Here is a 72,089-nt window from a genome sequence, read left to right on the forward strand (position 1 = left end):
TAATACCAACAATGCTATTTTTGGTAATAGATTCTATTTCAATAAATAACGAATCATAATTTTGGTTTGTTGGTAAATTTATATCACTTCTGATTTTGAAATTTAGTTCATCTGAAATGTAAAGGGCAACTCCCCCGCCTCTTTTACCTGCACGGTTAGATTGTATCATTGTGTATCCTTCGATATGAGTGAGTGGAGACGGTACATTGTTGATGTTATCCAACCAGGTTTCACTAAAACCAATAATTTGGAATTTATGATTTAGAGTAAGAAGATAGTTTGTGATGGAATTAAAGTTTTTTATGAGGCTTCGGGAGTTCATATGAAGTATACTGAGATTGGAATTTGTGTTGATTATTTTGTTGTTAAATGAATCACTCAAATAATATTCACATTTATCATTATGATTAGTTATTTCATTAATATAGTCGTAATCATTATTGTCGTTTAGATCAAAAGGATTAAATTGTAATGATTGCAGATTAGAATAATTTATGGTATGATCATTGTTTAACTGTTTTATTTCATGTTTGAATTCATCATCATCAATTATGTGGTTGAAAGGAAGGGTTTCTTCAAGACATTTGCAGCAGTAAAATTTGAGCGAATTTGAGTAGGGAAAACCGGCGCAGGTTGCATGAGAAGGCTTATTGCAAATATCACAGTTAACATATGTGGCTACCCTTATACATTTATCACAAGACACACAAGACATAGAACGAGTATACATTTAAACAATTAATAATAACAATAATAATAATAATAATAATGAGGTTTATAAATATTCGATTTATCAGATGAATTATAAGTAGGAATAATATTGCATAATCGCACAGAGCACTACAAAATTGCGTAATATGGAAGTTTTAAATTAAATTAAGGCATTGAGGTTGGTTGTTTACTTATTTTTATACCAATATATATGTTTGATAATAGAGTTATTGGTAATTAAAGTAATATTAGTTATACAATGTTTATTCTCAAAGTTATTGATTAAAAGTATTGCTAATAGTATGAAAACAAAGGGAATAATAATGATAGGTATATAAATCAATATACTTCATAATAGTGATTTTAGGGATATCAGTTGTTACAATTATTGAATAGTAGTCGTAATAATATGATAACGGTATTATAATAAAGAAGAATAATAATGATTAATAATACCGTACCAATTATCAATTAACTATTACGATCAAGTGAATGGTATAGCAATACAAATGGGATGATAATAATACTAGTAATAATAATACCGTAATAATAATAATAATAATAATAATAATAATAACACTAACACTACTAATAATAACAATAATAATAATAATAATAAAAGATGATGATGACGATAAACGACAACAGCAGGAGTAATGTAATATAAATAATTTTGGGATCAGACAGGAACAATCAAGGTTTACTGTAGCTGAATCCGCAAAGCGGAACATACAAGCAATATTAATTGATAGTTGATGTTTTAATTACATCTAGAGATTACGGAGGTCGGATGTAGACCTAATGACAATCTTCTTCTTGTTGTGCAGAAGGCAGTTGATCCGTCCATCGAGCGACCACGCGGCTTCCACAGCGGCATGTGCGCCCGCTTCGCGCAGGAGGGTCATGCGAGAAGGTGTTAAGTTCTCGGTTATGGAGTAAGAAGAATTTTTAAGCAATTTCTTGTTGCGAAATACTTCTGCTCGTGCGCGGTATGTGGAAAATTTTACGATAATCGGACGAGGCCTCGGTTTAGAACTGCTGCGTGTTTTGTTGTTATGGAGTACTCTCTTCCGTCCAAGTCGATGAGTTCGGTCAATCTCGATTAGTTCCATATCTTCGCAGATGCGTGATGTTATAATATCTAGAGTTAAAGTATCTGTGTTTTCATTTGCCGTTTCGGGTACTCCGTGAATTAGTAGGCAGTTGCGCCTACTGTACTGTTCGAGGTCATCGATCTTGTCCACCATACCGCGATGTTCTTTTCTCAGACGGTCATTTTGCTCTTGTAGAGTAATAATGTCGCCCGCTATAGTCTCGTTGTCCATGGAGATGCTACTGTAAATATTTTGGCTAACCTGGTCAATAATAGCGTCACTTATTGATCTTATTACGGTTAAATGCATTAATGAGTGATTTAACTGATCGTAAAGCCATTAAGGCACACGATGGGATAGCGTTGAGAGAACTAATATCGTGTATGCAAACCTGTCATATAACACTCACCCAAATGGGCCATGTTACCGATTTGAACTCAACGAGTAATTTAATCAGGGTTCAGGGGCTGTTACCTATCTATATGCAAAACGCATGGGCCAAGGTCGCCCAGGGAATTTTGAAGTCCAGGGAACCTATCTTTTTAGATTTGTTAACGTTTTTAGAGGGTCAGGCTTGTAACATGTTTGGTAAAAGCATAGGTGTAAATAAAGCAGCTAAGTCAAGTAAGGCAAATGATGAGAAGCCTAAGGCTAATTCTAACTGTGTTAAATCCAAACCATTAAAATGTTTCTCGTGTGATGGTGAACATAGGTTGTTCAATTGTGAAGAGATTAAGAAAATGTCGTATGACAGCAGTCTGTTTGCAGAAAAGGTTGCGACTGGGATGAGCAGTTGTCGGTCGATGAACTCAGTAGATGGAAGGAATGGCTTAGTCAGGTTCCTTCTCTTTCTAAGGTAGAAATCCCGAGGTGGATTAGGTTGGATGAGTCAAAATCGGTGGAACTTCACATATTTTGTGATGCATCAATGGTAGGGTATGCTGCAGTAGCATACTTGAGAGTTGTTGATATCGATGGTGTTGTAAGATGTTTGTTTGTTCTTGGCAAGGCTCGAGTCAGCCCCATGAAGTCAGTATCAATTCCGAGACTGGAATTAATGGCCGCTGTTCTTGCTACATCATTAAGTACCACCATCACCACTGAGTTACGATTTGGTCTGGGTGAATGCACATATTGGACAGACTCAATGATAGTTCTTGGCTACATCCAAAATGAAACACGACGCTTTAAAATGGACCTGAAATGGATTTTCGATTTTTTTCATTTTAGAATGATGTTTTGGGGGCTATTAGGTGTTGCTAGAATGTATATTGTTACAAAATATAAATTGGCCTTTTTGGGGAAAGCCCCATTTGAAAATAAAAAAAATGCGCGGGTGACGTCACTTTGCGAATATATTCCTATCCCTCCAATGGACAATTTGCAGTTTTTTGGCTATAACTCTTGAAATCTATGGATTATTTTCTAAAAAATGCTTGTGCATTTGCAGAAACGTATTTATAATTTTTTTTAGATAAAATTATTACCGTATAAACGGTTATTCATCGAGTAAATGACGATTTAAAATCTTAAAATCAACGGTTTTTTCTGGCAATACCGAAGTTGGCCTGGCAACCTTGTCCGGGATACAGCTCCGTGCGCAATGATGCGTATCCATATTTTCCGTTCGTAATTTATACTGCTAAAATGTGTTAGTTTCTTTAGTTTTTAGTTTAGCAGAATTAAATTAGTAATATGAGATGATAATTTATTTGTCACGAATCAGGCAGTTTGAAAACGAATTTTATTCATATTTTACTTTGGCTTGACAATGATCGCAGCAAGTTGTTGATATCGCTTTGGTCCTTGGATGCACATGAAACGGAGCCTCGCCGCATGATGTGGGTGGTGGATCGACTCCGCGCACTGGATTGGGAGCCTAGGCCTAGTAAAGGTTTGGGAGGTAGGCCTTCTAAATTCGGGTTTTAGAACAAACGAAGTACATTTTAGGGACCTATATTTCAACAAAATTAGATATTGAATAAATTAGTATTAGTGTCAACGTTTCGCGTATCTTTCCAGGCCGTCGATCATTCACTGACTATCGGGTGGCATACACGCTCTCGATATCATCGTGTGTATATGTGACGTCGTGAATATAGAGGCTTCCGACGGCCGTTGAAATAGAATATTGCAATGGCGTGAGTAATTTTCGCTAATTTACCATGGTATCTTAAAATTTCGTTTTTACTCAAAATACTATACATTTTGTTTTTATTTGTATGGGTTTGTGTTAATTTGATACATTTAAATAACATGTGTGAATTTCTTGAAAATCGAAATTCCATTTCAGGTCCATTTTAAAACATGTGTTGCCAACAGAGTGTCGAAAATTCGAGACATATCTTCCCCTCAACAATGGAGACATGTTGGCTCTAAACAGAACCCAGCAGATGATGGATCTAGGGGTACTTTCGATTTAGGCAGATGGCTTTCAGGCCTTGAATTTTTGTTAACAAATAGTAGTAAGTGGCCTACTTCAAGTGAAGTGTTTTACCTTTGGACCCTGAAGTTAAGAAATCTGTATCCACCTTTCATACCTTTTTCATTCCATCTGATATGCTAGAACCACTAATAGGAAAGTTCTCTTCACTAATGAAGTTAGTCAGAGTGTGCTTGGATACGTCGTTTCATAAACAATTGTAGACGTATAAGACCCATGTGTGTCGGAGGTCTGTCAGTCTCTGAGCTCGACGCTAGTGAGTCTATTTTAGTTTCCTATTCGCAGAAATCGGAATTTAAATCGTGGCAAAGTGATCAGAGATTGGTCAAATTAAAACCTGTTCTGCTCAGTGACCTTCTTAGAGTTGGAGGTCGACTTGACAATTCAGACTTAAGTTTTAATGCGAAACACTCCATTATTCTGTCTCCAAAGGGTCCACTTACTAATCTTATTATAAGGTACTATCACGAGTCTGTTGGTCATGGAGGATTAGCTATGACCTTAAATGCTATTCGCCAGAAGTTTTGGCTAGTGAATGGTAGGTCTACGGTTAAGGGAATGTTTAGTAAATGTGTTGTTTGTCGCAAGTTGCTTGCCAGGCCGGCAGAGCAGGAGATGGCGAGACTGCCATTGGAAAGAGTTTCCGCCGACAAACCCCCTTTTTGTTTTGCGGGCGTTGATTATTTTGGACCTATCGAGATCAAACGTGGTCGATCACTTGTGAAAAGGTACGGTTGTATCTTCACCTGCTTGGCTTCTAGAGCAGTTCATTTGGAGGTTTTTGCGTCTTTAGATACAGATTCTTTCCTTAACGCATTCCGTCGCTTCGTTGCGAGGCGAGGAGAACCAGAGAAGGTTTTTAGTGACAATGGAACAAATTTCCAAGCAGGAGAAAAAGAGCTGCGTCAAGCTCTTCGACCCATGAACGATGGTAAGATTGAGTCTTTCTTCCACAACAGAGGTTGCGAGTGGCACTTCAATCCGCCCTTGGCGAGTCACTACGGTGGAGCCTGGGAAAGGCTAATTAGGTCGGTAAGAAGAATACTTTATGGTATTCTTGGCCAACAGACTGTGAATGAAGAGGTGTTGACTACTGTGTTTACAGAAGTAGAGTCAATTTTGAATTCCCGACCTTTAAATGATGTATCATTTGACCCCCATTCTTTGTCTTAAATGTACGTTTTTAATTACATTTTTGTAATTCGCGTCTGATTTGTTGTACAGCACCTCATTTCCTTGTACAAGTAGGATTAACGTTTCGTCTAGGCCCATAGATGACTCCATCGCGATTGACTCTCGATGATATCTGTCTGATTTTTTTTTTTTTGGCGCTTGCCATAAATAAAGCTCTCTGATTGATTGAAATATTTTTATCTTTCGCGTCCAAATAAAATATCGCTCATGCAAGCGGTATGTAAAACTATCTTTTATCGTACACGATATAATCGTATAGTTATCGTCCTAGTGTGATCGGTTCTATTCATTTTGACTTCTATCGTGTATAGTTATAGTTATCGTCGTAGTATAAACAGGCCTTTACTTATCAATCAATCTATCCACCTCCCGTAAGCGACCAACATTAAAAAACGGCCATCTCGTAAGCAACCACCTCTCCTAAACGACCATACATGGTAAGCAAACACCTCTCTTAAAGGTCCGCTTTTCATAATCAACCACCGACCAACACTCGTAAGTGGCCACCTCTATTAAATGACCGCCTCTTTTAAAGGACCACCTTTTATAGGCGACTATTTCTTTTAACGTAAAAGATATATTAAACAATCTAGGCCTATTAGACATACTAATTTAATGTAATCAAATGTATTCTAAGAATTAAATATATTTACGGAAAGTTCAGGCAAGCTTGAAACTAGGCTAAGCTATTATTTGTTGCTAGACCTACCTAATCTAGCCTGTAGAGTATCCCAGTACTGTGGAACTAGACTAGGCCTAGCATTTAGCGTAGTAGGACGGCCGTGTTTGCATTGTTTGTGCCTAGCCTTGTAGTAGCAGGCTAGTAGGTAGGGCTATAACATAATATTATAATGTAGGTAAGTCTAATCCCAAATAGTAGATCCAAATGGCTAGCTACAAATGCAATCTTTGTTAAGCCAATCTAGTTCGTAGGCAGCATCAATAGTGATCGCGGCCCTCTGTAAAAGAGTTTCAATACTACTGTTTTTACTACACAATAATCAAAGTTACGTTGTTTTGCCATGGAATGACCACAGTTACGTTGTTTTGCCACATAAATGACTTTCATTCTATGCCAATAGTCTGATTAAAACCATAGTTAACGTACTTCCACAATCCAACCTGAATCAGCATTGGTGCAAATTGATTGGTGCAAATTGATATTTTAGGATATTGTAGGTTGTTTTTGTGGAAATTGCTATTGTTAATTTACTGGTGTGAAATATTGTTCTCTTTTTGGTTTGTATATGAATGTACTATCCGAATTAAGAGAAATAAATGAATGAATTTAAATAAACTTCATCATTTAACAATTTTGCGTTGAATCTGCCTTGCCATTGAACCGGATGATTATAATAATCGACTATTTTGGCGCTATACAATAAACATTTATATAAATTAATAGGCACAGAATAAATTCTAAATCACCGGTTAATTATATTGAAAATTATTACAATTATTATTATTGAATCACAACACTAGAAAATAAAATAAATTACCTTGTTTGTTGATGTTACTGATGCACCATGTGTTAAAAGAATCTTCACTATTTCTAACTTACAATAGAAAGAGCTCAAATATGAACTTAGCACTGTGTCTCCAGCCTGAAAAAATTAAATTAGATTAGTCTTCCTTTTCAACAAGCGATCATCAGACTCCGAATTGGTTCCATGGAGAAATTAGTTTCTAATTCCTCCAATGTACATGAATATTCAAAGAGGGAACCCGAATTGCATTATAGATGGCGCTATTGTTTATTTTTTGTTAAGACACCGGTTATAGTTAGGAACAGGAATACTTTCCAGGAAGATCCCAGTGATATACTGAAATTTAAAATTAATTAATTTGAAACGATAAAGATGAGGAAATATGTAAGAATGAGAAAAGTCTCTCCAACCGAGACTCGAAGCCGGAACCTTCTCCTTGATATACAGCACTAGTCCCAGAATCAAATTGATACGCCCTCATTTTCAGTATTTTATTCTCGAAGCGGGATCTCCAAAGAGATACTTTTATTGAATTGAATTGAATTGAATTGAAATTTATATTTATACTGGGTAACCTCTTCAGTCAAAGACTGGTCTCCCAGAGGGCCCAGTTGGTGATCAGTGGCTGTGATGTGCTAATACACCGGGGGTAACCCCCTACTCGTCTCGAAAGATGTACTAGATTCTTTAAAGTGCACACGATCTAGATGTGTATACTGGACCTACAGTTTATAGTCCTTATCCGAGAAGACTATATAAACACATCAGGCATAGAACATTAATTACAGTATGATTTATATATAATTTACACAGTGCTACGCATATATATATATATATATACAAACACATCAGGCTAAGAACATTAGTTCTAAACCGCCCGGTGATATACTGAAATTTAATTAATTAATTTGAAACGATAAAGATGAGGAAATTGAATTGAATTGAATTGAAATTTATATTTATACTGGGTAACCTCTTCAGTCAAAAACTGCTCTCCCAGAGGGCCCACTTGGTGATCAGTGGCTGTGATGTACTAATACACCGGGGTAACCCCCTACTCGTCTCGAAAGATGTACTAGGTTCTTTAAAGTGCACACGAGCTAGATGTGTACACTGGACCTACGGTTTATAGTCCTTATCCGAGAAGACTCGTTCTACCACCAGAACCATGGAGTGAGTGAGCCTCGAACCCCTGCCGATGTTATGTGAAAGTGAGAAAAATCTGTGAGAGTGAGAAAAAGTCGCCCCAACTGAGACTCTAACTCGGACCGCCTGCTTGATATGCAGATGTCCCAACCATTAGACCACTGGGGCTTTCATGGTATTGTTCAAACTCGATTGGATAGCGACTCTTTCTTTCTTTCTCGGCGTGGTACGGCAGAACAGCACTAGTCCTCAGTTATACGCACGTGCACCAGAGATCAAATTGATACGCCCTCATCTTTCAGCATTTTATTCACGAAGCGGGATCTCCAAAGAGATACTTTTATATATATATATATATAAATACATCAGGCATAGAACATAAATTGATTTATATATAATTTACACAGTGCTACGCAACACAATTTATTTATACTGTGACATTTGTGGTAAACAGTATGTTGGGGAAACAAACAAAAAACGCTCCATATGAGAATGACAAAGATTAGCTATTAAAACATTAAAGCTTGATCAAGCAGTCTTAAAGTAACAAGTAAACTGAAATTGCATTTTCTCGAGAACTAATTGTCCAAAAAACTTCATGTTTGTATAAGAGTTATAATTTGTGATTTGTAATTTTAAAACATACTTTGATTTAATTTACAGGTTTTATGATACGAGTAGTTAAAAAACCTATTTCTTTTTAAATTCATCCGTTTGTTTTTGGCGTTCCTGTTCTATTGTTAGTCAATTGAAACTATTGTTAGTTGAAAGGCTGGTTACATACATTACACCAAATTCGCATACACATGCGTGTAGTGAAATTATAGTGAAATTAGCCTAAATCACGCACGGCATTAAGACACACACAAATATATATACTTTTATAGGAGTGGAGTTGTGGCTTGGTGGTTATGATGCTTGGCTACCACTCCAAGGATCTTGAGTTCAAGTCCTGTCACATGTCAGGATTTGTTCTAAGGACATCCAAAGACTTGTAATAAGACTTTGTTTATGTAGAGCATCTTGTGTATAATATGTTTGTCTTGTGAACCTCTGAGGGTTTGAGCAATTGCTGGATGGATGGATCACCCTGGATGGATTATTGTTGTTAACCTTTTCCGTCTTCCGACATTACGCTTTCCACAATTTGTTTCCATTTTTTTCTGTTTATGGCAGGATGGTTTGTTATTGCGTTAGTGTCTACTTGTCCTTGTAAGTCTTTCTTTATTTGATTCATCCAGTTATTTCTTGTTCTTCCTACGGGTCGTTTTACTTTCCTGTTAGTTTCTTTCATTGTTTGGGGTATCATCCGATAATCTAATTATGTGTCCATACCATTTTAGTCTCCTTCGTTTAATTATTTTACTCCATTCTTCTTGTTTTGTTATCTCGTGTATTTTCGTGTTACACACTTCAAGTTCAAAGTAACATTTATTTTCTTCAAAATAAAACAGTCTACAAAATGGTGTAAAGAAAGGTAATATGATTGAAGAAGGCATGATCAAAAAAGCAAAAAGCTTGTGACAGACATGCCTAAACAAAGCTTAGATAAAAACAATACGGACAAAGAAAAAAAAATAAATAAATAAAAAAAATAAATAAATAACAATATAAAAATTTACATAACATGGGTTAAACTAAATAAGTACAATAACTAAAAAAAACAATTTTGGTATAAATTAAGAATTGATTCGTCTTCTTGTTACTCATCATTAAAATTATTATCATAAACTGTAATATAATAAAAATTAATACTTGGATGTGATATATCTTTTAAGTTTAAATGAAAAGCTTTTCTTAGATACAGCAACTTTAATATTTGAAGTTAGTTTATTCCATAGTTTAGGTCCACTAAATCTTATGTTATATTGAAATGAAGTTTTTTTATGAAGAGGGATATGCATATCCTGTACAGTTCGAGTTCTATAATTGTGAAAAGATGCGTTTGGTTGGAATAAATTTGTAAATTGAGGTGGGTTTAGGGAGTTAATCGATGATTAGAGAAAAGTACACTGTTGATGATAGTTAAGATCTTTCAACTTTAAAAAGTTTAGGGAGGAAAATAAGGGATCTGAGTGAGCTAGTGGTGGTGCACCTGATATTCGAACTACTTTCTTCTTTTTGATAAATAATCTGCTAGTGTTGGACTCATACGTGTTGCACCAAACAACATTGCAATAGTTTAAATATGGTAAAATAAGAGTACAATACAAGGTATGAAGAATGTTTTTGGGAAGAAAAGAAGACAGTCTAAAAATGATACCAGTATTTTTGGATATTTTATTTTCAATTTCTTTCATATGTTGCTTCCAAGTGAGACCTGGATCAATGGTAACACCAAGAAATTTTGTATTTTCAACGAGTGGAACAATATGTTCATTAATTTTAATATGTCTATCATCAAGATTTAGGTTTGCGAGTGTTTCGAAACAAAATTGAACAGCATTTCTTAACGTTTACAGAAAGTTTGTTTGCTCGGAAATATTCACACACTTTAGTCAGTTCCTGGTTGACAACCGCAAAAAGTGATTGAATATTTGGATTTGTATAAAGGAGGGTAGTATCGTCAGCATAGAAGCAGAAAGAAAATAATTTAGAGGATGAACAAATTTCATTTATATATAAAGAAAATAAAAGTGGGCCAAGCAGTGAACCTTCGGGGACTCCACATGATGTTGGTGTAAAATGAGAGGTAACATTGCTATATTTAGTACATTGAAATCTATTTGACAGATAACTTTTAAATAGATCATGTGCAGGTCCACGGATTCCATAAATGAAAAGTTTAGATAAGAGAATGTTATGATTGATAGTATCAAAAGCTTTTGAGAGATCAATGAATGTTCCAATAGCAAAATGTTTTTTTTCAAATGCATCCACAATACTATTAGTAAGTTGTAAAAGAGCCATTGAAGTATCATATCCTTTTCGAAAGCCATATTGATGGTCAGAAAGAATATTGTGTTTTAAAATAAATTTGTATATCCGATCATAAACGATGCGTTCAAACATTTTGGAGAAAATTGACAGAATGGAGATGGGACGATAATTGCTAACATCAGACTTGACTCCAGATTTATAGATGGGGGTTACTTTTGCAAGTTTTAATTTGTTTGGAAACACTCCTTTAGACATAGACAGGTTAAAAATATAGCAAAGTGGGTGAGAGATAAGGCTACATGTTTGCTTAACTATATTAGTACTAATATCGTCAAAACCTGGAGCCTTATTATTCATGAAATATTTGACTGTGTTGAGTATTTCATTATCGTCAACAGGGATAAGAAATATGCAACCTCTCGCTTACAGGGCGAATCCAGCCAGAGACATTTTTTCATACAACTAAAAAATACGGAACTTTCGCCAATGAGCTATGCTCGACGCGATTATGAGATCATGTTCCGAATATGAGCACTGTTTCTATAATTTACAGTATGATTTATATATAATTTACACAGTGCTACGCAACATCATTGATTTACATATACACAATATTATTTAAAAAAACCGTTGCGAATTAAAGTTGGAATTTATTCTGACTTGTTAAGCCTCCACTGATTGTGAGGGCGTTTGTTGTATGAGAGAATGTATCTGGTGGGTGAAAATCTGTGATAATACCATACATGGCTCTGTGGTCTAGTGGTATGATACTCGCCCTGTAAGCGAGAGGTTGCAGGTTCGAATCCAGCCAGAGACATTTTTTCATACAACTAAAAAATACGGAACTTTCGCCAATGAGCTATGCTCGACGCGATTATGAGATCATGTTCCGAATATGAGCACTGTTTCTATAATTTACAGTATGATTTATATATAATTTACACAGTGCTACGCAACATCATTGATTTACATATACACAATATTATTTAAAAAAACCGTTGCGAATTAAAGTTGGAATTTATTCTGACTTGTTAAGCCTCCACTGATTGTGAGGGCGTTTGTTGTATGAGAGAATGTATCTGGTGGGTGAAAATCTGTGATAATACCATACATGGCTCTGTGGTCTAGTGGTATGATACTCGCCCTGTAAGCGAGAGGTTGCAGGTTCGAATCCAGCCAGAGACATTTTTTCATACAACTAAAAAATACGGAACTTTCGCCAATGAGCTATGCTCGACGCGATTATGAGATCATGTTCCGAATATGAGCACTGTTTCTATAATTTACAGTATGATTTATATATATATATATATATATATATATATATATAAATCAATGATGTTGCGTAGCACTGTGTAAATTATATATAAATCATACTGTAAAATATAGAAACAGTGCTCATACTCGGAACATGATCTCATAATCGCGTCGAGCATAGCTCATTGGTGAAAGTTCCGTTTTTTTTAGTTGTATATATATATATACAACTGGTATATACTTTATCGTTTTGATTTAGCTTTTCGCTTTTTATTTTTGTATCTCCATTGAGATCCAGCCACTGATACCCACAGCATTGTCATTTTTCTCAGTAATTTGCCTTTGGATTTATATATATTTTCTACTGTTTGTATCAATTTTGATCTGATTTTGCTGTAATTATGGAGGGTACTTTGGATAACTTTACCAAATTACGTCGCCTGTCCGAGAAACGTGTCAGGTATTGTCACCATTTACATACTTTTATTTTACATCGTTCTAAACATTCGGCCCCTAAAGGGTATCTGGTATTCGATTTGCAGATGATGACATGCGTTCTCGTTGGAACGCTGTCCTTCACAAAAATGCTTGTCAACTCAATGAGATCCAAATTGGCAATTGCCGCAAAATCCTCACTGAGTTTGACGTTGAAATTCACTCTAGAACTAAGAAGTTGAAAAGAGAACTTCCTGCATCCGAGTTTCAAAACAAACTCAGGATTATCGCCAATGATTGCCGTAAGCAATCAACGGCAATGGCCCGAAGGGGATATCACAAATTTGGTCTACCTGCAGATTTGGTCATTTCAACACAAATGACTCTACCTTCGGATGATTTTAGGGCTTTTAGGAAACCCTGCAGAAGGTTCGTTCGGACTTATAACAAGAATCGGAGCAACACCTCTGATTCAGTTGTTGAAATTAATTGCCGACTTTCTGAAGGAGAGAAAAAACTTCTTTCCCGAGGACTTAAATTCTGCCCAAAACCAAGGCAGGTCGGCGCACAACAACTATCTTTGGATATGGAGTCTTTCTCCAGAAGATTACGATTACGTGAACATTTTGCTGATTCAGACAGCAGCACCACGCAAAACGAAGGCAACGCTAACAAATTTAAACCAAAAAGTTTCTGGAATCCACCTAAAAATCGTTGTCCAGCTTTAGAAACATTTATTCAGGCTATTGAGGAGGATGTACAAAACTACGTCCCGAGTCCAGATAAACGTGACAATCTCTCAAAACAAGAGAGGCAGGCCATTGCCAAATTGCGTCAGCGTAATGATATTATCATTAAACCAGCTGATAAAGGTTCTGCCACTGGTGCCATGGACATCAAATTTTATGAAGAGGAGTCCTTAAGACAGCTAAACAATCCTCTTCATTATCGTAAACTTACAACGGATCCCACCCCAGAAATTGCGGATAAAGTGGCCAAATCTGTTTCTGTGATGGTAAAAAAACACTCCATCGATCCTAAGATTGGACCTCATTTGGCACAGGTCAATCCAGTTCCAGGCAGATTGTATTTCCTACCTAAAATCCATAAAGCAGGCAATCCTGGTAGACCCATTATTTCGGGCAATGGCACTGCTACAGAGAAAATTTCTGAATATGTGGATGATTTACTAAGACCATATGTGATTGATCTCCCTTCATACATTCAGGACTCCACGGAATTTATCCGCAAAATTAACCAAATTCAAAATTTACCTAATAATTCTGTTCTGGCTACATTAGATGTTTCATCATTGTATACTAATATCCCTCACGAAGAAGGAGCCGACGCATGTATTTTAAATTACATACAAATTCCAGGCAAAACGCCTACTAAAGCTCATTTGCGAGAACTGGTCATGTTGATTTTAACCAACAACAATTTTATTTTTGGAAATGACCATTACCTTCAAATTCATGGCACAGCGATGGGCACAAAAATGGCGCCATCTTTTGCAAATTTATTTATGGGACAATTTGAGGCCAATTTTCTGTCCCTCCAACCAAATAAACCACTTGTTTGGTTTAGATACATTGACGACATCTTCATGATCTGGACCCATGGTGAAGATAATTTGGAATCTTTTCTTCTCAATATTAATTCAGCCCACCCAACTATCAAATTTACAGCTACCAAATCCACTAGTAGCGTTGATTTTTTGGACACTATAGTGACCATAGAAAATGGTACACTCAAAACTGACCTATTCCGTAAACCCACGGATAAAAATATGTACCTGCTCCCTAGCAGTTGTCACCCCCGACACTGTACTAAAAACATACCGTACAGTCAAGCACTACGTATCAGACGTATCTGTTCTTCAGATTTAGATTTTCAGAATCGTACCGAAGAACTAACCGGACATCTCCGGAATAGAAATTACAAGAAGGAATACATCGAAACTGCTATAAAGAAAGCAAAAGATATTCCTCGATGTCAAACACTGACGTACAAACCACGTCAGCCAAAAAAATCGACCAGAGTGCCATTGGTCACAACCAACCCTAGGTTGCCTCCATTACGGGCTATTTTTTTGTCACTATTGGTAATCCTTGGCCACAGTGCCTAAAGACATAAAATAAAATAAAATAAATTATTGAGAAACATATGCCCATTCTACAGTCCACAGAACGTCTCAGGACTGTTTTTCCGGAACCACCCATTATTGCACTTCGTAGACCTCCCAACCTTCGTGATATATTAGTCAGATCCAAATTTAAGAGTGAAATTAACTCTCATGACAGCCAAAATTCGGGCAGTCACCTTTGCGGCAATTCTTGCAAAACTTGTTCATTGGTTGATTCTACTGAAAAATTTGAGAGTAACCAAACTGGCCGCATTTTTCGGATAAGACAATCAATTAATTGTCTAACCAAAAACGTCATTTATCTCATATACTGTAATATTTGTGGCAAACAGTACGTCGGAGAAACAAAAAACACTCTCCGTATGAGAATGACACAACATAGATCAGCTATCAAAACATTAAAGCTTGATCAACCTGTAGCTGAACATTTTAATTCAGCTGGTCACTCGATTGCAAATTTCAGAGTTATTGCAATAGACCACGATGTCAAATGGAGCGACAAAACTCGCAAAGACAAAGAAAACCACTGGGAATTACTACTTAAAACAACAAAACCTTTTGGACTTAACATTAGGAACATACTCCCAGATCGGTAAAATTATTCCATTGACTACCAAAATTTAAGTTTCAATATTAACCACCATTTAAGCTGTTTTTTAGTCTCATTCCAAAATTGTTTATATCTCTACCAAGCTACCTTCTTTCTTTTCCACTCTTATTCAGACTCCACCCTGGCTCCCTTTGTTATATTTCTTTTATTCATGTCTACCCAGGCAGCACTTGCCAGCTTTATACTATGACGTTATCCAAATTCCTTCACTTGCACTGATGAAGGGCTAGTGTTGCCCGAAAGCTCTGCTAACTTTTCTGGCTGTTTACTTTATCGTTTTGATTTAGCTTTTCGCTTTTTATTTTTGTATCTCCATTGAGATCCAGCCACTGATACCCACAGCATTGTCATTTTTCTCAGTAATTTGCCTTTGGATTTATATATATATATATATATATATATATAAATGAAAGACGCTAGTAAATTACCAACTGAACATTTTATTGCACTACAGGCTGTTTCATGAGTATGAACTCAATCTTCATGTGCTTGGCTCTGAATGATAGTCACAAGTGAATACAAAAAGCTATAATGAAGTCTTAAGGCAAACTGTTTATGTGAACAATAGTATGCTAATTAGCAAGTACAACACATCTCTATTTCCTGGACAGTCTATTGTTAACCAAATTCTTATTATCTAAATTACTGATACTTTAGTACAAACTTTCTCCTATGTCTACATGTACTGACTAATTCGTTCCTATGATTAAGTGAGCTGGTTTCAGGCTTGCATATAATATAATACTTCTCTTGTAAGCATAGATTACACCGTTTGTTAACATTGGAATATGGTTTACACTTCTTTATTATTCGCCATTTAATGTTATACTTTATGTTATCATCTTTTAGCTTCCAGATGTACTGGCTAAGCGTTGTGCTGTTTTTGTATTTAACATTACGGAATGAACTATTGTGTGCGTTATATCTGCATTTAAACGTGTTTTCGGTTAGTCCGACATATATATATATATATATATATTCAGGGAGAAATCTTATGTAGGAGAATTTTTAGGCGGAGGTATGCACGCTTGGAGTGGCTTTCTAGTTATTATTGTTTTACTATTATTATTTACTTTTTTAGGAAGAGGATAGTGACTGTGACAGTAAGAAACAAAAATGTAAGAACGGGATATTGGGAGTGACCTTGAATTTTGATACAACATTTCCCGGACATAAGCAGCTGCTTACATTAATTAATTCAGTTATGTGATGTTTCGAGTTTCAATCATTTTCACGGCTTCATTGATTTTGTTTTAATCTCTCATCTTAGCTTGCTCTATTAAACGTACCTTTTTTTGGCAGCTGGTTTATCCCCGGACCAAATGTATTCTATTATTGAAATGAATAAAAAATAAACCATCCTGGGTGGCAATATCTAAATAATGCAGTTTAAGCTAGATGTAGCGTACGTGACACCAAGTCTAAATTAGAGGATGAGTGAGCTGTAACTACTTGGAACTCCAAACTCGCCCTATTTACATTCAGCAATGTTAATCTTTAAAGATGTATTTTCCCCCTGAAAAAAATAATTATTAAAAATTTGTGTTGAATATGCCATTTTAATTTCACCTAATAGTTATCCACTTTGACCAAAAATTGGATCGAAAAGAAAATGTATTTACGTAAAAACTGTAATTTAAAGCAAAAAAGAGTCAAATTGGCTGTAAGCTAATTGGTTTTTGGTTGAATTAAACCATATATTTTGCCATTTTATAAGTGAAACCATTAATTGTTATGGTTTTTTTTTCTACTACTTCTACTACAACTACAAAATAATCTATTCAAAGTCTGATTTTATTAATCTTTATTTTTGGAGTTTTGGAGGACAATACATCTTTAAAAGAATTATTTGACTATGTTACATCTATATCATCATTCTATTTTTACTTGAAAATGACCCTAATAACAATGTAATATTTCCAAATACAGCTCGAATGTATACCAAATGGCAGCCATGTGATCAATGGACAGTGAGGTAATGTCATCATTTGCCTCCTATAATATGATGACACTACTACATGGTCAAACGGGTCATTGCCACGTGAGATTTTCTATTGCTTCAAATATTGTGTACATGTTCTGTTATCCAGTACTTCTAACCATGAAAATGTATACCATTGCGTTCAGTGGTATGCCAAAAAACCCCAGCTTCTTATGTCAAATTATATTGGTTCTTTTCCTTTCACTATGGCCTATTATTGTACAAATGCAGCACCACACCAATTGATCTTGTTTCAAATGTTAGGTCAATGTTGACGTTTCTGAATTTGGTTTTTGTGTTAATTTTTAAAAATTCTCTTATTGTGCAAGAAGTATTTATCAATTATAATAGGGCTATGTTAAATAAGGGCATACATAGGCCTATCTTCAGGCAAAGTTGATCATACACACAACATACAATTTCGTAATTTGCATTAGGGCATTAATAAACAATAATAAAGTTTGAGTCAATTTCAAAGGTCTAGAGAGTGAACTGTTGTTGGTGATTATGAATCTTTAAATTAAATGTTTAAAAACTAATGAACTTAGATAGTTTTTGAAATGTTTCATTTTTTATCATACAGGAACCTAATCGTTTTTGGCCTATTCCTTGCTTTCATATTCTGATGGAGTAAATTCAAATAAAATCAGTATTGATATGATTATTTTCTGTATTATTATTACTAAACAAAATAATAAAAATGTACATTTGTTTGCCTATGTAATTGAAAGTAATTAATAAAATTACCATTAGGCTCTTACTTGGTTGTTATATCCTGTACACCTATAATGCTATTTGAACATTGATTTTGATTAAGAATCTAAAAACTGATAACTAAAGATGGTTTTATATGTATGGATTGAAAAATAAATCCTTTGATTAAATGACTAAAAGAAATAAATTCATGAAACCATTTTTATGCTTGTATCTTGTAATCCGTTGTTGCACTAAAAACAGTACACTAGGAATAATAATGGAATTGCAGGTGAAATTGTAAGTAACGAATACTATAGAGGGAAATAATGCGCACAGAATGCAAAAGGTTGCCTAGAATATGGCAATTCTAATGTTGAAGGCACTCGCGGCGTTCCATACATATGTTGAGCATGCACTCGCGGCGTTCCATACATATGTTGTGCATGCGCACGCAGGCTGACCCTACCCATAATGCATTCCCCATAGTAACATTTATTTTGCTTTCCAACTGCTGACTTACGTATACCTTAATACCTTAATAGTAGATAATTACGTATGTTGCCTACACTTAATGAATACGGTAGCCCAATAGTTGCTAAATAATTCAATTATGACATTAGGTGACCAGTAATATCTCTAAATATTTATATCTTTATATCGGTCCAAATTGGTTTCAACTGGAAAATTTATGTTCATATTATGAAATAAATAACAATTTCTTTTCCGTCGTTAATTAAAAATTTACGCCGGTCTCCCTAAAGACCTTTTTTCAAGCGGTCGCCCTATGACCTAAAAAACAGTTAAAATTATTCCATTGACTACCAACATTTAATATTAACCACCATTTAAGCTGTTTTTAAATTTCATTCCAACATTGTTTATATCTCTACCAAGCTACCTTCTTTGTTTTCTACTCTTATTCAGTTTCCACGCCACGCCACGCACCACCCCCCTATCTCCCTTTGTTGTATTTCTTTTATTCCTGTCCACCCAGGCAGCACTTGCCAGTTCTTATGCTATGACGTTATCCAAATTTCTTCACTTGCACTGTTGAAGGGCTAGTGTTGCCGGAAAGTTCTGCTAATTTTCTGGCTGTTTTACTTTATTGTTTTGATTTAGCTTTTCGCTTTTTTTTTTGTTGTATCTCATTGAGATCCTGCCACTGATCAGGGGTGGCGCCAGGATCTTCCCGACGCGGGGGCTACATTCCCCGGCGAGGGGGCTATGCGAGCGAAGCGAGCATCACTAGGCTGGGGGCCAGGGGCCGCCAGCGATTTTTTTTTTCGTACATAAGTTGGGGACCCCTCATGAAACGTCACAGAATAAACATGAATAATTCATCAGTTAAATTTGTTGTTCCGTGTGCACCCAAGCGTATAGCAACAAGAAGTGATTACACGTCACAACTGCGATACAATACTTTCCACAGTAGGCCTAGGATTCTAAGTCAATTCACGTGATTGCCTTCGCGCACTCTTCTTCACACAAAATGTGTCGAGTCGAGGCTAATCGACAGCTAGGCAAGACATTAAACTAAGTAGTAATTCATTGGACATAGCCCAAAGAAAGCTTAGACCCACAAGAATAAAGAATGTGTATAATTTGTGTGCTGTATTTTTTTAATTCTGCTATTTTATTATCAAACAATATGCATGTACTCAAAGGAACTTTAAAAATGCGCGTATATGTGAACACATGAGATGGGAAGATTTGACCCACGAGAAAAAAAAATGTATTTTTGTGTAATGTTTATTGTTTAATTTTGCTGACTTATTACTCGGATTGTGTCATACGAAAGATAGTGTAACTATCTTTGGTCATACCTAACACACACACGTCACACACACCCACACAGCTACTACTAGAATAGACATGGGTTTAGAGACTAAATTAGGCCTAATAGTATTAATAGAAACTAAAATTTTAACACGTAATTCTTAAGTAATAAATTATATTAAAAACACCATAAACTAAAGGCTGATTATTTCGACAATCCACACAAAACGCCGCTATTCTTCTATGAAATCGCACGCCGCAACAACAGCGGAGATAGGCCTAGAATCGTACCGCACTTGTGTAATCACTTCTTGTTGCTATACGCTTGGGTGCACACGGAACAAGAAAATTTAACTAATGAATTATTCATGTCTATTTTGTGACGTTTCATGAGGGGGTCCCCAACTTATGTACGAAAAAAAAAATCGCGGGCCGCCAAGGGCCCCCGGTGGGGGTCCAGGGGGCGAAGCCCCCGTAAGCAACGCGTTCTAGCGTCATTTGAGGTCATTTTAATCAGATTTAGGGTAGCCACTTTTTCCATTTTTTATAATGCATAAATAAAATACTGCGTGCAAAAAAACGATGCGCGATGACTGTTTCAATCTATATTTTTCAATTTAAAAAATAAAAGTTCAAAGAAAATTTAGAAAAATAGAGTTGGAGGTCCCGGAAATTGGACTTATTATACTTCAAAACATGAAACAAAATATATAAGTCCCTATCAAGGTTGTGACTGAGCTAAGAAATGTTTGAAAAATAGAGATGTTAGGTCCCGGAAAATGCACTTCTTGTACTTCGAAATATGACCAGCTTTATTGTTGAGCTAAGAAACTGTTTAAAACTAGAGCTGCAGGTCTTCAAAAAATTGCATTTTATACTTCGGAAACATCAGGCCTAGAGGCTTAAAAAACGCAAGCGTAGACCTTTTTCAGTCGGGAAATAAGTGTATTCCTCCCAAGTGTATGCGTGCGTACCATCTGGACTTCCGAGTGGTGAGAAATTCATGACATACAGGACATTGAAAATGTAATAACTTAGCTATAATAAGATGTTGGCAAATGGCATGTTTTTTTGTTTAGTAATGGATGAAAAATTTATTTTAGGTGCCCCACGGTACAGAATGTTACTTGTAAATTAAAAAAATTGGTGAACATACGAACAATTAACATAATTCGTTTTTGCTGTAGTGTAGCGTACGTCGACGCAGTACACGACGTAACCGTCAGTAAACTTCGCCTGGAAAATAACTACAGTACACATTTTTGGTCCCTGGATGGAACATGATATCACGCGTCTCGACCCAACGTTGAACGATTCGTACAAAGCGATACCGCCAGACAAGTGCGAACCTAGCTATTGTTTAGTAGTAAGTTAGATCGCTGGCAATAATGAGTGCATATAAAGTGCATACTATCACTCTGACGTACTCTCTCACGGTCAATGAAATGTCACGGTTTTCTAGGCGCTGAAGCTAGCTACGAAGTGAACGCGAACGCTTTTTACTGTATATTATATTTCCCGACAAAAAGTACCCGTGTTTCCTTCGGTAACCGTCGGTAAACTTCGCCTGGAAAATAACTACATTACACATTTTGGTCCCTGGATGGAACTTGATATCACGCGTCTCACCCAACGTTGAACGATTCGTACAAAGGGATACCGCCAGACAAGTGCGTACCTAGCTAATGTTTAGTAGTAAGTTACATCGCTGGCAATAAATGAATGCATAAAAGTGCATAATAGCCCTCTGACGTACTCTCACGGTCAATGGAACGTCGTGGTTTTCTAGGCGCTGAAGCTATATGAAGTGAACGCGAACGTTTTTTACTGTATATTATATTCCCCGACAAAAAGTACCCGTGCTCCCCGACGAGGGGGCTAGAGCCCCCGTAGCCCATCCCCCCCCCCCCCTTCCCCCCGCTGGCGCCACCACTGCCACTGATACCCTCTCTTTGAAGATCCCGCTTTGTGAATAAAATGGTCTCTGGTGCACGTGCGTACAATTGAGGGACTAGTGCTGTCCCACCACCGTACCACGCCGAAAGTGCTAAAGTCGCTATCCAATCGAGTTTGAACAATACCATGAAAGCCCCAGTGCTCTAATGGTCAAACGGCTTTTTCGCATTCGCACAAATTTCCTAATCTTTACCGTTTCAGATTAATTCATTGAATTTCAGTACATCACAAAAGAGACAATATAAATAATCATAAAAAAATAATCTAGGATCCACCTACAATACCAAAACCAATTATGTTTTTATTTAACAATATTGAAGGTGGACTCTAACCTTACGGTTTTGATTAGGGAGGTTTCGCAACCTTATGAATACGATAACGAAAACGGATACGTCACAAATTTGTGAAACTTTTAAGCTGATCCCCATTTTAATATTCGTAAAGCGTATTCGTGTTGACGAATATCACTAGTCATATTCGTAACTAAAAAACGAGTATAGTTTTTATCTATTTTGCTACTTAATTAGTTGTTGTTTTATATTTTATTCATTGGATTTGATAATGACCCCATGATGGAGTCGAAACGTCGTTCTCTTTTAAGCGTTATTTTTATATTATGTATTTACAATAAACGTACCCTCATTCGTAATTTGAAACGCGATGACCAGCTTCACTTGTTCAGGAGACTTGAACAGTGTAGCAAGAAATTAGTAAGTTGTGAAACGTCAATTGAATTTCTTCAATTATGTCAAAACCTTGGACTCACTCCGACATTTGCCAAAGTGGATCAGGAAAAGTCAAAGAGATGGAGCAATTCTGCTAAATTCTTTGAGAAAAATGTAATATCGGAAGAGCTGAAAGCAAAGCTGAAACTTCTTAGTAATCTCAGAAAAGAAATAAATACTATTTACACAAAAATCAGAAGTCAATGTTGGTCATTTCGTTATCTCGCTATTCTTCAGACTATGACCAAGCTACGCTGTAATCAGTATGGAGCAGAAATGAATGGACATTCTAAGAAAATCGCAAACCTAATGTACAGAGGTAAGAATGTGGATGAACACATCATTAATATATCATCATATAGACTATCGTTCTTTCAAAAGCTAGCGCTCAGCCGTGGCTTACAATTTGCTTACCCTCACCGAGTTTCATCCATGGAAATTAAAGCAAATTTCGAGAAAGCGTACTGGAAGCTGGAGCCTAAAATTGTTGGTGAGGAAACTAAAGAATTAACAGCAGTTACTCTAAAGTCTATCGCACTTAATTATATAGAAAGGAAAGGACCATCCTCACCAAAAGCCTTAACAAGAGCGCTTGGCCAATTAAAGAAGAGAGGTGATATAAACATCACAAAGCCAGACAAAGGATCAGGAGTAGTCATGGATAGAAGTGAGTATGAACATTTATTATGTGAAGCATCGGTCAACAATGTTTCCAAATTTATACCAATCTCTACTGAACAACCAAGAACAAGAGGAAGCCAATGACACATTACCATCCACTCCTGAAAAAGGAGAAAGATATGATTTCAACGGTTCATAAAATTCTTCCAAAAGAAATTGCTAAATCAATTTGTCAAACCGGATCAAGGTTAGCTCATTTGTATGGATTGCTTAAAACACACAAAGAAAAGTTATCTATGAGACTAATCTTGTCAGCAACAGGTACCTACAATTATAAATTAGCTCAGTGGCTGGATGAGAAGTTGAAACCGCTATCCCAGAACGCATATACAATAGATGATGTATTTAGCTTTGCAGCTGATATACGCTCCACCGTTATAAATGCTAGTGATATTTTGGTATCATATGATGTCTCGTCCTTATTCACAAATGTTCCTTTAACCGAGACAATTCAAATTATTGCTGATAAAGCATTTACTAACAACTGGTTCAATGATGATTATGGACTAAACTTAGATAAGGACGATTTAATTGTACTCCTCAATATAGCAACGAAAGATCAGCTATTCCAATTTAATGGTAACTTGTATGAACAGGTTGATGGAGTTGCAATGGGATCACATCTAGGGCCCCTTATGGCAAATGTATTTATGTGCCACATCGAGGAACGCCTTGAATCTACGAACCACATGCCCAAATACTACAAACGTATACGTATTTCTTTTTTTAAAACTACTTCTTTTAAACATAGCATTAAGTTCACTGGTCCTAAATTCTGGGAAAACGTACCAGTTAATATAAAAAGTGCTTTGTCTAAGAAGAGTTTTTCTTTTAAATTGAAACGGCACCTCTTATCTAGTTATGTTTAATTATCCTTTCACTCATTGTAGTTTTGATATTTAGTCTTTTCGGTACCCTGAATCTAAAAGTCTTCATTACTGTTTTTGTCCTGTTTCCGGTTCCCGTGTTGTCCTGTTTTTTTTTTTTTCATTTTCTATGGGCTGCCTTATACAAGCTTTGCTTTTTAGGAATGTTGCCCCTCTTATTTTAATAATTTTTACTGTTAAGTTTTATTTTCTATGAAAGACAAGAGAAATAAATGTTACTTTGATTTGATTGATGACACACTAGTATTCATGCCAAATCTAGAAGCAGCCAATGAATGTTTAGCTTTACTTAACACAACCCATCCTGCGATAGCGTTCACAATGGAAACTGCCGTGAACAATTCAATCCCTTTCCTAGGAATGCTGATAACCAAAGATTTGGAAAAATTGCACACACGGGTTTATAGAAAGCCAACAGACACAGGCTTATTGCTACACTACAATACTCACGTTGACAACAAGTATAAAAGGTCACTTGTTATAACTATGTTCAATCGGGCTTACAAACTACCGTCGACCCACCAGCTTTTTAATGATGAATGTGAAATTCTAAGGAAGATTTTTAAGCGTCTGAAATATCCAGATGAACTAATAACAACAACCATACAGAACGTTAAACCAGCAGAGAGCAATAACAACACTGCAGAAGGTGAAACAGATTTATCCGAAATACCAGTACGAATCATCCTGCCATTCAAAGACCAGAAATCTGCGAACTCCGTCAAGCGACAACTATGCCAACTAAGTCACAAGATAAACAAAAACATTGTCCCTGTATTCATAAGTAAAAAAGTTAAAGATAACATTAGGAAAGTCGAAAAGAAACCTACTATTATAAGTCAACAATGTGTTGTGTATAAATTTAAATGTGACTTGTGCGATGCAAGTTATGTTGGATATACATGCCGACACCTCTACCAACGCATTGTTGAACATAGTAGATACTTAATAGGACAGCATTTGAAGGATCATAACGTGATTGTTAATCCAAGTAAAATTAATTCATGTTTTAGTATACTTAGGAAATGCAAAAACCAATTTGACTGTCTTATCTATGAAATGTTGTATATAAGACAATTAAAACCTAGTCTGAATAAACAAAGTGACTCTGTAAAAGCTAAGCTTTTCATTTGACAGGATGTTAGACAATAGGTATTTTGTTATTTAAACTATGACCCTTGGCTTGTTACTTGACTGTCATACAGATAGACCCGGGTTCAATTCCCGACAACTCCCAGTCCACTCAGCTGTAAATGAGTACCTGGTTGAAAATACTAGGGAGAAAAAGGCGGCGTGGAAAGGAACTGGCCACCCTACCACATAATGCCGAGGCTTAGTACAATGAGCTCCTAACAGCTCATTCCCCTACGTTCAGAGAACACGGGACTCACCTTTACCTTTTTACCCTTGGCTTGTGCTACCTTATTAGTTGTTGTTTAATAATTTATTCATTGGACTTGATAATGACCCCATGATGGAGTCGAAACACCGTTCTCTTTTAAGCGTTATTTTTATATTATGTATTTACAATAAACGTACCCTCATTCGTAGTTTACTAAAGTTATTTACTAAAATGCCAGGTCAATTTTGATAAATAGCAGTTTTTAAAGTCCTCACTCGCTTTGATGTTACGCTAGGCCTAGGCAGCCAAGCAAAACGTACCTGCGCTTCGCTTAAATTTACCGCAGTCATGCGAAACAGATTTTTACTGGCTTACGAAAACGAATACGTGTGCGTGACGTATCCGTTTTCGTTATCAGATTCGTAAGATTTGGAAACCACTCTATTATTCTAAACTTCTTATTTTCAAACTTTTGCATTCCTCTCATTCATCTCATTCATTTTTGGTGAAAAGGAGGGTATTTTATAATATTCTTCCCCTGAGTTTATAGTCTCTCTACCCGAACACGAACAGAATAGAATAATAACTACTGTCACAACTAGGTTTTTAATCAATATACTTATAACAGAGCATAATAAAAGTTGGACGAACCCACACAAAAAAAAACATTGAAGAATAAAAGAAAATATTCAAAATAATCAGTAGCCTAGTAATTAGTATTGATTTTAAATCATGCTATTACCTTATCTTTTAATGTAACCGATGCACCATGGGTTAATAGACTGTTCACTACCTCTGACTTACAATTGGAATTGGCCAAGTATGATCTTAGAAGTGTTTCACCATTCTGAAAAAAAAATAAGATTAGTCTTACGACATCAAATGGAATTTATCGATATAAAACCAAAAATAATGGGTTTGCAACAAATGATGTAATTAATGTGTATTTATTACTGCGCTTAATGAAGAAAGGACAGCGAATGAGGCACAGGCTGGTAAATAGGGTAGAAACGGTAGTACAAGTACATGTACAACACAATGAAGATAGTTTGGTAGATATAAACTGTAAATAGCAAAAAAATGTGATTAGATATGGACCGTAACAATTTGGCAAGGTATAACATTAACGTTTAAAAAATTGATATTTAGATGAAATAAAATATATAACCATTTTGTGATTTCTTGAACGAGAAATAAAAGAGGTAGAAAAAAAAGAAAAAAAAGTTTCAAGATGATTTAAACGAATTTTGTAATAAATATACTTACATAGTTAGGGATAGATCACTAAGCATGTTACCAGATTTACTTACTTGGTGCACTGATTATTTAAAAAAAATAATGTAAAGGAGTATAATAGAGGGAAAAGATGATTTCACTGGTCAAACAATTGTTTAAAATATAATAGTAAGAAAATGAAAAAATAAATTAATAATGAATTATTATGAAAAGTTAAAAAATAACGTCAGTTGTACTACATTATACAATATTACATTAATAGTAAGTACAATACATTGTAAATGAACAAGTGGGTCGAAAAAAAAGTAGGAATGGAGAACTAAATAACAACTCAAATGGTGATTAATATTAAAACTTACTGTAACTTTGGGAAGTTTGGTTTAACACATACGGTAGGTAAATATATGAGTCCTTTGAGAATAAACTTGCAATACTTTGACAATACTGTAAATACCTATTAACTATTTTTGGTCCTCATTTGAATCGAACATTTCTTACTGTGAATGTTCGTACTGTTAGATGTAATATAAAAATATATACAAATAAACTTTATTACAGAGATTGTGGTTAGGCTTCACTGTTAGATATATAAACACATTATTATATAGAAATAAACTTTATAATGACAGTTCCCTCTCAACGTTTGTATTAATTATTAATTAACAATTACCAATAATATAAACGTCGTAGTGGTGTATCGTGAATGTACTTTAATATTTCAATCGATTATGACAGTGACAGTTTTAACAAAGTATTACATCGCAAATGTTTTACTGTATTTAGAGGTTTATTATTTATAGGCCTATAAAACATGAACACAATATTTCGTTACTGAGTGGATAAAGAATATATTTCATTGTTCCTCTTTGTACTTATCCGCTTTCCCATCCCTCAAACCTAATGTTACATACAAAACACAAATTGGGTTTCTTTAAATGAGTCCAAATTGTGATAAGTTTCTCCTTCGAAAGTAATTCCCTGGGTGCTAATTTTAGTTGACTACATAAATCATCGTGACTATTTATTCGTTTCTGTAAACGACAATGTATTATATAATAGTACATTTGAAATCGCCAGTTTTGTTACGCTGAAATTACTGTGTATTCGAGAACCTACTGTGGGCACGACCTAGAACGTACCATCTAGTATAAATAAATATAGGAACAACATACAGTTTACTTAGCTGCACCAGTCAATCAAATAGTCTTTCATTTATGATCAATCTCTCTCCCTATGTTTTGAAGTTCAGTAAGTTTTACAAGATCGTAATTATAACCTAAGGTGTAGGTGTGGTTGTTCAGAGAGTGTTGTTGTTCTAGATGGGTAGTTGTCCTAGGGGCATTGCAGTTGGACTAGGCAGTTGTAAGATAGTGGGACTATAGCAGTCCCTTATTATCGATAAAATTGGCCAGATTTTGTTCTCTCTTTTCTTTTTGAAAACAAATGTTTTACCGTAAGAGCTTATGTTATGCTGTTTAATGACATTATACGTTTACTACTACAAGTCCAGAAATAATAGAATATTGGTTTGGCTGTTACTACTTCATAGAAGAACTTTGATTTGATTTGTTTTTTACATTTTCTCCCCACTCCTGAGAAAATAGGACAATAAACGTTTTTAGAACCTAAAGAATAATTATATCCATGATGTGTTAATATGACTTACACATTTCTACTTATTTCATTTTATTCCAATTCGTATTCTACAGTACAGCAAAGAACCTCCTAATTTTACTTTAGATTTAAAAAATCCTACACTATTAATCAATTGATTACATTAGATGATTTGAAAATCAATCTCTCTCTCCGATCGCCCGTTTGCCAGGTTCATACATTTCTTAGTCTTTCTATTATGAAAACATAGCTAACTGTGCCAATTAAGGAAATCGTTTTTCATAGTTTGTCCTAGAAGTTTTTAGAAAATAAATATTGCTACAGTTATTACAAAATAGACAACACATCCTAGGTAGGCCTACATACGTCGATATTTTAATAATTTCACGTCAAATATTGTTAAATGTATAGTGTGGTACAACGCCCTCGTAGTCCCCTCTTCACACAAAAGCAGCTTGTTACTTTGGTTACCAATCGTAGTTGTCCAAAGCTGTAGTTGTCCTATGGGCCAATTGTAATTTTCCTAGTGGGTAGCTAGAGGGTAGTTTTCCTAGTGGGTAATTGTCCTAGAGGGTAGTTGTCCTAGAGGGTAGTTGTCCTAATAAAGTAGTTGTCCGTGGGGGGGGGGGGGGGTAGTTGTCCTAAGAGGGCGATTGTCCAGGGGGTAATTGTCCGGGTGGTAGTTGTCCTAGACCCGATCATTTTGTTCCAAAATTAACAAGATGCATCACAAAAAACAAACATGCATTACTCATCATATGCATTAATCGTCATATGCATAGGTGTCCGCCGGGCTTTAATTTCAAGAGGCGTTGGTCATGTGTTGGAGAACGATTCAAGTACACCCATTAAAGCCAATTTACACAGACGAGCGGTAACGGTAAGCGGTAATTGTAAGCGAAAAACCGCGTGGCTTTTCCCATTTACACAGCGCGCGGAGTTCGCGAACAGAGTGGTGGAAAGTAGGTGCGTGTAGGCCTCGAGGCTAATGCATGTTACAGTCACTGCTGGCCTGGATGTGACTGACTGTCAGTAGGCCTAGCACACACAGGCCTAAGTTTTAGAGGAATTGTTGCCTAATAACGTACTAAAATGTATATTTTCTTTTCACTATCCTTATACGAACATTAGTCACGTCGTAGGTGTTTGTATTTCTGAATAAAAAGAAGAAGAAACTATAGGCTAGGCCTACTAACGGCACTCGTATTTATTGTCGTCTTTCACTCGACGGACACAAAAAAATATTTGTTGATAGATGACGTCATTTCAATCATGTCGTTGGTTGGCAAGAATCCATAATTACCGCGCGGTATTTTCACAAAATCGAATCTGTTTCAATCCTGAGCGGATTTCCGCTCAACCGCTCGTCCGCTCCGCGTTCTGTGTAAATGGTCATAAGAAATAACATAGATTCTATTTTTGCGTTTTCCGCTCAACTTTACCGCTTACCGTTACCGCTCGTCTGTGTAAATTGGCCTTTAGAGGGTGCGCGAGCGAAGCGAGTTTTGAGTTCAATTTTATTCAGTTTCTTTAATATTTTTGTTTTGAAAGCTTCGCTTCACGTATAAACGTAAAACTAGTAGTAGTAGGTTGACGATGTACTGACGCATATTAGTATGTTGACGCGGGTTTCAAACGTAAGTTGTTAACGCAAGTTGACGTCAAGTAGCAGGATAGAAGGTAATACAACGCGACGATTTATCTCCACTCGCACAGAGTAACTACTAAAAGCAGGGAAATATTTTAATCTAGCAATGGGTGGCCAATATATTTTTTTATGTCCGAGAACGAATATTAAGTAAGAAGTTACAAATCAGATACAAAAGAGCTATTGTTTAGCCAATAAAAATCAAAAATATTTAATAGACTTTTATTAATTGGTGATGCTAAAACAAGAAGATTAATCAAAAGACAATTTACAAAATACTGTGTATTCCTTTCGGTAAAAGTTGATTTAAATAATTAAACAATACATTTATCAAAAAGGAAAAATGAAAAAAAAACCAAACAAAATGATTTGCCTTTATTGAAATTCAAATTAAAAATTAAATTTTGCAAGCTTATCTCTAATTATCTAATTAAATGTACTGGTAAAAAACTATAAATAGTATGGCGAGAGTGATATAACAACTGTAGAATGATAATTTCTTATTATGATGTTGTTTCTTCATATGCCTGACAATAAAAATTATAATTATTTTATCTTAATGAGTTTTGAGTTCAATTTTATTCAGTTTCTTTAATATTTTTGTTTTGAAAGCTTCGCTTCACGTATAAACGTAAAACTAGTAGTAGTAGGTTGACGATGTACTGACGCATATTAGTATGTTGACGCGGGTTTCAAACGTAAGTTGTTAACGCAAGTTGACGTCAAGTAGCAGGATAGAAGGTAATACAACGCGACGATTTATCTCCACTCGCTAGTGATCAATTAGGCCTAGAATCAGGTAAATAATCATTGTTACAACTCCAGGCCTTCAAATTTTATATCACCTTCAAATCTACGAAAACCTCTTTTTTGCTTCACCTAAAAAGAGCTGATTTGAAATAACTTGTACTGTACAAACACGAATAATACAAACATTAAAAAAAAAAATTCAATCCAATGTAAAGTTCATTAATTACCTTGTCTGTTGATGTGACTGATGCACCATGGCTTAAGAGACTGTTCATTATCTCTAAATTACAATCGGAATATCTGAAGTGTAAACTTAGCGGTGTGTCTCCATCCTAGAAAAAAAGTTTTCTAATTCTTAAGATTGTGTTTCAATTCATCAATATACTCATATATATATTTATATGATATAAAAAAACTATTATCTTCATATCGAATATTTAAGATAAAATAAATTCCCTTCAACATTATGACATCTTGTATCACGTATCGTCCATCAAGTATTTATCACATGAGTTCAATTTGAAATTCAGTTCGTGTGCTTAACTATTTTACGTTTAGTCAAGTCTTTTGTCAACTTAAAATGGTCATTTAGTGGAATTACTAACTAACTAGCGCCGTCTACATATACTGTTGTACTGAATGAATACATGCCCGGATGCAGGAAGATGAAGCTCCGACTCGCGTGTTTGTTGTTGTTGTTCCCTGATTGTTAGGATATTCTACATTTAATGGTGTTAGGACACAACAAATTGGAGACGTAGTGGAGCTATCATATATCGTAATTTCTCTCTATATATTCTGTTGTGCAGAAACTTACAGAGGTAAAGGTTATTGGAAAATGAATAATGAATATCTCAAAGATGAAATATAGGCCTACTGCAACACGATTAACGAATTAATTGAGAATTGCATTACAAATTTTAGTGAACCTCTGTCACCTTCCGAATTATGGGCAATGTGTAAAAATAAAATACGTAGTTTTAGAATTGAATATAAAAAATCCAAGAAAAAATTAAAAGAAGTCAAATTTAAGTAAGTATGATTAGAGCATGGAAGGGTAGAAACCTATCAATGATTGGCAGAAATATAATAGTTAAATCATTGTTAACATCCAAACTAACTTACATTGCTTCAACCATCGTCGTAACTGATGAGGTCGTGAAAAAGTTAAACACAATATTTTTTAATTCATTTGGAATAGATCCGAGGGTGTTAAAAGAGGCACAACGACCAGCGAATATCAATAGGTGGATTAAAAGTGTTCCACCTTGGCTCCTATTTAGAATATATTACTAAAATAAAACATCTAGGTTTAAATTTGCTTATCATAACACTTAAAGATATATATAAGTTTGATCAAACACTACGATACGAAGAAATGATACAATGTGTCAAACAAGAAAACGAATGCGGCAATTTTACTCTATTCTATAAATAGCACGATTGAGATGCCTAGCAGAGTCAATGTGGCAAAAAAAAATGGGTATACCTAGACAAAATTAGAACAGAATTTATTTTTGTGGTAAATATCTATAAGATACATCAGAGCAACAAAATCAACAAGGCCATATACATGACTGCAGTCGTGTGCTCAAGTTAGCGTTTACCGACCAACCGACCGACATAGTGAGCTATAGAGTCGCGTTGCACGTCACTAAAAAATGGAGAAAAAATGTAGTTGAAGAATTTAGGTTAATGTCCATAAAACCAAACAAATTGCGAAAAAGCATTTATTTATAAATTGAACACATATGATGTGGAGATAAAATTCCACAAATCACACCTCGGTCACACCTTGGGAACATATGTAAATTAGCTGAAATATAAAAAGACTTATTGAAGTTATAGATAAAACAAAATAAAAATAAAATTGTCGGACTTGTTTACCGACCTCCGCTTATGAAGATTAATAAGTTTAGCGAATCTTTAAATGAGGAATATAAAAAGGAGCAAACCATGCCACATCATTGGCGACTTTAATATCAATCTTCTTAAACAAAATAGCGACAACAATGAATTTATTGATGATGTCCCATTCGTTCCATCCATCGATATCAAGGCGCACTAGAATACAAAACAAATCAGCGACGCTGATCGATAATATATTTTCTAACACCCTATCCGAAAAAAATTTTCATCCGGTATACTTATTTCAGACCTCTCCGACCACTTACCAATATACCAGATAATTCATTCTACGCAACAGTTAAATATTAAACGACAAAAATAAAAATATTACTCTCTCAGACAACAAATACTTAATTAATTACAGGAATATAATGCAACTCAACAATGATTTGCGTCTTGCTGAATGGTCTGACATCTATGAAATAAGGAACTCCGAGGACGCTTACAATGTTTTTCTTAATAATTTTATAAAATTATCTAATACTAATTTAAAGAAAAAAATGTAAAACAACCAAAAATTGTTAACAACTTTGGATGAGTTCTGGGTTATTAAAATCCAGCAAAAGAAAGCATGTCTTATATAAAAGGTATATAAAACATCCCACACCCAAAACCAAACTCGTATATACACAATTTAAAAAAATCTTCACGCGTACCTGTAAAAAAGCAAAACAATTATATTATGAAAGTGTTTTTTTCCATACAAATGGAAATGTGAAAAAAACATGGGACGTTATAAATGACGTCATAAATCCAGGGAAAGGTAAAAATAATATTCCATCTTATTTTACACACGACAGCGAAACTGTTGAGGGTTGCGATGCTGTGGCATTTAAATGATTACTTTATTAATGTCGGTCGAGAGGTTTGTGACAGTATTGAGTCTACGACGACTCAATATTCTGATTACCTCTCCATTCAGCAACGCAACTCGCTGTTTTTCTGTCCTGTGAACGAGGAAGAGATAATGAGTATTATCCGATCTCTTGAGCACCCGGATTTGACAGTATTTCACCAAAGGTTATCAAGAAAATAGGATATACCATTGTGATACCTACACATATTTTTAACCAATCCCTCCAAACTGGAATAACTCCCCAAAAAATGAAAATCGTCCCCATCTATAAGAAAGGCGATCGCCATGTAGCCTCTAATTATCGTCAAATATCCCGCCAATATGATAGAATAAGATAAGCCAATCGGGTACAATCGCAACAGGTCTATAGCGATCACTTAATGACATTTTGTACAATATTTTATTAAACCGCCAATATGATTGAATAAGATAAGCCAATCGGGTACAATCGCAACAGGTCTAAGCGATCACTTAATGACATTTTGTACACGGAAAACTATTAAACTTAAGTTCAATGGACATAAAAAATGTATATATCAGATCAGTAAAAAACTATACCGTTGATCAATTTAGAAACATACTAATAGATATCGATTGGTCAGTAGTTACCTCTATCGGAGATGTAAATGAAGCTCTGTAAAAATGTAATACATTACTTTTGGCTGCTATTGATTCCATTTCCCTCTCCCCCCCCCCCCTTAAAAACATTAGGATGAAACAAAGAACGGAACCATGGTTAACTAGAGAAATATTACAAGACATTGAAACCAGAGATAAATTATTAAATATGTATAATAAAACCAAGAATAATAACGACTTATTAATACAATTAAACAATACAATAAAATACAGCGTGATATAAATAAAGCTAAATCAAATCATTTGTTAAACAAGGCTGAAGAAAATAAAAATAACCCTAAAAAATTATGGAAAACGTAAAAGGTATAGGCTATAGTAATAAATCTAAGGATAGTGCTAAAACGGTTATTGACCTGCCCAATGGTACTAAATGTTTTGACCAAGCCAAAATTGCTTCTTGCTTCAACGAATATTTTACTACTATTGCAGCCAATTTGGTCAGTAAACGTCCATCCCCTAAGAATGTGTATGACTGTTCGTTGTCCAAACTTAAGTATTTCTATAGAACAGTTAGTGGTAATAACTTTATGCTCAACTCAGTGGACAAAGACTTTATATATAGTGAATTAAACAAACTTAATGCGACAAAAAGCACGGGTGTCGATAAGATACCTCAAAAGTTCCCATTACCTACATAATTAATTTATCAATTAGTACCAGTACAGTCCCAGAAGATATGAAAAAGGCCAAGGTCATACCTTTTTATAAAAAAGGTAGTAGAACCAATATTGGAAACTATCGCCCCATAAGTATACTCAGTACAATGTCTAAAATTTTAGAGAAGGCTGTTTTTATTCAAATCGAAAAATACCTTACTGAAAACAACGTATTGTATAAATATCAATCTGGATTTCAAGCTGCCTTCTCTACTGTCACATGTTTGATAGACTTAGTTGATTCCCTTAAAACCCAAACTTCTAAGGGAAATTTCTCGGGTATGGTGTTGGTCGATTTAAAGAAGGCTTTTGACACTGTGGATCATGACATTGTATGTAATAAGCTTAAATTAATGGGTATTGGATCTATTGAATGGTTCAAATCTTACTTGTCAATAAGAAAGCAAATAGTAACTGTTGATGATCATTGCTCTCAATCTTGTACTGTTACATGCGGGGTTCCTCAAGGAAGTATCCTTGGACCCCTTTTGTTCTTATGTTTTGTTAATGACATGGTAACTTGTATTGATCCTGATTGTAAACTCCGTCTATACGCTGATGACAGTGCAATTGTTTATTCACACAAAAATCCAGATATTATTTTTAAGGAGCTAGGGTCAACACTAGACTCCTTGTGTGATTGGCTTGTAGACAATAAATTAACAATTAACCTGGATAAAACTGAATGTATACTATTTGGTTCTAAGAGAAAAACTAAAAATGTTATCAATTTTAATGTCTCAACAAACGGTAACAGTATCAACGCTAGTAATTGTGTCAAGTATCTGGGTATTGAAATAGATCAAAATTTAACGTGTTCGGAATATGCATGTAAAACTATTAAGAAAATAAATAATAGGCTTAAGTTTATGTACCGCCAACGTAAGATACTAAGTTGTAAGAATCGTAAACTATTATGCTCTGCTCTCATCCAATGTGTTTTTGACTATGCTGCATCTTCTTGGTTCTGTGGAACCTGTAAAGCTATCTAAAGAAAACTACAAATTGCTCAAAACAAAATGGTTAGACTCATAAAATGAGTTGAACCCAGAAGACATATAGGTGCTGATCAATTAGACGATTATGGATTGTTAAATGTAAAATATCGAGTAAAGTTCTTGCAAATTAGCCAAGTTCATAAGATATTTATGGGCAGAAGTGCTTCATACCTAAACGAAAACTTTCGTAGAGTTAATAACTTACATGGTCACTTCACTCGTGGTAGTAAACTCAATTTTGTTGTACCTAAAGTCCAAGGCATAGAATGCAATACATTCTATTTTAATGCAATCAGAGAATGGAATAACCTTCCTGACTATATTAAACAAATTTCCAACACATCTAAATTTAAAACTGAATTGAAATAATATTACAAAATTAAACATAGATAAATTATTATTGTGCCATTATATCAGATGTTTTTCTTATATGCTTATATATTTATGAACCCCCGTCTTTTAATGTTTGTTTTGTTTAAATTATAATTACTATCTTTTTAGGGACCACATTGGAATTAAGTTGTTTTACTTTAAACGACTTCATGTGTTTTCCCGTGCATCGTCAGACTTCATTAATCCCGCCATTTTTATTTGCTTTTTTGATGTATTTTAATATTTAAGGTGATAATATATATTATTGATGTATTTTTAATGTTATGTATTGAGATGCCAAATAAATGAAAGAAAAAAAATGAAAGAATATGGCTTTAGAACTAAGCATACAACCTCACATGCCATAATTGACATGGTTTATACATTATTAGATGCCTTCGAAAAGAAGCAATATGCAATCGCCACATTTATGGACCTATCAAAGGCGTTCGAGATTATCGACCAAAATATATTAATAAGTAAACTGTCGCATTAGAGGTATTGCGTTGACTCTGTTTAAGAATTATTTGAAATCTCGCAACAAAAAATATTTATATTAATGGTACAGCATCTATTATACAGGAAAATGGTATTGGAGTCCCACAAGGCTGGGTATTAGGGCCATTACTGTTCCTTTTATACGTTAATGACATATTATAATGCCAGTACTGAGCTCAATGTCATTTGCTTTGCAGATGATACAACAAGCATACAATGTGGCAACGATCTCAAAGTATTGTCAAGTATAATCAATATTGAACTTGAGAAAATAAACATGTGGTTTAAAGCCAATAAGCTCTTTTTGAACATTTGTAAAACAAATTATGTTTGTGTTTAGAGCTCCACAAAAATGTGTAAATCCAAACAAAGTGTGTATAAAAATGAATAATATTATACTAGAACAAAAAGAAAATGTTACATTTTTAGGTGTCATGATCAATGAAAACCTCTGCTGGAAGCAACATATTAAACTTACTAGCTAAAAAGTAGCCACTGGAATACTAGTGAAAGTTAGATATTGTTTTCCATCTCATATTTTAACGAACTTATATAATCACCTTAATATTACGCCATTTCCAATATGGCAATCTTATATGGGGAAACACATACAATAGTACACTGGAAACATTATGGAAGCTCCAGAATAATAACTCATTCAAACATGAGAGTGTCGTCTGCACCTCTGTTTAAAAAACTAAAAATACCTAATATTCACGACATCCATAAACTAAATGTTGTAGGCGCTTCATGAATAATGTTAGGCGTGGTGTGTTGCCACAATATGTTCTATACATTTTTAGTAAGCATGACAACAATTATCACAATCTTAGACACAAATATGCAATGAATGTACCTTTCTCAAGACTAACTTGTGGCCAACACTTTATTCATATAAATGGGCCTAAACTTTGGATTTATTTCTGTAATAAAATTCCAAACACGGTGCATAAACATGGCAAAAGTTTAAAAATGTCCATTAAAAAATATCTTTTATTAATGTATACCTCAGATGGTAACCTAATTAATTAAGATTATAAATTCTAAACCACCCGGTGAATGAAATACAGAAATGAATTAGAAACGATAAAGATGAGGAAATCTGTTAGAATGAGTAAAAGTCGCCTCAACCGAGAGACTCAAACCCGGAACCTTCTGCTTTCATGGTATTGTTCAAATTCGATTGGATAGCGACTCTTTAAAATTATATATTATTATTACATTATATATATGCGTGTGGGTGTGTGTGTGTATTGCACTGATGAAGGGCTAGTGTTGCCCGAAAGCTCTGCTAACTTTTCTGGCTGTTTTACTTTATCGTTTGGATTTAGCTTTTCGCTTTTTTTGTGTATCTCCATTGATATCCAGCCACTGATACCCACAGCATTGTCATTTTTGTCAGTTATTTGCCTTTGGATTTATATATATATATATATATATAAATACAAAAGGAATTTGGATAACGTCATAGTATAAAAACTGGGTGAACAGGAATAAAAAAAATTACAACAAAAGGTGACAGGGTGGAGTCTGAATAAGAGTAGAAAACAAAGAAGGAAGCTTGGTAGAGATATAAACAATTTTGGAATGAAACTAAAAAACAGCTTAAATGCTGGTTAATATTGAAACTTAAATCTTGGTAGTCAATGGAATATCCATCGATTGATGCTGCATCAGTTAAACATTTTTTTAACAAGATTCAAGACACAGGTGAAACCTAACTATGGTGAGAAAGCAAAGTGTTGGAAATGTTGTTGTTGTCCAGCAAAGAGGTCAAGTGTCATCTTAGGACGTTTTTAAATTGTTTGTAGATGTAAGAATAAACTACCTGAAAAAAAAGGTAATACTAGTACACGTACTATAAAGAAAGGTTAGGGATAATTTGGGAGAAATATAAGTATATATGATAAATATGAAGATAATTACCTACTAGTAACGATTGTATTTACATATACCATGAGCTGTTTACTATTGATAATATTATTAGGGACTTTTAGATTTGATTTCGTAATTTACTTGAGATCTGACCTTGTAATCTCTAGTAGCGCTCGTTCGTGGAGCTATTTCCACCGCAATTGGCCAGAGGAAGTACACGAGCTTAAGTCAGGATAAGTGTATAGCTTAATAGACCTAGCCTAGATCCTTAATTTTCTGAACTGTATTATAACAATTTTTATTTTAAATAACAAATAAAATTCAATAATTTACATTATGCAAATATAATTTTACTAAATATATGCGCTTTACTACATTCTGAGCCATGGATTTGGTAAACATTTGCAGTGATATTAATCTTTCAAATTAACATATTTAATTACCATATGACGTACATATGACTTCATAAGGTAGTTGTGACGTCATATATTATGTTATAACTCCTTAAATGACATTATCTTATGCTAAAAAATGTTGAAAAAGTTCCATTTTTTCTGTTGAAATGAACATCATATTCAAAGTTTACCCAAATCGGACATCAAGAAGGAGTTAATTAGCGTTTATCTAAATTACCATGACGTACAATGTCATGGTAGTTATGAAGTTATATCATATCACAGTTTAATGCTCATAATCATAAGGGAAAATGTAAAAGCCGCATGAAACCAACTTTCTTTACATTTTTCATGTTGAAATTGATCGTTAAGTTTCTTCATTTACAAAATCTCATGAAAATAGTAATTCTACAGAACATTTAACATATGTTAAGGTTATGATCATCAACTGATATAAAGTATTTGGCAACGTACTTGTACTCATATGTTACACTACAACATTCTTTTGTTTTTCCTACAATTACATCTTTTAGAACTTCAATCTCTTTTTTTTATAGTAAATTTGGTAAAGGGTAATAAACAAGGCCATGGACACATGGCTGCAGTGGCATGCTCAAGTTAGTGTTTACCGACCAACCGACCGACCGACATACTGAGCTGTAGAGTCGCGTTGCACGCGACTAAAGACAACATTGTAATGAGGCCATTTTATGTGGTTCATGATATTTAAACCATGACACATGAAACAAATAATGTCATCAACAGCATTCAAAAGGGGTTCGAAATAAAGTAATTTTGCCATTTTATCCGGTAAACTTATTGTCATCCACACCGGCATTTATTATAAAATCTCTATTATGAATTTGAAATGGTAAATATATTGATAATTGATACTTAATTACAATGTTTAAAGTCTACAACAAGCAGTATTTAACTTCCTTGGAAAAAATGGAATCGAAACTTTCAATGTCTACTATAACTTTGCCATCATTAAAATGGTGATTGTGTTTTAAGACAGAGGAAGCAAAATAGTGGAACAATCTGTAGTTAAAGAAAACACTGATGGGAACCCTTCTTTTAACCTCTTTGTGGAATTTTGAATGAGAAACGCTCTGTGGTTATAAAGAAAAAGGAATGAATTATCGTTTGTTCACTCCAAATCAACAAGACATCAGAAAAGCCAGTGAAAGTAGACTTGCTGTGCCTGTATATTGAAACTTTTGGATAGCTTTGATTCCTGAAGAAAGAAAGGCATTTTACAATAGAAAGTTTCCATTAGTATTTTGACGGCACCAAAGATTACATTTGTGTATCTGTACTTTGGATGGGAAACTGTGATCTAACTCCAGACTGAGAATGGAGTTTGATTAAAAGTAGGATTAAACCACAGTTATCGGATGCAAATATAAATGATATTGCCGTTATAAAAGATGCATTTGTAGAAAATGAATTGGAATGTTCTAGTTCATGTTGTGAAAGGTGTCTGAAATATAACTTCTGGTAATCAGTTGATGACATTAATCTACGTGTTACAATGCCCATTGAGCATTATTATGATATAATATTACGACGTCATATAGGTACATCATATAGTAATTTAAATATGCTAATTTGGTAATGGTTTTTTATCACATTTATATCTACTCGTTATGTCATAATTTGGTAAACTTTGGATATGATGTTCATTTCAACAGAGAACTTGTTGTCCTGCAATTTCTACATTTTGTAGCATAGGATAATGTCATTCAAGAAACAGTTATAACATAATATATGATGTCACTCCTTATTGTGTCATAGGTACGTCATATGGTAATCTAAACATGCTCATTGGAAAGATTAATATCACATTTATATCTACTCGTAATGCACTTACTGTAGGTGGTCTAAAACCAACGGTTAAGAAGATACAGGGCTTCAAAATCGCAAATGCCGGCCATTTTGAATGTATGCTAATTAACCCACTACACGATGTCCAATTTTGGTCATGGATTTTTATTTGGAGACATATCAAACAGACAAAAATTATGTTGCATTTTGTTGTATGCAATTAGGTTACCCTAATGTTGTTTTTCTTTACTGGATTATACAGAAGACTGATGAAACCTTCCAAACAACACTAATCGATGACTCACATGGCATTGTCGGTGAGCCCGACACACTGAATGACATTGATCCAAGAAATACACCACCACCAATTGAATTACATAAGCTCATGCCTAAATTCTGTGATCGGACAAGGAAAGCAATATGTAACTAGATCTGGCCGATTATTGAATCCACCAAAGCGTTTTGAAATCACAAATTGAACTTGACTGCAGCTATACAATAACATAATACCTTTAATATGAACGTTTTACAAACTATATTTAAAGAAGGAAGATACAGTATTTATTTTATTATTTATTTATTTTCAATCTTTCGACAATCAGAAACAAAAAAGTTGAACGGGGCGGTCGAGTAAAAAAATAAAAGAGAATTGACACATTCTAATAATGTATTGGAAACATAATAATTGGGTTTATTTACATGTGTCAGGATTCAAACAAAGGGAGTTCTTCTTAACCCATTAATCAATGGCGAATAAATCATTCTGAAGTATTGGGCTCGAATCCCTATCAGTAACACGGCGAAAAGGAAAAACGTCATTAGCATATTGAACCATGGTAGAAGAAACATGAAGGTGTAAAACATTAACATACAAAACAAATAACAAAGGACCCAGGACAGACTATTTAACAGAAGATTTGCCCTTATGTACGACACGCTGTAAACGGTTAGAAATAAAAGAGTTTATCCAACTAAATGCGGAATCATTGATCTTAAAAGTCAACATGAGTTTTCTAATGAGAATACTGTGCGATATCGTGTCGAACACACGACTGAAGTCCAGTGCGATAAGGTCAACAGCAGGAGATTTAGAGTCAGGCGCGCGTAACCAGTCCGTCATAGCTGACATCAGTGCTGTGGTACATGATCGACTCGGAAGAAAACCATGTTGATGCGCTGCCAGAAGACCATTACCAACACAATGATGAATAATTTGTTGAGAAACAAGTTTCTCCAATATCTTACACACCACTGACGTATGAGATACAGGCCGGTAATTGAGTTGGTTAGCTTTGTCCCCTTTCTTGTAAACTGAAACGAAGTTCGCTCGTTTCCACATGCAAAGAATTTGACCACAAGACAGCGATTGATTGAAAAAGTTAATAGTCACTGGGATAATAACTGGACATGCTATCCATCAGTGCCATGCTTTATTTGCTACAAAGTTTTTAATGCCAGATTCCACTTGACAACGGGAGACTCAGAAATGCTTTAAAGACGGTATATCCAAAGTGGGAGACGTGACACTGCCTAGTTCAGTAGACGTGGTAAATAAACTTACAAACAATTTATTAAAATTATTGGCAATAAGAGTAGGATCCTTGATAGTATTGCCATTATTCAAAAAGAAACCAATATTATCGGATGATTTACGCTTGTTTTTCATGAAGGACCAAAATGACTTCCGATTATCTTTCTTCTTGAATAAGTTAGTGATGAAATCACCGTATGCCCGTTTGGAGACATTACGAACTTTATTACGTATAATCTTATAAATATTCCATGCCGCAATTGTATTTTGTGTACGAGCTGTTTTGAACAGGGCACGATCGCTTCTGAATGATAAGTTCATGAACATCAGGCGAAATCCAAGGTTTTGCATTTTTTTACGTGCTCGCTGAAACCAACAATAATAATATAACAAAACACGTTGTAGTTGTCGTCCATCTTTATTCATCTCTCCTCTTCCTAACATTATATTTAATTAAATAAACACTTTTAAAATCAATAAAACTTTTAAGAATCATTTCATGTTTTATCTAAACTCTTGACAATGGGTCAGCTACAACATTATCCTTTCCTCTGATATGATGAATTTCCAGATTCATGTCTTGAACTGCTAAACTCCATCTCAACAAGCGCTGATTCTTGTGCTTGATTCTTGCCAAGAACGTCAATGGGTTGTGGACAGTCCAAACTACAATTGGAAACGGAGTAGATACAAGATACACCTCAAAGTGCTTTAACGCTGACATCAAAGCTAATGTATCCTTCTCAACAGTAGAACAACGCTTCTCATGCTGGTTGAATTTTCTCGAGAAGAAACACACAGGCTTATCAACATCATTCTCGTCTTTTTGCACCAACACAACACCAGAACCGATATCACTGGCATAGATCATTAACGAGAACTGTTTATCAAATTGAGCTATCAACACCAGTTCGTTTGATAACATCGCTTTAACTTTAATGAACGCATTACTGCATTCTTCCAACCACACAAAGCTCGCATTCTTTTTCAACAGATTCGTTAATGAAGCTACAAGCGTTGAGAAACTTCTGCAAAAACGTCGATAAAATCCAGCCATTCCCAGGAAACGCAAACTCCTGCTTACTCTTTGGAACTGGGAAATCACAGACTGCCATAATCTTAGCAGTTAATGGTTTCACTTTTCCGCAACCAACTTTATGACCTAAGAACACAATTTCTACACAGGAAAAATTTACTTTCAAGTTTTGAGCTGACAACCTGTCAAACAATGCATTAATTCTCTGCACATGCACATCCCATGTATCACTATAAACAACCAAATCATCTATATAAGCTTCACAGCCCTCCAATCCTGAAAGTATACCATTAACCAATCTCTGGAAAGTGGCTGGCGCGTTTTTTAAACCGAAAGGCATGACCTTATACTGATAACGACCCAAGTGACACTTTTTTCGCACGCTTTGTTAAAGGAATTTGCCAGTAACCCTTTAGAAGATCAAATTTACTGACAAACTTAGCACTACCCACACGATCAATTCAGTCATCTATCCTCGGTATGGGATATGAATCTGTAGTAGATTTGGCATTAACCTTCCGATAATCAGTACAAAAACGATAAGATTTATCTGGCTTCGGAACTACAGTAATATACATGGATAACTCCAAGCACTACAACTAGGTTCGATGATATCATTCTTAATCATGTAATCAATCTCATTTTGTAATATCTTCATCTTGAACGGATTTGCTCTATATGGATTTTGTTTTATTGGTGAACAATCAGCTGTCTTAACGTCATGCTCCACTAAGTTCGTTAGACCTGGAACATCCAAAAACAACTGCAGATTTCCAAATATCAAACTAACAATTTCAACCTTACGATCACGAGATAAATGACCAACTTTTCTTCAATGTTTGCAAGGACATCTGAATTACTGAACTTAACACATGTATCAGGATCCCCAAACTCTTCAGAATTCTCTTCAACAACACACGTAACTGGTCTTGACTTAGGCCTATCACTAATATTTCTTACTGTGTATGGTTTCAACATGTTTATATGACACCGTCGCACGCTTCTTCTTACGCCTATCTGGAGTATCTAACACATAGTCAACTTCTCCTACTATTTCTAAGACTTTGTAAGAATCAGCAAATCTTGCAGATAATGGTTGACTGGGAAGAGGCAACATAATAGACCGGGCGCCCGGAAGATTTATTCATGTGAAAAGATACAAAAGGTTTGATGATGTAGTTAGGTGCGTATTAGGGTGAGATGCAATATTCGACATTGCTGCCGGGTCACAGCCTGTACATGGGGCCTGTGGGGATCATAACATAGGGGGGTAAAAATGCATTTATTCATGTTAAGCGATACAAGAATAAACTTTTTTGGATATCATTCGCAGTGGGCTACTAATGATTACATCACCAATGACAGCAACTTTATCCTGTACGGGGCGCCAAACAGCAACATTTTAGGGACACGCCCAAATGGGTTTATTCATGTGAAGCGATACAAGGTTGAATCTTTTTTTAATGGCAGCAGTACATATTGGGGATATTGGATTTCTTTTTACACGATTTGTGACAGCGTCATTTATAAATTTGATTATATCACACTGTAATGATTTTGGATTTTACCGCAAAGGCAAGTCAATCCCATTTACATATTATTTAGTGAAGGACAAGAAACATGTTGCTGCATTAAAATCGCTTTGTGGTGACAGGATGGACAAACCCGCAGTCACTGCCTATGTATGCAAGATATATGGGTTTAAAAGCATGAACAGTATTAATGAGGCCAGGTACCAATCGTTTCGCAAAATGACAACTGGAAAGAAGAAATTTAAGAAGATCAACTGTTCGTCATTGCCACCATGTGAAATCACAATCACCCAGCATCTGTTGAGGGCAAATTATGTATCTATTATGTGGAGACACGCTCATACTCCTCAGCCAACACAAAACCTACAGTGACCCATTAAACTATGGATGGGTTGATAATGGTGATGGAAGGTATGTACCTAAATGGTTTAATAAAAAATGCTCTACCAGATACGTTGACTAGTGATCCACACTCGGAACAAAGTGCTGAATCAAACACAGTTCTTGACGATACTGATGAGGAATATTGGAACAAAGTGATGATGAAGAACTTGAAATAATATATTTGAAGCTGAAATCGATGATGACCAACCTTGGAGTGATGACAGTGAAAGTGACTGTGATGATGACGAATAGATAAACTCAAAAGATTAAGCATTACGGCTGATTTAATAGTTTTTAATCGTTTACATAAAACATTTGAGAGTTTTGAAGTAAATATTGTATAATATTATATCAAATGTAAATACTGAACTATTTGTTCAACAGATAGTTGGCAAGAAGAATCCAGTATCATTACAGTGTGATAATTATAATCAAATTTATAAATGACGCTGTCACAAATCATGTAAAAAGAAATCCAATAGGCCCTATTGGTTTTATTATATCGTGTATTCTGTTTAGCTACTAACTGTTACGGCTCATTTTTAGTTTAGCGCCCTCTATAATTAAAGGTTGTCTAATATGTCCGCTCACAAAGATAATGTGTTCTATGCGTAGGTCTATCTAGAAGAGACACAAACGTAAGTTTTAATCATCTAATGAATAATATTGTGATAATAATAAGAAATTATGATTAATGCAGTAGTTGATTGAAGTTATATTATAGTTAAATTTGACTCCGAACGCCGTCTAAATGGTGCGTGGAGTGTAGGCCTATCTGTGGCCAAGATTGAAAGCATGTTCATGCTTGTTTTATAATGTTGTAACGTTCGCAATTCTCCCGCGGTTGTCATGGGATGAAATCCAGTGATGCGGACGGTGCTCGTTCCGCTTGATTGAGCACGGCTCTATTCAAGAGCTATTTACACGGAAGTGTTTGTTATTGTTATGTTTGGAGCTCCGTAAGAGTTATTTAAACGTAAATGCTTGTTATAATACAAACATGTTATTATCTTTTGTTTCTAGTTGAAACCATCATCATCATCATCATTATCATCATCATCATCAGTAAAGTCAGTCTTTATTCAATAGCTGATCATCATCAGCGTCATTATCGTGATCTTCATCACATCGGCAAGTTGCCATGGCCATCGCCATTGAGAGTTGAATAAAGTGTTTGATGCGTTACAAGTTGTCTGTGATTGTTTATTTGATCGTTCAAGTGAAAACCTACGCCCAACAGTAGAGGCTGTTATAGTAACAATGGAATATGATGAATGTACAATATTCAGTTATTTAATGCATACAGCCAGTAACCTCGATGTCTTTGCACAATTGTGCTTTTACAGTGTATTCGACCTGGGTTCAGTTAGAGAAAAATAATGTGCAATAATCAATACAGTAGTCGATCCATTGTGGATAAGTAACGATATTTAATGTTGTCCAGTATTATTAATGTTGCCTTTTATCAGATATCACTGTATAATGTTAGTACAGTAACAATTTTAAATTTGAATTGGGCAGTTATAGTAGAATAATGTGCAATAATCGATACAGTAGTCGATCCATTATGGATAAGTAACGATATTTAATTTGGTCCTGAGTATGTTGCATTTTATCAGATATCACTGTTTAATGTTAGTACAATAACAATTTTAAATTTGACTAGGGCAGTTATAGTATAATAATTTACAGTAATCAATACAGTAGTCGATCCATTTTGGATAAGTAACGATATTTAATTCGATTCAGTTTGTTGCGTTTTATCAGATATAACTTTCTTATGTTAGTTAGTAAATAATGTGCAATAATCAATACAGTAGTCGATCCATTGTGGATAAGTAACGATATTTAGCGCAACTATTTAGGCATTGGAACACCAGCAGCAGGATCTTAAATTTAACACGTGACTCCATGGGAAGCCAATTTAACTCTTTGAACAATGGTGTGACGTGATCATACTTCTTGGCACACATCACCAAGCGAGCTGCCCAATTTTGCACCTTCTGGAGAGTCCGCAACTGCTTCTTTGGCAGACCATACAGCAGGGAATTTCCCATATCAAGCCGACTGGTAACAAAAGCATGTACAATCTGCTCTGTTGCACAATGGTTCAAGTAACGTCTGATCTTGGCGATGTTTACATAAATGGAAAATAGCAGATCGGCAGATTTTGTTGATATATGATTCCATGGTCATTTTACAATCAAGTTGTACACCAAGGTTACGAACTTCTGATGATGGATTGACTAGTACGCCACCAATATGTAGGCCATCAAACCGGATCTTTTTTCTCTGCTGAACAGAACCAAATAGGATCACCTCGGTCTTTTTATCATTTAGCTTGAAGAAGTTGTAGCCCATCCATTTTCTAATCTCAGCAGTGCATTCTTCTTACCGTTTTACGGCGGACAGAAACTTGGTCTGGCAAGGCTAGACAGAAACGTAGATTTGAATATCATCTGCATAGAAATGATGACATAATCCGTGTCTTCGTATTATTTCAGCAACTGGGGCAACATAGATGGAAAACAGCTGTGGTCCAAGCACCGAACCTTGTGGGACACCACATAATAGAGGAAGGTCATCTGATGAAACATCACCAATGCAGACGGCCTGGGTTCTGTTCCTTAGATATGATGTGAACCAAGACAATGCTTGATCTCTAACCCCAATATCATGTGACAATATATGAAGAAGCAGTGAGTGATCTACTGTGTCAAAAGCAGCCGATAAGTCTAGTAAAACTAGAATAACAAGTTCTTGATTATCTATTGATGTCAAAACGTCATTCTGAACACGTAGAAGCGCGGTCTCCACACTGTGGTTACTTTGTATGCTGATTGGTAAGTTTCATGGAGGTTGTGATTTGACATATGCTTAGAGAGTCTAACTGTAACAACACGCTCAATAAGCTTCGAAACAAAGGATAAATTTGAAACCGGTCTATAATTTTTAAGAACTTCTGGGTTGAGGCCAGTCTTCTTCAGCAAAGGCCGTACATGTGCTTTCTTTAAATTCTGCGGTACTGTGGATGTGATAAGTGAAAGATTAACTAATTTCATTAGCACTGGAACTATTACAGGGAACTCCCTCATCCCATTCCTTTTCACATTCAAAACAATAGGTTTTAAGCATATTCTTAAGTGTTTGATGAAATCTCTGAAGTGCCCCTTGAAACTGTGGATGGTAAGCTTGAACTTATATGGGCAACACCTAACCGACCTGGACGTGAAGTAAATATCAGATCAATGATTGTATTAGATTTCAAATCGTCGGATGATCGAGTAACGTCACGAACAAGTTGATCAAAACAGCGCTTCAGATAAATTCTCTAAGTTAGACTTAAGTTTTGTGGTAATATTAGGCGAAAAGTCGATACTGTATTAAAATCACCCAACAAGATGACGCCTGCGTAAGAGTCCAAGTCAAGAATATTGAGGATATCATCTAGGCTATCGACACTACCAGTGTCGTACGGGGGTCTATAGTAAACTCCACAAATCCACTTTTCTGATCCAATTTTTAATTGAACAACTTCGGTTGTAACATCTGGTGGAAGATCAATAATGAAAGGTGAAAGTCCATTTGCGACAGCTAGCATCACACCACCTCCATGACGATTTTTTTGTCATTTCTGAAAATAGTGTAACTATCGGTATCCAAAATTAAAGTAGATAGTATAGTAGAGTCCAGCCATGTTTCCGTAAAAGCAATTATTGATAGAGACATTGACGAAACTACAGCTTGAAACTCTGCAAGTTTGTTTTTTAAACTCAGAGAATTTAGTAAAGCGCAACGAAGAGTAGGTCCATTTCGAGAAGATGACGATGATGAAATCTCGGATATATCAGATTGTGACTCGGTTGATGAATCGATACTGATGTTTGATGCACTACATTCAAAGAAGGAATCCGAGAATGGGGGTAGCGAACAAGCCCCAAAAAAACCAAGGCTCATCTGGACAGGCATATAATCGGCGTATTCAATGTTCGACACAGCTTGACACCTTGTGTGAAACCACGAATTGCAACAAACACACTTCAAGCCCTTTTGGTTGGACTTCACAGGTTTACTACAGGTTCCGAAAGGAAATTTGTAGGGACCTGGGTTAATCTCAATTTCACCGCAAAGGAGGATGAAAAAAAATCAGTGTACGCATTTACCAACTCTTAGAATGTGCTGTGGAATGTGCGGCTAAGCCTATGCTTTGTGACCGTGGTCGTCGCCGGAGCGAGTCTTCGTCGGCTGAGTTAACTATACTATAACGGGCAAGGTCCGACCCTAGTACAAAGTCAAGTCCATGAAAGCACAACATACCCTGATTTTTTATTTGTAGTTGGCTAACATGATCCCAGATAGGTTCAGCAACGTTCAGGAGATGGCCAAATACGAACTGCTACGATTATACTCAAATACAAAGATAACATAGGTAGTGTCATTGTACTGTTTTGGAGATAGTTCTGACATAACTAATAATGCTGTCACCTATTCTGGTTTTACCTTTGACCAAATAAACACTTCCATATTGTTAATGTCAATAACCTAAGCTCACTAAAAAATAAACACGTTTAACGATTACGCATAAAAAAAAGAGGGGATTAACATCGTGTGGAGCATTGTGTTTAGACTCTAAACACTGTTTTTAGAGTGTACACAGTAAATTAATTTACCGAATTTAAGATGGTAATTTTAGTTTCAATTTCATGTTTGACATTACATTTTTGTAAATTATATTATTTGATCATTGATTGGGTTTTTATATAACGGAGTAGATTAGAATCAATTGTAGCGCACTAATACGATTATCAACATTATTTATTTTCGATATTGTGGCATTGGATGTACATTAATTACCTTGTCTTTCGATGTGGCCGATGCACCATGGTTTAACAGAGTGTTTACTATCTCTAATTTACAATCGTTGATGGTCAGGTATAAATTGAGTGGTGTATCTCCATCCTGAAAAAAAAAGAATAAGAATATTTCAATTGGTTATCAAATGGGAAGAACATTTTGAAAAAAATACTGAGGTTTGAAAGTGCAGAAACACATTAATTTAAGTCAAACGAATTACTCAATTTTCTTTTGTAATGCCAACTAACGCAATTATCAATTATTCACCTAGGCCTGTATAGTATGTGGGTCGGGTCATTAGGGAGTTTGCTCCTACTCTGGAACATTAAGATTGTATTTTAGTTCTGTAAAGTAGGCCAGACTATATTTACAAAAAGTTTACTTACTGTTTATCAAATTACTGATATTATAATAAATCATTATACAATGATTAAAAATATCATTTATATATTATTCAATTATTTCGTCGTGTTCTGTAATCTGAAATGCTACAGCTTTGGTGTTCAAAATTATTCTGACATTTAAATTAACTACTATAATATGCATTTCAACAATGCAAACAATAAAAAAAACGAACAATGATTAAGAAGGAGCGGGGTTGGTGAAATCTTTTCATAGTTGGACCCTTGTCCATTATATGGACTGAGGACGCTGAAAATAAAAAAAAATAATACTAAAAACTAATAAGATTATTAAAATTATTGATTTTAAATCCTTGTAAAACTAATTTACATACATTACCTTGTCTTGAGTTTTCACTGATGCACCATAGGTTAAGAGACTGTTAACTATCTCTAACTTACAATCCGAATTTCTCAAATATAAACTTAGAGGTGTCTCTCCATTCTGGAAAAGGAAAGTTTTCAATAAACAGGCATTGTGACGGGGCGTTTACGCCCTCAGGCGTCGTAATAACACAAAGACAAGTATACGCATAACAGAAATTCGATCCATTTTTCGCGCAGCAGCTTTAAACCCCAGAGGAAATAATCAATAAAAAACTGTCAGTTTTAATATTTTGTAAACTCAACTAACGAAAAAACGTATGTGAAAAAAGAGTCTATGAGGGCTCACTGTTGATTTTAGATTCTCGCCCTTTGATTGGTTGACGCGAATAAACAGACTCCAGAAGAATTATATCACGTGTGCCGTTGTCTCTGAGGATCGGACTGCATATCCTGGCATGTTTTACACACGTCGGGAAAATAATGTATTGAAGTTAATGAGGTTAAATATAATATACTCTTTTTAAAGTTCATACAATTGCCTACCGAGGACCCAATTTACTTACTTCGTTCGTGGCTGGCTAAAAACGATCATTTTCGGCGATGTTTTGGACCCTATATTTCGAAGACTACAAGTCAGATTTTCATAATTCTTTCTTTATTTAATATTGATACAAAATATTAACAGGCAATGTATGTTATTAACTTATAATGTTGCATCATTATAATAGACCTAGGCCTGTATAGTATTTGGGTCGGGTCATTAGGGAGTTTGCTCCTACTCTGGAACATGTACATGTACTGTAGTTTAGTTTATGATTGTATTTTGTTCTGTAAAGTAGGCCAGACTATATTTACACAAAATGTTTACTTACTGTTTATCAAATTACTGATATAATAAATCATTATACAATGATTAAAAATATCGAGCAGCGTTTTTTGTAAGAAATATTTATTTTTCAATCTGTGACTGCAGAGGTACCATATCTGTACCATCAACTTTGTTATCGGAGTCTAACCACCACCCACACCACCCCCTCCCCCTCAATGTCATGAGTAGCGTTGTAAATCCAGTAGGCTACCTCTTATTTCAATTGATCAGACAGTTAAAATATATAATTATATGTAACACTAACAATGCTAATACCAGTAGATGTACAGTAGTGTACAATAAATATATATTATGAAATATTGCATGACGTCGTTGTAAGAAAAACAATCCAAGTTTGATACGAATTTTAGAAATATGAAGATACCACTCCATCATAAAATAATGAGACAGAAATGTGGCAGGCCAATACCATGCAATTCAGACAATTAAAGTCTAAAGTTTATTTTTAAATTTTAAATTTCTCGTGATAGCAATAATATTGCCCTCGCAAAAAATAACATCAGAATTTGAATAGACCATTTTGCAGTTTGTCTCTTCTGTCGAAAAACGAAGAAATTCAGAGATTTCATTTATAAAAAGACAAAAATAAACGATAAAATGTAATCAAAAACACATTGTCTGAAAGGACAATTTTACTACTTTGGATTTAATTACAGTTTTTGCAAGTCCGTATTTTTTTTTTGATCTAGTTTTTGTGAATGATTTTTATGCTACATTAAAAAAAAACATATTCAATAAAAAAAAAAAAAAAAATTTGTTTCATAGGGACAATATTATGTCTTTAAAATTAAATGTACAATTACCTTGTCTTTTGAAGTAACTGATGCACCCTTTTGTAGGAGACTGTTAACTATCTCTACATCATCGTCATAACTCAAATATGCAATCAGCGGTGTATCTCCGACCTAAAAAAAAATTGATTTTTACTAAACCACTACTCCCACAGACTTCCATACTGAAGTGACTACTTTCTGTGGTCATCGTGCATTCTCTCACCTAGCTCCATCGCGAAGATGCACGGCCAGTGATCATTGAACCACTGGGGCTATCAATGTAATGTTCAATTTTGATTGGAAAGCGACTCTAAAAACCCCCCGGCGTATTACGGCGGAACAGCGCTAGTTCTTAATATTGTATGCACGCGCAACATATATCAAATTGCAGGGGGCACCCAGCGCTAAAATAGAGGGGTCAACTAGTAATTTGTGAGCAACAATAACAGAGCCATATTAAAAGATTTACGACATTACAACATGGATTAGAAGCAAATTGTTGTGTTCAAACATTCCGCGCTCAAAGCACGCTCTCCGCGTTTTTGTCCATGGGATTTAGAATTTTAACTCACACAAATTGCAAGAAAAGTTTTTTTTTTATGAAATGTGTTCTTTAGACCCTACTGAACACATTTATAAACGTTATGACATTTTTCGACAACGGGAAGTAGCCTAATTTGCATAATTAAAAATGGCGGCCATTTTTAAAAACGTACTATGTATCTTGGAAACCGCTAGTCACACATACTTAATTATGGTGTTAAAATCATTAGAATATATGTATTTATTTTCACTTTAAAATGAAAAAGTTTGTCCAAAAATGAATGGAAGTGCTATTTCTAACATTATTGACATTTGACCTTGATTTATCATATCTCAGCAACCACTAATCGGAGATATACAAATTAGGGCTTAAATTGTTCAGAAACTACACATTTATATCCAGTCTAATGGCATGTTTTTGCAAAAAAATGACGGATTCTAACATTATTGACATTTGACCTTGATTTATCATATCTTAGCAACCACTAATCTGAGAGACACACAATATGGCTCAAACTGTTCAGAAACTATATATTTATATTTAGTCTAATGGCATATTTTTGCAAAAAATGGCCGATTCTAACATTATTGAACTTTGCACTACATAAAATCGCATAACTTTGAAAATATTGTACATATGAAATTATTTTTAGTGTCAAATTGTTCAGAACATACATGTTTCTATAGAATCCAATGACACATTATGTCCAATAATGGCCTATTGTATGGTTATTAACATTTGAACTATATTTGAAAAGGATTTAAGAGAATAAGCTTAAACCGAGTGCCCAGCTGCAGTTAATCTCATTCCCAGCTCATGATTTGTTCGTAGTCTATCTTTCATCTTCCATCATTTTAATGTTTCACCAATAGCTTTTCATACTTATACCTAAAGAATTATAGTTGCATATGTCCCAGTTCACTTCTGGCCACCTTATAAAGAATAATATTTAAATTCTTTCAGATTGATATTCTTATTTTCTTCAATATGATATGTTCCATTTACTTGGTTAATAGAAACCCTTTATTTAAATGTTTTTACGATTTCAATCTCAGTTCCATTAATTAAAAAGTCATCGTTTTTGCTGCCCGTACCCAGTAAGGGCCTGTACTTGTGTTAAATATATATTTGCTTTTGGATACAACATTTGAAAGAGAATACGATATAAAAGTACAAGGTCATCTGCAAAATTAGTTAGATATGAATGAATGGAAATCTTTTTAATACTGGGGATAATAAATGAAATCGAGGATAAGAGACATCCTTGTTTCAATACAACTGTGCTTTTAAAATGTTTAGTTAGTCCGTTCTGCCTTTTACATGGCTTGGCCCATAGGAAAACGAGCCCTATTTAACGTGAGCTTTTAGTACCCCGGCTAACCCGGGGTACTATAATTGCCTGACCCTGATCAGTCTTGTTGATGGGTAATTAACAGAACAGTGGCCATCAATCATGCAGGAAAGTATCTGGGTACTAAAAGAGGCCAAGCCCACTTTGTTTGCCAACAGCCAATCACCGACAGCATCAGGTTTCAGTTACAGCATGTTTTAATGATTAGGTAATAGTTTGATTTCATGAAATAAATGAATATTTATATAATAGCCTTTTCACGCCTTATAATTATTTAAGTAAGCCTTTATTTCCATGTTTCCTTTTCGATTTTGTACATTTTAACAACATTGTATGGGGAGCTACAAAGTTCAACCTTAGATTGAGTAGTCAAGCGATCAACCAATTACAATTGAATAATTTTAATTTTATTAATTTACCAATGAAATACATAGCCTACTACAAATTGATTCTGAAATAAACTGGGATGGTGCGATGGGATTTGGTAGGGATGTCAAGAGGTACACCATCACATCAGACTCGGGCTGAGGTATAGGCAGGGAGTTGTTATTAATAACAACTCCCTGGTATAGGTAGGCCTACAACAATTTTTGAGAATATGAGCGGGAAATTCAAATAAAATAATGTAGCCGTAGGGGGTGGTACCCACGCTTCCCAAAAAGTGTTTGCGCTATATTAGTATATAGGACCAGATATATGAATTAATTAATAATACTAAACAATCTAAAAAATAAATCTTTTTATTTAAAAAAATGTAATTGAATGAATGTTAATAAACATAAACGAAACCCATAAATAACAATCTTTTTTATTGTGTAATAAAAAGTTGATGTTATACGATATTATAATAGAGGGATTATGCCTCATTTTAGTTGTTTATGTTATTCTAAGAAAACTGCACATAGGCCTACATACATTATGTTCACTTTAGCACTCTAGTATTTTAAAACATTGATGACTAGCAATTATACACGCCCGGGCGGGTTTCCTATGTAGTTTTAAAACTTCACAGTACATTCCCGATCATTTGATAATTCATTATCCAGATGCCCTAAAATGTACCCACCTCCCCAACACACACCCGCACTCGGGGATTTTTTAACTTATAATGTTAAACTTCTTGGTACAAATTCTATTGCAAACCCCGGCTCTATGACGGTTTTCAAATTCAGTTAAAACATACCCCCAGTTCACATTACTCATGTGGTCATTGATACTAGCCCCAGCAAATCACTAAGCCTCTCCAACCCCTCTAACCTCTGCACACTGTGATTTTTTTAAATATAGTTTAAAACCTTCCCAGTACAATTGTGGTCATACAATCACGAAATATTGTGCTACCTACATTTGAGAAAGTGTGCAATCCTTTAAAAAAATTGTGCTCCTCTTTGAGAAATTGTGCAATATGCAAAATTCAGGAAATTGTGCTACCTTTTTGAGAAATAATTGTGCTAACCATTCGGGAAATTGTGCTACCTCTTTGAGAAATTGTGCTACCCATTCGGAAAATTGTGCTACCTCTTTGAGAAATTGTGCTAACCATTCGGGGGGAAATTGTGCTACCTCTTTGAGAAATTGTGCTAACCATTCGGGGGGAAATTGTGCTACCTCTTTGAGAAATTGTGCTAACCATTCAGAAATTGTGTTACCCATTCGGGAAATTGTGCTACCTCTTTGAGAAATTGTGCTAACCATTCGGGAAGTTGTGCTACCTCTTTGAGAAATTGTGCAATCCATTCCGGAAATTGTGCTACCTCTTTGAGAAATTATGCAATCCATTCGGGATATTTTGTGCTACCTCTTTGAGAAATTGTGCTAACCATTCGGGAAATTGTGCTACCTCTTTGAGAAATTGTGCTAACCATTCGGGAAATTGTGCTACCTCTTTGAGAAATTGTGCTAACCATTTGAGACATTGTGCTAACCATTCGGGAAATTGTGCTACCTCTTTGAGAAATTGTGCTAACCATTCGGGAAATTGTGCTACCTCTTTGAGAAATTGTGCTAACCATTTGAGACATTGTGCTAACCATTCGGGAAATTGTGCTACCTCTTTGAGAAATTGTGCAATCCATTCCGGAAGTTGTGCTACCTCTTTGAGAAATTGTACGTACGGTATACCTATTTGAGAAATTGTGCTATCTTTTTCACATTTTTTCATCCCCTTCATAATCCATATTCCTATATCTTACCATGCACCAACTCATTCCAAATGTTAAAGGATACAAGATATACTGTGAAGGGATTTAATATATGTGCCAACAATACTTTATCGCATTATACAGGTTCACATTTTTAGTCGCGTGGACGCGACTCTATAGTTCACTATGTCGGTCGGTCTGTCGGTCTGTCTGTCTGTCGGTCCGGTATCACTATGCATGTTATCGCTTTCTGACCTTATCTTGATATCAGTTTAATCTTAAGTCAATTTTTCACAGTATATTCCTTATGGCCAGGAATCGATGTGGTTATGTTTTCACGGTGCGCAATAAAAAATTACGCGGTCTACGCACGATTTAACGAAATCACGTTTGTAATCATATCTTCACAACCATGAATCACAATTAAATAAAATTTGGTACTCGTAAATTTCAGGGCATAAATCATCATATGGCAATACAATTACGTGCGTAGCGCATGTAACGCATGCGTACGCGCGCTTAAAATTTTCAAAATTTATTTTCGATGAAATAAGAGTACGTTTCAGGCAATTTTAAGCGTTTACAAAATTGCCATGAGTGCGCAGATTTTTGCGCGCGCACTGTGCGCGTTAAATGTTATTGCGCACTCTTTTTGCCCGATTTCTGTTTTCTTGACTTAGTTTTTAACTAGAAATTACGTTATATGAGCACGTCAAAAGTGACAGGCTACGCACGTGTAAATTAAAAAAATATAAATGTTTTTAAACATTTCAACATTTTTACACATGTTCAGTAATTTCGATCAGTGTACTTCACTATGTCGGTCGGTCTGTCGGTCTGTCGGTCGGTCCGGTATCACTATGCATTGTAGTAGCACGCGACTTAATGGCTGTTGGCCTTGTTTTTTAACGGACAGGAATTTTTTAAGAATAAATACTCTATAAAATTTAATTCAAATTAGGCCCATAATATATGTTAAAGTGGAGCTCCACCCAGAAAATTACTATTTTTCATACATTTCAACTATTATTTAAAAATATCATCCCCCATACTTCATATTTTTTTGAATTTTTTTTCAATGAGTACGAGTTTCTTGAAAATCACGCCTTTTTGCGTTTTGGGGGGATACCTTGTAATTTCCTATTCTTTTACATGCAAAAGGGGGGTATATTTGAATAATCCTAAAAAATTAATTTCTTCACTAAAAAAAAAATTTTAAATGTAGTTTTATGTAATTTTTCCAGATCTTTCTATTTCTGGTATAGTTATCGCGTATACATTGCGCAATTTTGCGTAAATAGACACTTTCCCCCTTTCGGGTCCAATTGGGTTTTTTATTTTGCTAGGGAGTATGATCACGTGACATTTTTCACAATCACACTACTGCAGCTGGCGATCTGTTATTTTGTCGCGATGTTATTTTTGACGGGCAAAAAGTATATTAAAACATTCTGAATTTGACCCTATCATGTTTCACAGTGTAATAATGTGATTATGAGACTTAATACTAAAATGTCAAATCTAACGAGATTTGAGAAAGATGTGGCTATATATTCAATAAAGCTAGGCCTAGGCCTACTAGAGTGTAGGTATGTACCGATGCTGCTTGGGCTCCAGCTGCTAGGCTGACACTCAGCAGTGAAGTTTGTTCTGCTGTCACCCAACCTCGGCCTACCCATATGGGCCATGATAGGGTGCCTGAATAGTTGCTTTTCAGTCAGGCCTAAGCTTCCACATCGCTTTACTACTCTTGTTCTGTATAGGATTTTGTGTTTCACAATTCTAATGTGCGAGAAAACCCAGGAATGATAAATGGGGCGAAACGACCAAGAATTTTCAAACCCATGAATGCATATAGGCCTAGACAAAAAATTCAAGGCTAGCTAGGCTGAGCAGACGGCTTAGCTAGGCCTAGCTTAAAGTTAATAAACAATCTGATAAGATTATTATGCTGTTGTTGTACAGTGCAAATCATGAGGTTACAATACATGTAAATTATACCAGGGAGTTGCTCCCTGATTATACTGACATTTTTATCGGAAATATTACTTAGGCCTAAAACAAATCGTATAAAATGTATTCCCAATTTTTCGACACATAATTTACCAAAGGGGAGACATTTCACCCATGCGTTCACCGGCGACTAAAACGCGTCAGTTGCTAAGTGTAACGCGTTTTGCGACGTATTGTAAACTAATAACCCCTAAGTTACTGAAAAAGTGTAATGTATTAAAAAACACTATTTTCTGACCGATTTTTTTAAAAACGAGTTTTTGGAAAATATTTCCGTATTTTCCCTGTTTTTTTTATGTAATCACTTTCATTTAAACATACTTAAACATAATATAAGCTGAGAAAGTCTGAGTGTAGCTCCACTTTAACATGGCAATTGTTAATTTTCAAATTAAAATAAATATATAGCATGCACATACAGATTCTATTCAGTGTATTAATTACAGTAACTGATTTTTTAGTTAATCGTTAAAATAATGATATCCTGGCCTATAACAAAAATGTTCCATCTGTAACATTAACAACCATTTTTTAATATTTACTTAGACCTAATCTATTGATTACAATTCAGGAGTTACAAATTAAGAGTTAACATTTTTGGTATCATTACTTCACACAACTTAGACAAACAAATGTCACATTAATGTGTAATAAAAACTGAACTATTATGTATTGAGAAAAACATCAATATATATTTCCTCCATAAATGTGCATACAATTGGGGTATACTCAAGAAAAGGGATTTATAATTGAGACATAAAGTAACTATTATATAAAATATGATTATAAAATACAGTATTTAATTGTTTGCTTATAATTTGAAATAGTATTACTGTACTATTTATTATAGGCCTATATATTTAACATTAGAGTGGTGGCAAATCCATAGAGATCATTTTGAGATCTCAGCTGAAGAACATGAAATAGTTTATAAATATAGTTTTAATTTCAAGTTTTTGCTTTTCCAGCGATTTTAGTCTGGATGCACAAAACACACATTTTTATTTTAAACTCATCTCTACAGTTCATTCTTTGGCTCCCTGCTATTAGATTAGAACTGACCTTGCTAACCACAAGGCCACTTGCATTCTTAAATTTTGTGTGCAAAAAATTTACCCATGGTATAATGGTGGTTTCTAAATACAATGAGTGACCAATTCCAAAATAGGCTGTGCATTGCAGCCAATCAGAAGCAAGGAAGGCTGAGCCTGGAAGATGAACAAGGTGTTACGTGATTTATTAATTGACTAAGACATTAATGACTGGCTTTAGGCAAAAATAAACAAGTAAGATGCCAGAGGCAAAAGCTCACGCTAAACAGGGCTCGTTCTCCTAATGATCATCATATAGTTGGTGGATTTCCCATTTGTTTCATTTGATAAAAGTAGTATATTTATGTCTTTGCTCATATGATTGTTTAAAACTAACACAATCAAGTTTCCCAATCTTTTTGCTCAGGGCTTTCTTAACAAAAGTAGGGCTTTCTAATAATATGAACGTATTATCAATTGTACTGTATCTGTGTATAAACCCCACTTGATCTTCATGTATGATATTATTTAGTTATACCCATTTCTTAACTCCTTTTTTATATCATTCGTGTTATTATTGGGTACAGTATTAAGTAACATATTGATCTGTAGTTTTTAACATTATTTGTGTTGTTTTCTTTTTGAATGTGAACTCGAATTAGTTAAATAAACCTCAATATTTATTATTTTTAAAAAACAGTTTTTATAATGTAGAGAATATTCGTGGACGGTCTCTTAAAACTTGAAGTCGTTAGTTTAGGGATCAATTTAATTTAAGGTGGTTAATGCGGTCTATGACTTATTGTAATGGTAATGGGGCGTGTTCTTTTTTGTTAGGACATGTGTTTAAATGTGATTATGCCAGCCATCACATATTATTTTAGTGTAACTAGTTAGTTCTTTGACATTTTTAAATCTCTCTCAAAAGCCTTTTCCATTTTGCTTTAATGTTGTTAAAATATGTTTCTGTCATTCGTTCCTTTCGTATGCTATTTTGTTTCCTTTTTAATTAGTACTTTGTGTATCTGTTTACTTTCAGTTCTTTTAGTAGCCTCAGTTATTGTCTCTATGAATCTGTTTAAGTTCCTTTTAATGTCATGACATGACATTCAGCATCGAATAAGGGTTTATTTTTGTTTTGTGTATTTGTACTGCTAATGCGTGGTATTATTCTCCTTCCTTCTGCGTCATAATGCAGATGTCCCAACTAATAAACCACATAGCGCGCTCATTGTATTTGATTAGCTGAAAAAACATTATTACAATATTATTTATTCACTGTAAAACTGATTATTTACCTTATTTGTTGATGTTACTGATGCACCGTGTGTTAAAAGAATATTCACTATCTCTAACTTACAACAGTAAGAGCTTAGGTATGCACTTAGCACTGTGTCTCCATCCTGAAAACAAATTAAAATGGCTGATGAATAGGCGGGTATGGTTACCACTTTACCTTTTAAATATTGTCAAGATATTATCAATATTAACTCGTTGGCTTACTATTATCTACGTATGGTTTCAAATCGATGTCCGGTGTTTGTTGCGTGCGTGCACGATTCTACAAGGTCAAGGTCCTATACCATTACATGCTACTTGTAGCGTGGGGTTAACTCGTTGGCTAATACTATTATGTACAGACATATATATTTTGAACAATTTGACATCAAATACAAAATACAGCTGTCTATATACTACAAGCCGTTAACCGATTTTTTAAAAATTGGCGGCCATCTTGTTAACATAAAATGTTGAACCTTTGCGGTAATCCGATTTGAGTAAACTTTTGATATATATTTTTTAGACCATATTTTATTGTAATAATACATAAAAAACCATTTTCTGGCATTTTTTGTGGAGTAATGCAACAGTTTTACTCGACTATCAATTAAACCAGCTTACTGTACTTGTTAAAACTGGGCTCTGATTTGTAAATTTTACACTCGTATTTATATAGTATTTAAATTTACATAAAAAGCAGTTTTTTATGACCTGACCTTGGGCGAAATTAGATCGAGAAACATAACTATGTTCCTTCCTTCCTTCCGAACTAGACTCATAATATTCCAATATTGTATTACTTAGTGTAGTTAGTTCAAACAGGAACATGTTAACACTATCTCAAATTACAACTTAAATTAACTGTTTTCAATCGAATTAATTTTGAGCTGAGATATTTTCATTAATTGCATTGTTTCCTCATCCTTCTTGGTTTTGAATAACTTGCTCCTGAATTACCAACTATGGTAATACTAACTAGCATGGTTGACCGTGCAAATAGTCACTACCGTAATTACTTTTAAAGTGACCGGAAGATGCATGTAATTAAATTTTTTTATTGGCATGGTTTACTGTACTGTACGCATACTTCTCTGTGTTCATAATAAATAGAATTCGATAGCGAGAATAAAAAAAAACAAGGTTACATACATGGTTGCAGTCGCGTGCTCAAATTTGAGTTAGTTTTTACCGACCGACCAACCGGCCATCCGACCAACATAATGAGCTGTAGATTCGACAGGCGATAGAAAACAAGGGAATTAGATGCCTTGTTAATCGTATTGTTTGCAGTCGCGTGCTCAAATAAACAAGAAACATAAAGGACAGGCAAACACAGAGATCAACACAAGAAAAGGGTGAGTAACTAATCTACACTCTAATTACCATAATTATACTTTCATACTGACAGTGGCATTTATTTTATACATTGATATTTCTTGTTGATACTTGTATTATGATATTATTAATTCTAATAGTTAAGTCTACAATGTTATTAGCTTAATTAATTTACAGCCTGGCCACTCCCTATTTTTATTCAAGGATTTTATTCAATAAAACGAAAATTTACATAGTAGCCAAAGGCTAAATTGTGTAAAATTTTTCAAAATATTGCACACATAAAAAAGTTGTCATATTAAAAAAACATCTTATATTAAAATGGAATTAGATAAAGTACATAATATGAAAATGAGAAAAACAGTGAAAAAATCAAAGAAATTGATACAAATCATAGCCTAATAAAATATCTGTATTAAAACTTATGTATTATTTGTTTATTATTTCACATTGGTTGATGAAGGCTACTTTGGCTAAATGTAATTATTCTTTATTATTCAACAGGTTAATTAGGTATAGTAAAGGGCTATTTTTATATCGTTTAGTTTTACATTTTATTTGTTGATATGGGTTGATCTTTCTTAAGTTGTACGGTTTACTTCTAGTATAAATAAAATATGCTAACTTTTCGAGGTCTTCAGCAAACCTTAGACATAGGTAATTATTACTTCTAGTAGAGATGGTTTCTAAATTACATACACTGAGAGCATTTTCATTGCTTATATAGTTTATAACAAGAATTATTCTAAGTACCCTCTTTTGTATTGCTTCCAATTTATCAATCTGATTGTTCGTTATGCCAGAATTCCAAACAGGAACAGCATACACAAAAAGAGGTCTAATATAACCCATGGTAATTAGGTCATCTTTATTAAGCTGGAATTTCTTAAGTAAATATATATGTTACTGTTCACTTTTAAGATGTTAAATATATGGGCATTCCATTTTAGATCAGAACTAATCAATAAACCTAGGATTTGCATACAAGGTACAATCTTTAGTTGCTTATTATCTATTTGCGGAACAGTGTAGTAGTAGGAGGGGATATTGAAAAATCAATAAGCATAGCAGCACATTTGCCCGCATTCAGTTTCATATTATTATCGCATGACCATCTCCCAATGGCATTTAAATTTGTTTGCATGTTACCTGGTGTACCAATTCTATGATTGTCAATTAAAGTCATAACATCTACATATTTTAAGTATTAATATTACTGTTGGTAATCAGATACGGTAGTATTCATTTACACATTGTGATCTAATTTTATTGATATAATTTTATGTAATCATAAATTTAATCAGATTTATTATTTGTTTATCAGATTGAATTTATTTGTAGTATTTGCTATTGAAAAATAAAAAAGAACGGTATTTTGGAAACCAGTTTCGGCAGTTGTTTATAATAAAGATCGCGTTGCAACTCAATTTTTACTCCAATAAAACCGGTTCCGTCCATGTGCGATGCAATTACGAGGTTCGTAATAAAGATGAGAGGGAGACTATCCGCAGTCGGAAGAAGACTCACATGTTGTAAAGCGTGTGAAAGACGAGTTCAACTTGACAATATCGGAGGGTGCGACGTACCTATACTTTAACCAAGGACCACAATAGCATTTCAGGCAATAATGATAGGATTACCTGCCCCTTATATGACGAAATGGATGCAATTCTTGGGGATCGCGCTATGCCTCGATCCAATCGCGCTTCCGCCTAATGAACTGCATTATGGTATATAATAACATCATTCATAGCGAACGCACATGGACGGGACGCTTTATTTTTTTTCCTATCCCATTAAGGCAGAAATCATGAATAATTCATTAGAATAATTATGACATAATATGGCACATTATAGAGGGCGCTATATAAGCATGCAAAGAGATAAAATAATTTGTGTAAACATCTTTTGCCAACCGAAATGTTTGGTTTAGTGGTAAAGGCTTTAACCTACCTATTACACTTGAGCCCTCAGTTCAAGGTCTTTCAAGAACATGTCTTTTTTTAAATAGTTTAGAGAGATTATTTAGAGGGTTAGTGTACGCGATTGGCGTACCATACTTACATGGGGTTTTGGACAGCGTGGTGTGTTCAAACAGGTTGGAGGTATATTCAGAGCGTCATTTCGACGATCGAGCATTCTCTACTTCTACGGAGCGCCATTTATGCCTTTATTTACTTCCAAATTAGAAATAGTACTACGGTAACTGCTCCAGTGGACCAAATTTAGCACCGGTGGAGCACAGTGATATAAAATAGAAATAAGTCACTAATTTTAATATCTTTTCGTATGTAAATACAATGTGCTCAAGTGGACCCAATTTGGAGCCAGGGGAGAACAATAATATAAAATAGAAATAAATCACTGAATTTTAATATCTTTTCGTATGTTAATACACTGTGCTCAAGTGGACCCAATTTGGAGCCAGGAGAGCACAGTGATATAAAATAGAAATAAGTCAATGATTTTTAGTATCTTTTCGTATGTTAATACACTGTGCTCAAGTGGACCTTCAGAGCGTCGCGAACGTTCTGAAGGTTTCGCAAATACGGTTTACAGTTCAGGAAGTGTGCAAAATCAAGGAACAGTTTCAGCTATGCCAGCTACAGTTGCTGTTGCACGTAAAATCAAGAACTGTATATTTTGTAATAGGACAAATCATAGCTCATGGAAATGTAGACAACTTAGATCGATGACACATACTGAGAAATCGAATGCGATTAAGGAAGCACACGCCTGCTTCAAATGTTTGAACACTAGTCACTTTGCAAGGAAATGCAGTTTCAAATGTCGCAGTTGTATAAACGGACCTCATCATGAAATTATCTGCCAGAAAGGAACAACACAGACAGCCACTCCGGTTCCAGTTTCCACAGAACCAGTAGTCCAAGCTGCAACTACAGAACCATTAGTCCAAGCTGTAACTACAACTCATTCTAACACTGACATTCCTCATAGTCATACTGTCTTACAGACTGCTAAAGTCAGAGTTAAAGGTAGTAAAGGTGACTGTCTAGTAACTGTCATGTTTGACACAGGTTCTGATAACACGTATGTATCAAGTAATGTTGTAAATAAGGTAGGACCTGTATGGTTAACATCCAAATCATTTGCATTTGCTGCCTTTGGTGAAGGTAAGCCCTCCCAAAGTGAAACTAGGAATATTTACAAATTAAATGTGGAAAATAAATATGGTGGGTGGGAAATAATTAATTGCATTGAAGTTAAATCGATATGTGCACCCATGTTTAGAGCTAAGGTTCCACAGTCCTTCTTGAAAGCAGTAGCCCATCTCCCATTAGCAGATGACTATGACAAAGAGAGGTAGATCCATGTTAACATTTTAGTGGGCTTAGATTATCATTGGCCATTTATGGGACGTGGCATACACAATCTTCCAGAGGGTCTGGTAGCCCAAGACACTGTTTTCGGTTGGGTTATCTCAGGGAGATGGAATTTGAATGACAATATAAATGTTACTCGTAATCATAATGTTAATGTATCCCCACAGTTGCTTTGCATTACAGACATACCCGATGACAGATTGAACAAATTCTGGGATCTAGAAACAATTGGAGTAAAACCAAGTGATGGAGTGCAAGATGCTGTACTGAAAGAGTTCAATGAGAGCATACGTCTGGTGAATGAGAGATATGAAGTTAAGTTACCATGGAAAGAGGGTATGAAAGAGTGCCTTCAAAATAATAGAGAGATAGCCAAGGTGAGGTTAAATAGTATGAGTAGGAGGCTTGCTAAAGACAAAGAATTAGGTTAAAAATATGAGGCCTCTATCTCTGAAATGGAAAGATTAGGCATAATTGCTGAAGCTGACACCACAGATAGTGGTATTGTTTATTACCTTCCCCATTACCCAGTAGTGAAAGATGCCAGTTTTACAACCAAGGTTAGGGTGGTATTCGATTCCTCTACTAAATGCAATAATGGGATTTCACTGAATGATTGCCTAGAAACGGGGCCCCCACTTATACCAGGACTTGTTGACATTTTTATTACGGTTCCGAAGGTGGAAAATTGGATTAACCTCTGACATTACAAAGGCATTTTTTGCAAATCAAGGTCCATAAGGATGACCAAAATATCTATAGGTTTCTTTGGAAAAGGGAGGACAAAATCAGAACAATGAAATTTCTGAGAGTGCCATTTGGCCATGCTAGTAGCCCTTTTTTATTAAATGCCACAATTCGCCACCATTTGACAAAGTACCCAAGTTGCCTCCCCATTACAGAACTATTAAGGATAACCTTTATGTAGATGACTGGCTCACAGGAGCTGACTATTATGAGGATGCATTATTATTGTTTCAACAGGCAAAAGAAATCATGGCCCAAGGGAAATTCCCCCTCACATCCTGGAACTCTAATAACACAAAGATTATTGAAAATGTTCATCTGGTTTGTAGGTATAAGTATATTGGAAATATTCTTTTTTTCAAATCAATAATTAGTAAAACTAACCTTGACAGTGTCGCTGTCCTGCTGATCGGACAGCTTCTTCAGAAATAATGACGATTATCACATGTATGACCCTGTCATTAAACAGAATAGGCCCTCTAGAGGTCAGTCTGTTTGATGATAGCAAAGCAAAGATAGTGTAGAGTAGGAAGATGTTACACTTCGCTTAAAAATTAGAGAACCGCTCTAGATAGGGCGCCTCTCACGACAAGTAGGGATAGACGAATCTCAAACATAAGGAGCGCAATGCCAAAGCCCAATGAAAATGGTGTTTTCGGCAATAAATTGTAAAAATAAGCCACAAAAAACAAAACAAAAACTTCTTTTTTGTCTTTATTATACAAATTTAAAAATTAATATGATGTTTTCATACTGTTTTTGGATCTTTTTAATTGTTAATACATTTATTTGGAGTGAGTTTTGGCATGATATGACTGTAAACACTGAGATAGGATCAGGAGGAGGCTTACGCGCGCCTGTAGACGCATTCATGAATGGATGCTGGTCATCTCGTACCCAAACCAACCCGTAGTAGTCAAGCGATCAACCAATTACAATTGAATAATTTTAATTTTATTAATTTACCAATGAAATACATAGCCTACTACAAATTGATTCTGAAATAAACTGGGATGGTGCGATGGGATTTGGTAGGGATGTCAAGAGGTACACCATCACATCAGACTCGGGCTGAGGTATAGGCAGGGAGTTGTTATTAATAACAACTCCCTGGTATAGGTAGGCCTACAACAATTTTTGAGAATATGAGCGGGAAATTCAAATAAAATAATGTAGCCGTAGGGGGTGGTACCCACGCTTCCCAAAAAGTGTTTGCGCTATATTAGTATATAGGACCAGATATATGAATTAATTAATAATACTAAACAATCTAAAAAATAAATCTTTTTATTTAAAAAAATGTAATTGAATGAATGTTAATAAACATAAACGAAACCCATAAATAACAATCTTTTTTATTGTGTAATAAAAAGTTGATGTTATACGATATTATAATAGAGGGATTATGCCTCATTTTAGTTGTTTATGTTATTCTAAGAAAACTGCACATAGGCCTACATACATTATGTTCACTTTAGCACTCTAGTATTTTAAAACATTGATGACTAGCAATTATACACGCCCGGGCGGGTTTCCTATGTAGTTTTAAAACTTCACAGTACATTCCCGATCATTTGATAATTCATTATCCAGATGCCCTAAAATGTACCCACCTCCCCAACACACACCCGCACTCGGGGATTTTTTAACTTATAATGTTAAACTTCTTGGTACAAATTCTATTGCAAACCCCGGCTCTATGACGGTTTTCAAATTCAGTTAAAACATACCCCCAGTTCACATTACTCATGTGGTCATTGATACTAGCCCCAGCAAATCACTAAGCCTCTCCAACCCCTCTAACCTCTGCACACTGTGATTTTTTTAAATATAGTTTAAAACCTTCCCAGTACAATTGTGGTCATACAATCACGAAATATTGTGCTACCTACATTTGAGAAAGTGTGCAATCCTTTAAAAAAATTGTGCTCCTCTTTGAGAAATTGTGCAATATGCAAAATTCAGGAAATTGTGCTACCTTTTTGAGAAATAATTGTGCTAACCATTCGGGAAATTGTGCTACCTCTTTGAGAAATTGTGCTACCCATTCGGAAAATTGTGCTACCTCTTTGAGAAATTGTGCTAACCATTCGGGGGGAAATTGTGCTACCTCTTTGAGAAATTGTGCTAACCATTCGGGGGGAAATTGTGCTACCTCTTTGAGAAATTGTGCTAACCATTCAGAAATTGTGTTACCCATTCGGGAAATTGTGCTACCTCTTTGAGAAATTGTGCTAACCATTCGGGAAGTTGTGCTACCTCTTTGAGAAATTGTGCAATCCATTCCGGAAATTGTGCTACCTCTTTGAGAAATTATGCAATCCATTCGGGATATTTTGTGCTACCTCTTTGAGAAATTGTGCTAACCATTCGGGAAATTGTGCTACCTCTTTGAGAAATTGTGCTAACCATTCGGGAAATTGTGCTACCTCTTTGAGAAATTGTGCTAACCATTTGAGACATTGTGCTAACCATTCGGGAAATTGTGCTACCTCTTTGAGAAATTGTGCTAACCATTCGGGAAATTGTGCTACCTCTTTGAGAAATTGTGCTAACCATTTGAGACATTGTGCTAACCATTCGGGAAATTGTGCTACCTCTTTGAGAAATTGTGCAATCCATTCCGGAAGTTGTGCTACCTCTTTGAGAAATTGTACGTACGGTATACCTATTTGAGAAATTGTGCTATCTTTTTCACATTTTTTCATCCCCTTCATAATCCATATTCCTATATCTTACCATGCACCAACTCATTCCAAATGTTAAAGGATACAAGATATACTGTGAAGGGATTTAATATATGTGCCAACAATACTTTATCGCATTATACAGGTTCACATTTTTAGTCGCGTGGACGCGACTCTATAGTTCACTATGTCGGTCGGTCTGTCGGTCTGTCTGTCTGTCGGTCCGGTATCACTATGCATGTTATCGCTTTCTGACCTTATCTTGATATCAGTTTAATCTTAAGTCAATTTTTCACAGTATATTCCTTATGGCCAGGAATCGATGTGGTTATGTTTTCACGGTGCGCAATAAAAAATTACGCGGTCTACGCACGATTTAACGAAATCACGTTTGTAATCATATCTTCACAACCATGAATCACAATTAAATAAAATTTGGTACTCGTAAATTTCAGGGCATAAATCATCATATGGCAATACAATTACGTGCGTAGCGCATGTAACGCATGCGTACGCGCGCTTAAAATTTTCAAAATTTATTTTCGATGAAATAAGAGTACGTTTCAGGCAATTTTAAGCGTTTACAAAATTGCCATGAGTGCGCAGATTTTTGCGCGCGCACTGTGCGCGTTAAATGTTATTGCGCACTCTTTTTGCCCGATTTCTGTTTTCTTGACTTAGTTTTTAACTAGAAATTACGTTATATGAGCACGTCAAAAGTGACAGGCTACGCACGTGTAAATTAAAAAAATATAAATGTTTTTAAACATTTCAACATTTTTACACATGTTCAGTAATTTCGATCAGTGTACTTCACTATGTCGGTCGGTCTGTCGGTCTGTCGGTCGGTCCGGTATCACTATGCATTGTAGTAGCACGCGACTTAATGGCTGTTGGCCTTGTTTTTTAACGGACAGGAATTTTTTAAGAATAAATACTCTATAAAATTTAATTCAAATTAGGCCCATAATATATGTTAAAGTGGAGCTCCACCCAGAAAATTACTATTTTTCATACATTTCAACTATTATTTAAAAATATCATCCCCCATACTTCATATTTTTTTGAATTTTTTTTCAATGAGTACGAGTTTCTTGAAAATCACGCCTTTTTGCGTTTTGGGGGGATACCTTGTAATTTCCTATTCTTTTACATGCAAAAGGGGGGTATATTTGAATAATCCTAAAAAATTAATTTCTTCACTAAAAAAAAAATTTTAAATGTAGTTTTATGTAATTTTTCCAGATCTTTCTATTTCTGGTATAGTTATCGCGTATACATTGCGCAATTTTGCGTAAATAGACACTTTCCCCCTTTCGGGTCCAATTGGGTTTTTTATTTTGCTAGGGAGTATGATCACGTGACATTTTTCACAATCACACTACTGCAGCTGGCGATCTGTTATTTTGTCGCGATGTTATTTTTGACGGGCAAAAAGTATATTAAAACATTCTGAATTTGACCCTATCATGTTTCACAGTGTAATAATGTGATTATGAGACTTAATACTAAAATGTCAAATCTAACGAGATTTGAGAAAGATGTGGCTATATATTCAATAAAGCTAGGCCTAGGCCTACTAGAGTGTAGGTATGTACCGATGCTGCTTGGGCTCCAGCTGCTAGGCTGACACTCAGCAGTGAAGTTTGTTCTGCTGTCACCCAACCTCGGCCTACCCATATGGGCCATGATAGGGTGCCTGAATAGTTGCTTTTCAGTCAGGCCTAAGCTTCCACATCGCTTTACTACTCTTGTTCTGTATAGGATTTTGTGTTTCACAATTCTAATGTGCGAGAAAACCCAGGAATGATAAATGGGGCGAAACGACCAAGAATTTTCAAACCCATGAATGCATATAGGCCTAGACAAAAAATTCAAGGCTAGCTAGGCTGAGCAGACGGCTTAGCTAGGCCTAGCTTAAAGTTAATAAACAATCTGATAAGATTATTATGCTGTTGTTGTACAGTGCAAATCATGAGGTTACAATACATGTAAATTATACCAGGGAGTTGCTCCCTGATTATACTGACATTTTTATCGGAAATATTACTTAGGCCTAAAACAAATCGTATAAAATGTATTCCCAATTTTTCGACACATAATTTACCAAAGGGGAGACATTTCACCCATGCGTTCACCGGCGACTAAAACGCGTCAGTTGCTAAGTGTAACGCGTTTTGCGACGTATTGTAAACTAATAACCCCTAAGTTACTGAAAAAGTGTAATGTATTAAAAAACACTATTTTCTGACCGATTTTTTTAAAAACGAGTTTTTGGAAAATATTTCCGTATTTTCCCTGTTTTTTTTATGTAATCACTTTCATTTAAACATACTTAAACATAATATAAGCTGAGAAAGTCTGAGTGTAGCTCCACTTTAACATGGCAATTGTTAATTTTCAAATTAAAATAAATATATAGCATGCACATACAGATTCTATTCAGTGTATTAATTACAGTAACTGATTTTTTAGTTAATCGTTAAAATAATGATATCCTGGCCTATAACAAAAATGTTCCATCTGTAACATTAACAACCATTTTTTAATATTTACTTAGACCTAATCTATTGATTACAATTCAGGAGTTACAAATTAAGAGTTAACATTTTTGGTATCATTACTTCACACAACTTAGACAAACAAATGTCACATTAATGTGTAATAAAAACTGAACTATTATGTATTGAGAAAAACATCAATATATATTTCCTCCATAAATGTGCATACAATTGGGGTATACTCAAGAAAAGGGATTTATAATTGAGACATAAAGTAACTATTATATAAAATATGATTATAAAATACAGTATTTAATTGTTTGCTTATAATTTGAAATAGTATTACTGTACTATTTATTATAGGCCTATATATTTAACATTAGAGTGGTGGCAAATCCATAGAGATCATTTTGAGATCTCAGCTGAAGAACATGAAATAGTTTATAAATATAGTTTTAATTTCAAGTTTTTGCTTTTCCAGCGATTTTAGTCTGGATGCACAAAACACACATTTTTATTTTAAACTCATCTCTACAGTTCATTCTTTGGCTCCCTGCTATTAGATTAGAACTGACCTTGCTAACCACAAGGCCACTTGCATTCTTAAATTTTGTGTGCAAAAAATTTACCCATGGTATAATGGTGGTTTCTAAATACAATGAGTGACC

General features: G+C 34.9%; 2 protein-coding genes across 2 annotated transcripts; one reads left to right on the plus strand and one right to left on the minus strand.

Moving 5' to 3' along the window:
* The first annotated feature begins 23,298 nt into the window (after positions 1-23,298).
* LOC140044033 (uncharacterized) lies at positions 23,299-25,239 on the plus strand. Its single transcript, XM_072088514.1, has 2 exons — positions 23,299-23,932; positions 24,350-25,239. Exons 1-2 carry the CDS (start codon positions 23,299-23,301, stop codon positions 25,237-25,239), a joined length of 1,524 nt encoding a protein of 507 aa, XP_071944615.1.
* A 938-nt stretch (positions 25,240-26,177) lies between these two features.
* On the minus strand, positions 26,178-60,068 carry LOC140044034 (uncharacterized). Its single transcript, XM_072088515.1, has 7 exons — positions 60,065-60,068; positions 59,612-59,703; positions 52,477-52,578; positions 50,798-50,902; positions 50,057-50,161; positions 30,923-31,027; positions 26,178-26,294 (listed from the first exon to the last, which is right to left on the minus strand). Exons 1-7 carry the CDS (start codon positions 60,066-60,068, stop codon positions 26,178-26,180), a joined length of 630 nt encoding a protein of 209 aa, XP_071944616.1.
* Positions 60,069-72,089: the final 12,021 nt, after the last annotated feature.

This window comes from Antedon mediterranea, chromosome 3 (genome assembly GCF_964355755.1).
Source record: "Antedon mediterranea chromosome 3, ecAntMedi1.1, whole genome shotgun sequence".
NCBI classification, from domain to species: Eukaryota; Metazoa; Echinodermata; class Crinoidea; order Comatulida; family Antedonidae; genus Antedon; species Antedon mediterranea.

What these genes read in the sequence shown, in the direction of transcription:
- LOC140044033 (XM_072088514.1), top strand. Translation starts at nt 23,299, where the DNA reads ATGACACATTACCATCCACTCCTGAAAAAGGAGAAAGATATGATTTCA. An exon ending in CAAATACTACAAACGTATAC is followed by an intron (nt 23,933 to 24,349) that starts GTATTTCTTTTT and finishes ATGACACACTAG; the next exon opens with TATTCATGCCAAATCTAGAA.
- LOC140044034 (XM_072088515.1), bottom strand. An exon ending in AAACCACCATTATACCATGG is followed by an intron (nt 52,579 to 59,611) that starts GTAAATTTTTTG and finishes ATTTTTTTTTAG; the next exon opens with GTCGGAGATACACCGCTGAT. An exon ending in CGGCCACATCGAAAGACAAG is followed by an intron (nt 31,028 to 50,056) that starts GTAATTAATGTA and finishes CTTTTTTTCTAG; the next exon opens with GATGGAGACACACCGCTAAG.